This window comes from Protomyctophum parallelum, assembly GCF_964188405.1.
Source record: "Protomyctophum parallelum genome assembly, chromosome: 12".
NCBI classification, from domain to species: Eukaryota; Metazoa; Chordata; class Actinopteri; order Myctophiformes; family Myctophidae; genus Protomyctophum; species Protomyctophum parallelum.
In genome coordinates this window covers 14,625,506-14,697,594 of record NC_139712.1, presented here as the reverse complement: position 1 = coordinate 14,697,594, position 72,089 = coordinate 14,625,506, and the positions used below count along the sequence as shown (strand labels likewise).

General features: G+C 42.3%; 2 protein-coding genes across 6 annotated transcripts in view; one reads left to right on the top strand and one right to left on the bottom strand.

Annotated features, from left to right (window-relative positions):
• Nucleotides 1-20,001: 20,001 nt before the first annotated feature.
• Nucleotides 20,002-59,024, bottom strand: LOC310868084 (cullin-1-like). The gene is made up of 22 exons (XM_083778340.1): nt 58,831-59,024; nt 43,095-43,517; nt 39,554-39,728; nt 38,337-38,504; nt 37,390-37,440; nt 35,962-36,052; nt 34,324-34,487; nt 33,590-33,752; nt 32,660-32,790; nt 32,154-32,261; nt 31,302-31,408; nt 30,897-30,945; nt 30,328-30,459; nt 27,810-27,927; nt 27,387-27,463; nt 26,970-27,088; nt 25,970-26,075; nt 24,731-24,778; nt 23,191-23,273; nt 22,653-22,758; nt 22,415-22,528; nt 20,002-21,209 (listed from the first exon to the last, which is right to left on the bottom strand). Exons 2-22 carry the CDS (start codon nt 43,232-43,234, stop codon nt 21,129-21,131), a joined length of 2,331 nt encoding a protein of 776 aa, XP_083634466.1. The 5' UTR covers nt 43,235-43,517; nt 58,831-59,024; the 3' UTR covers nt 20,002-21,128.
• Nucleotides 59,025-67,205: 8,181 nt separating this feature from the next.
• Nucleotides 67,206-72,089, top strand: part of LOC310868237 (polyhomeotic homolog 3) — a 14,179-nt gene continuing 9,295 nt past the window's right edge. For 3 of the 5 annotated variants that reach the window (XM_083778572.1, XM_083778571.1, XM_083778569.1), the window contains exons 1-5: nt 67,567-67,681; nt 68,751-69,450; nt 70,451-70,597; nt 71,381-71,461; nt 71,886-72,089. The exon at nt 71,886-72,089 is cut by the window's right edge and continues 13 nt beyond it. In XM_083778572.1, the coding sequence (XP_083634698.1) occupies nt 68,770-69,450; nt 70,451-70,597; nt 71,381-71,461; nt 71,886-72,089 (1,113 nt within the window). In that variant the 5' untranslated portion in view covers nt 67,567-67,681; nt 68,751-68,769. Of the gene's footprint in view, nt 67,300-67,566; nt 67,682-68,750; nt 69,451-70,450; nt 70,598-71,380; nt 71,462-71,885 lie in introns of those variants that run through there. The other 2 variants (XM_083778570.1, XM_083778573.1) reach the window with 2 other exon arrangements.

Below are 72,089 nucleotides of genomic sequence, written 5' to 3'. Positions count from 1 at the left end.
ATCTGCCATTGAGCCCCATGTTAAAAGTCTCAAATTTGAAAGCACTATATTTCTAAAACTATGACACCTTTCAAAGATTCCTTTTCAGGCAAACATGTCCACCGTAAGATGAACCTAAGTAGGCTAGAATGGGGTTGGTAGGTTTAAGTATGTAGGACTAGTAGCATGCCAAAGTTTGTGCTATTGCCATAGAGAATGCATTGGGCGTTTAAGTTAAATAACTCAGAAACGACAAAACATTTCAAAGTAAAAAGTTCCAGCATGTGTCTCCACAGTAAGCTGAATAATAAAAAGTGTGAATGGAGTTTCTAGGTGAAAGTGATTTTTTGACGTGCCAAAATCTGCCATTGAGCCCCATGTTAAAAGTCTCAAATTTGAAAGCACTATATTTCTAAAACTATGACACCTTTCAAAGATTCCTTTTCAGGCAAACATGTCCACCGTAAGATGAACCTAAGTAGGCTAGAATGGGGTTGGTAGGTTTAAGTATGTAGGACTAGTAGCATGCCAAAGTTTGTGCTATTGCCATAGAGAATGCATTGGGCGTTTAAGTTAAATAACTCAGAAACGACAAAACATTTCAAAGTAAAAAGTTCCAGCATGTGTCTCCACAGTAAGCTGAATAATAAAAAGTGTGAATGGAGTTTCTAGGTGAAAGTGATTTTTTGACGTGCCAAAATCTGCCATTGAGCCCCATGTTAAAAGTCTCAAATTTGAAAGCACTATATTTCTAAAACGATGACACCTTTCAAAGATTCCTTTTCAGGCAAACATGTCCACCGTAAGATGAACCTAAGTAGGCTAGAATGGGGTTGGTAGGTTTAAGTATGTAGGACTAGTAGCATGCCAAAGTTTGTGCTATTGCCATAGAGAATGCATTGGGCGTTTAAGTTAAATAACTCAGAAACGACAAAACATTTCAAAGTAAAAAGTTCCAGCATGTGTCTCCACAGTAAGCTGAATAATAAAAAGTGTGAATGGAGTTTCTAGGTGAAAGTGATTTTTTGACGTGCCAAAATCTGCCATTGAGCCCCATGTTAAAAGTCTCAAATTTGAAAGCACTATATTTCTAAAACGATGACACCTTTCAAAGATTCCTTTTCAGGCAAACATGTCCACCGTAAGATGAACCTAAGTAGGCTAGAATGGGGTTGGTAGGTTTAAGTATGTAGGACTAGTAGCATGCCAAAGTTTGTGCTATTGCCATAGAGAATGCATTGGGCGTTTAAGTTAAATAACTCAGAAACGACAAAACATTTCAAAGTAAAAAGTTCCAGCATGTGTCTCCACAGTAAGCTGAATAATAAAAAGTGTGAATGGAGTTTCTAGGTGAAAGTGATTTTTTGACGTGCCAAAATCTGCCATTGAGCCCCATGTTAAAAGTCTCAAATTTGAAAGCACTATATTTCTAAAACGATGACACCTTTCAAAGATTCCTTTTCAGGCAAACATGTCCACCGTAAGATGAACCTAAGTAGGCTAGAATGGGGTTGGTAGGTTTAAGTATGTAGGACTAGTAGCATGCCAAAGTTTGTGCTATTGCCATAGAGAATGCATTGGGCGTTTAAGTTAAATAACTCAGAAACGACAAAACATTTCAAAGTAAAAAGTTCCAGCATGTGTCTCCACAGTAAGCTGAATAATAAAAAGTGTGAATGGAGTTTCTAGGTGAAAGTGATTTTTTGACGTGCCAAAATCTGCCATTGAACCCCATGTTAAAAGTCTCAAATTTGAAAGCACTATATTTCTAAAACGATGACACCTTTCAAAGATTCCTTTTCAGGCAAACATGTCCACCGTAAGATGAACCTAAGTAGGCTAGAATGGGGTTGGTAGGTTTAAGTATGTAGGACTAGTAGCATGCCAAAGTTTGTGCTATTGCCATAGAGAATGCATTGGGCGTTTAAGTTAAATAACTCAGAAACGACAAAACATTTCAAAGTAAAAAGTTCCAGCATGTGTCTCCACAGTAAGCTGAATAATAAAAAGTGTGAATGGAGTTTCTAGGTGAAAGTGATTTTTTGACGTGCCAAAATCTGCCATTGAGCCCCATGTTAAAAGTCTCAAATTTTAAAGCACTATATTTCTAAAACTATGACACCTTTCAAAGATTCCTTTTCAGGCAAACATGTCCACCGTAAGATGAACCTAAGTAGGCTAGAATGGGGTTGGTAGGTTTAAGTATGTAGGACTAGTAGCATGCCAAAGTTTGTGCTATTGCCATAGAGAATGCATTGGGCGTTTAAGTTAAATAACTCAGAAACGACAAAACATTTCAAAGTAAAAAGTTCCAGCATGTGTCTCCACAGTAAGCTGAATAATAAAAAGTGTGAATGGAGTTTCTAGGTGAAAGTGATTTTTTGACGTGCCAAAATCTGCCATTGAGCCCCATGTTAAAAGTCTCAAATTTGAAAGCACTATATTTCTAAAACGATGACACCTTTCAAAGATTCCTTTTCAGGCAAACATGTCCACCGTAAGATGAACCTAAGTAGGCTAGAATGGGGTTGGTAGGTTTAAGTATGTAGGACTAGTAGCATGCCAAAGTTTGTGCTATTGCCATAGAGAATGCATTGGGCGTTTAAGTTAAATAACTCAGAAACGACAAAACATTTCAAAGTAAAAAGTTCCAGCATGTGTCTCCACAGTAAGCTGAATAATAAAAAGTGTGAATGGAGTTTCTAGGTGAAAGTGATTTTTTGACGTGCCAAAATCTGCCATTGAGCCCCATGTTAAAAGTCTCAAATTTGAAAGCACTATATTTCTAAAACGATGACACCTTTCAAAGATTCCTTTTCAGGCAAACATGTCCACCGTAAGATGAACCTAAGTAGGCTAGAATGGGGTTGGTAGGTTTAAGTATGTAGGACTAGTAGCATGCCAAAGTTTGTGCTATTGCCATAGAGAATGCATTGGGCGTTTAAGTTAAATAACTCAGAAACGACAAAACATTTCAAAGTAAAAAGTTCCAGCATGTGTCTCCACAGTAAGCTGAATAATAAAAAGTGTGAATGGAGTTTCTAGGTGAAAGTGATTTTTTGACGTGCCAAAATCTGCCATTGAGCCCCATGTTAAAAGTCTCAAATTTGAAAGCACTATATTTCTAAAACGATGACACCTTTCAAAGATTCCTTTTCAGGCAAACATGTCCACCGTAAGATGAACCTAAGTAGGCTAGAATGGGGTTGGTAGGTTTAAGTATGTAGGACTAGTAGCATGCCAAAGTTTGTGCTATTGCCATAGAGAATGCATTGGGCGTTTAAGTTAAATAACTCAGAAACGACAAAACATTTCAAAGTAAAAAGTTCCAGCATGTGTCTCCACAGTAAGCTGAATAATAAAAAGTGTGAATGGAGTTTCTAGGTGAAAGTGATTTTTTGACGTGCCAAAATCTGCCATTGAGCCCCATGTTAAAAGTCTCAAATTTGAAAGCACTATATTTCTAAAACGATGACACCTTTCAAAGATTCCTTTTCAGGCAAACATGTCCACCGTAAGATGAACCTAAGTAGGCTAGAATGGGGTTGGTAGGTTTAAGTATGTAGGACTAGTAGCATGCCAAAGTTTGTGCTATTGCCATAGAGAATGCATTGGGCGTTTAAGTTAAATAACTCAGAAACGACAAAACATTTCAAAGTAAAAAGTTCCAGCATGTGTCTCCACAGTAAGCTGAATAATAAAAAGTGTGAATGGAGTTTCTAGGTGAAAGTGATTTTTTGACGTGCCAAAATCTGCCATTGAGCCCCATGTTAAAAGTCTCAAATTTGAAAGCACTATATTTCTAAAACGATGACACCTTTCAAAGATTCCTTTTCAGGCAAACATGTCCACCGTAAGATGAACCTAAGTAGGCTAGAATGGGGTTGGTAGGTTTAAGTATGTAGGACTAGTAGCATGCCAAAGTTTGTGCTATTGCCATAGAGAATGCATTGGGCGTTTAAGTTAAATAACTCAGAAACGACAAAACATTTCAAAGTAAAAAGTTCCAGCATGTGTCTCCACAGTAAGCTGAATAATAAAAAGTGTGAATGGAGTTTCTAGGTGAAAGTGATTTTTTGACGTGCCAAAATCTGCCATTGAGCCCCATGTTAAAAGTCTCAAATTTGAAAGCACTATATTTCTAAAACGATGACACCTTTCAAAGATTCCTTTTCAGGCAAACATGTCCACCGTAAGATGAACCTAAGTAGGCTAGAATGGGGTTGGTAGGTTTAAGTATGTAGGACTAGTAGCATGCCAAAGTTTGTGCTATTGCCATAGAGAATGCATTGGGCGTTTAAGTTAAATAACTCAGAAACGACAAAACATTTCAAAGTAAAAAGTTCCAGCATGTGTCTCCACAGTAAGCTGAATAATAAAAAGTGTGAATGGAGTTTCTAGGTGAAAGTGATTTTTTGACGTGCCAAAATCTGCCATTGAGCCCCATGTTAAAAGTCTCAAATTTGAAAGCACTATATTTCTAAAACGATGACACCTTTCAAAGATTCCTTTTCAGGCAAACATGTCCACCGTAAGATGAACCTAAGTAGGCTAGAATGGGGTTGGTAGGTTTAAGTATGTAGGACTAGTAGCATGCCAAAGTTTGTGCTATTGCCATAGAGAATGCATTGGGCGTTTAAGTTAAATAACTCAGAAACGACAAAACATTTCAAAGTAAAAAGTTCCAGCATGTGTCTCCACAGTAAGCTGAATAATAAAAAGTGTGAATGGAGTTTCTAGGTGAAAGTGATTTTTTGACGTGCCAAAATCTGCCATTGAGCCCCATGTTAAAAGTCTCAAATTTGAAAGCACTATATTTCTAAAACTATGACACCTTTCAAAGATTCCTTTTCAGGCAAACATGTCCACCGTAAGATGAACCTAAGTAGGCTAGAATGGGGTTGGTAGGTTTAAGTATGTAGGACTAGTAGCATGCCAAAGTTTGTGCTATTGCCATAGAGAATGCATTGGGCGTTTAAGTTAAATAACTCAGAAACGACAAAACATTTCAAAGTAAAAAGTTCCAGCATGTGTCTCCACAGTAAGCTGAATAATAAAAAGTGTGAATGGAGTTTCTAGGTGAAAGTGATTTTTTGACGTGCCAAAATCTGCCATTGAGCCCCATGTTAAAAGTCTCAAATTTGAAAGCACTATATTTCTAAAACTATGACACCTTTCAAAGATTCCTTTTCAGGCAAACATGTCCACCGTAAGATGAACCTAAGTAGGCTAGAATGGGGTTGGTAGGTTTAAGTATGTAGGACTAGTAGCATGCCAAAGTTTGTGCTATTGCCATAGAGAATGCATTGGGCGTTTAAGTTAAATAACTCAGAAACGACAAAACATTTCAAAGTAAAAAGTTCCAGCATGTGTCTCCACAGTAAGCTGAATAATAAAAAGTGTGAATGGAGTTTCTAGGTGAAAGTGATTTTTTGACGTGCCAAAATCTGCCATTGAGCCCCATGTTAAAAGTCTCAAATTTGAAAGCACTATATTTCTAAAACTATGACACCTTTCAAAGATTCCTTTTCAGGCAAACATGTCCACCGTAAGATGAACCTAAGTAGGCTAGAATGGGGTTGGTAGGTTTAAGTATGTAGGACTAGTAGCATGCCAAAGTTTGTGCTATTGCCATAGAGAATGCATTGGGCGTTTAAGTTAAATAACTCAGAAACGACAAAACATTTCAAAGTAAAAAGTTCCAGCATGTGTCTCCACAGTAAGCTGAATAATAAAAAGTGTGAATGGAGTTTCTAGGTGAAAGTGATTTTTTGACGTGCCAAAATCTGCCATTGAGCCCCATGTTAAAAGTCTCAAATTTGAAAGCACTATATTTCTAAAACTATGACACCTTTCAAAGATTCCTTTTCAGGCAAACATGTCCACCGTAAGATGAACCTAAGTAGGCTAGAATGGGGTTGGTAGGTTTAAGTATGTAGGACTAGTAGCATGCCAAAGTTTGTGCTATTGCCATAGAGAATGCATTGGGCGTTTAAGTTAAATAACTCAGAAACGACAAAACATTTCAAAGTAAAAAGTTCCAGCATGTGTCTCCACAGTAAGCTGAATAATAAAAAGTGTGAATGGAGTTTCTAGGTGAAAGTGATTTTTTGACGTGCCAAAATCTGCCATTGAGCCCCATGTTAAAAGTCTCAAATTTGAAAGCACTATATTTCTAAAACGATGACACCTTTCAAAGATTCCTTTTCAGGCAAACATGTCCACCGTAAGATGAACCTAAGTAGGCTAGAATGGGGTTGGTAGGTTTAAGTATGTAGGACTAGTAGCATGCCAAAGTTTGTGCTATTGCCATAGAGAATGCATTGGGCGTTTAAGTTAAATAACTCAGAAACGACAAAACATTTCAAAGTAAAAAGTTCCAGCATGTGTCTCCACAGTAAGCTGAATAATAAAAAGTGTGAATGGAGTTTCTAGGTGAAAGTGATTTTTTGACGTGCCAAAATCTGCCATTGAGCCCCATGTTAAAAGTCTCAAATTTGAAAGCACTATATTTCTAAAACGATGACACCTTTCAAAGATTCCTTTTCAGGCAAACATGTCCACCGTAAGATGAACCTAAGTAGGCTAGAATGGGGTTGGTAGGTTTAAGTATGTAGGACTAGTAGCATGCCAAAGTTTGTGCTATTGCCATAGAGAATGCATTGGGCGTTTAAGTTAAATAACTCAGAAACGACAAAACATTTCAAAGTAAAAAGTTCCAGCATGTGTCTCCACAGTAAGCTGAATAATAAAAAGTGTGAATGGAGTTTCTAGGTGAAAGTGATTTTTTGACGTGCCAAAATCTGCCATTGAGCCCCATGTTAAAAGTCTCAAATTTGAAAGCACTATATTTCTAAAACGATGACACCTTTCAAAGATTCCTTTTCAGGCAAACATGTCCACCGTAAGATGAACCTAAGTAGGCTAGAATGGGGTTGGTAGGTTTAAGTATGTAGGACTAGTAGCATGCCAAAGTTTGTGCTATTGCCATAGAGAATGCATTGGGCGTTTAAGTTAAATAACTCAGAAACGACAAAACATTTCAAAGTAAAAAGTTCCAGCATGTGTCTCCACAGTAAGCTGAATAATAAAAAGTGTGAATGGAGTTTCTAGGTGAAAGTGATTTTTTGACGTGCCAAAATCTGCCATTGAACCCCATGTTAAAAGTCTCAAATTTGAAAGCACTATATTTCTAAAACGATGACACCTTTCAAAGATTCCTTTTCAGGCAAACATGTCCACCGTAAGATGAACCTAAGTAGGCTAGAATGGGGTTGGTAGGTTTAAGTATGTAGGACTAGTAGCATGCCAAAGTTTGTGCTATTGCCATAGAGAATGCATTGGGCGTTTAAGTTAAATAACTCAGAAACGACAAAACATTTCAAAGTAAAAAGTTCCAGCATGTGTCTCCACAGTAAGCTGAATAATAAAAAGTGTGAATGGAGTTTCTAGGTGAAAGTGATTTTTTGACGTGCCAAAATCTGCCATTGAGCCCCATGTTAAAAGTCTCAAATTTTAAAGCACTATATTTCTAAAACTATGACACCTTTCAAAGATTCCTTTTCAGGCAAACATGTCCACTGTAAGATGAACCTAAGTAGGCTAGAATGGGGTTGGTAGGTTTAAGTATGTAGGACTAGTAGCATGCCAAAGTTTGTGCTATTGCCATAGAGAATGCATTGGGCGTTTAAGTTAAATAACTCAGAAACGACAAAACATTTCAAAGTAAAAAGTTCCAGCATGTGTCTCCACAGTAAGCTGAATAATAAAAAGTGTGAATGGAGTTTCTAGGTGAAAGTGATTTTTTGACGTGCCAAAATCTGCCATTGAGCCCCATGTTAAAAGTCTCAAATTTGAAAGCACTATATTTCTAAAACGATGACACCTTTCAAAGATTCCTTTTCAGGCAAACATGTCCACCGTAAGATGAACCTAAGTAGGCTAGAATGGGGTTGGTAGGTTTAAGTATGTAGGACTAGTAGCATGCCAAAGTTTGTGCTATTGCCATAGAGAATGCATTGGGCGTTTAAGTTAAATAACTCAGAAACGACAAAACATTTCAAAGTAAAAAGTTCCAGCATGTGTCTCCACAGTAAGCTGAATAATAAAAAAGTGTGAATGGAGTTTCTAGGTGAAAGTGATTTTTTGACGTGCCAAAATCTGCCATTGAGCCCCATGTTAAAAGTCTCAAATTTGAAAGCACTATATTTCTAAAACTATGACACCTTTCAAAGATTCCTTTTCAGGCAAACATGTCCACCGTAAGATGAACCTAAGTAGGCTAGAATGGGGTTGGTAGGTTTAAGTATGTAGGACTAGTAGCATGCCAAAGTTTGTGCTATTGCCATAGAGAATGCATTGGGCGTTTAAGTTAAATAACTCAGAAACGACAAAACATTTCAAAGTAAAAAGTTCCAGCATGTGTCTCCACAGTAAGCTGAATAATAAAAAGTGTGAATGGAGTTTCTAGGTGAAAGTGATTTTTTGACGTGCCAAAATCTGCCATTGAGCCCCATGTTAAAAGTCTCAAATTTGAAAGCACTATATTTCTAAAACTATGACACCTTTCAAAGATTCCTTTTCAGGCAAACATGTCCACCGTAAGATGAACCTAAGTAGGCTAGAATGGGGTTGGTAGGTTTAAGTATGTAGGACTAGTAGCATGCCAAAGTTTGTGCTATTGCCATAGAGAATGCATTGGGCGTTTAAGTTAAATAACTCAGAAACGACAAAACATTTCAAAGTAAAAAGTTCCAGCATGTGTCTCCACAGTAAGCTGAATAATAAAAAGTGTGAATGGAGTTTCTAGGTGAAAGTGATTTTTTGACGTGCCAAAATCTGCCATTGAGCCCCATGTTAAAAGTCTCAAATTTGAAAGCACTATATTTCTAAAACTATGACACCTTTCAAAGATTCCTTTTCAGTCAAACATGTCCACCGTAAGATGAACCTAAGTAGGCTAGAATGGGGTTGGTAGGTTTAAGTATGTAGGACTAGTAGCATGCCAAAGTTTGTGCTATTGCCATAGAGAATGCATTGGGCGTTTAAGTTAAATAACTCAGAAACGACAAAACCTTTCAAAGTAAAAAGTTCCAGCATGTGTCTCCACAGTAAGCTGAATAATAAAAAGTGTGAATGGAGTTTCTAGGTGAAAGTGATTTTTTGACGTGCCAAAATCTGCCATTGAGCCCCATGTTAAAAGTCTCAAATTTGAAAGCACTATATTTCTAAAACTATGACACCTTTCAAAGATTCCTTTTCAGGCAAACATGTCCACCGTAAGATGAACCTAAGTAGGCTAGAATGGGGTTGGTAGGTTTAAGTATGTAGGACTAGTAGCATGCCAAAGTTTGTGCTATTGCCATAGAGAATGCATTGGGCGTTTAAGTTAAATAACTCATAAACTACAAAACATAAAAATAAAAAAAAGTTCCAGCATGTGTCTCCACAGTAAGCTGAATAATAAAAAGTGTGAATGGAGTTTCTAGGTGAAAGTGACTTTTGACGTGCCTATAGAGCTGCCATTGAGCCCTATGTTAAATGTCTCAAATTTGAAAGCACTATATTTCTAAAACTATGAAACATTTCAAAGATTCCTTTTCAGGCAAACATGTCCACCGTAAGATGAACCTAAGTAGGCTAGAATGGGGTTGCTAGGTGTAAGTATGTAGGACTAGTAGCATGCCAAAGTTTGTGCTATTGCCATAGAGAATGCATTGGGCGTTTAAGTTAAATAACTCATAAACTACAAAACATAAAAATAAAAAAAAGTTCCAGCATGTGTCTCCACAGTAAGCTGAATAATAAAAAGTGTGAATGGAGTTTCTAGGTGAAAGTGACTTTTGACGTGCCTATAGAGCTGCCATTGAGCCCCATGTTAAATGTCTCAAATTTGAAAGCACTATATTTCTAAAACTATGAAACATTTCAAAGATTCCTTTTCAGGCAAACATGTCCACAGTAAGATGAACCTAAGTAGGCTAGAATGGGGTTGCTAGGTGTAAGTATGTAGGACTAGTAGCATGCCAAAGTTTGTGCTATTGCCATAGAGAATGCATTGGGCGTTTAAGTTAAATAACTCATAAACTACAAAACATAAAAATAAAAAAAAGTTCCAGCATGTGTCTCCACAGTAAGCTGAATAATAAAAAGTGTGAATGGAGTTTCTAGGTGAAAGTGACTTTTGACGTGCCTATAGAGCTGCCATTGAGCCCCATGTTAAATGTCTCAAATTTGAAAGCACTATATTTCTAAAACTATGAAACATTTCAAAGATTCCTTTTCAGGCAAACATGTCCACAGTAAGATGAACCTAAGTAGGCTAGAATGGGGTTGCTAGGTGTAAGTATGTAGGACTAGTAGCATGCCAAAGTTTGTGCTATTGCCATAGAGAATGCATTGGGCGTTTAAGTTAAATAACTCATAAACTACAAAACATAAAAATAAAAAAAAGTTCCAGCATGTGTCTCCACAGTAAGCTGAATAATAAAAAGTGTGAATGGAGTTTCTAGGTGAAAGTGACTTTTGACGTGCCTATAGAGCTGCCATTGAGCCCCATGTTAAATGTCTCAAATTTGAAAGCACTATATTTCTAAAACTATGAAACATTTCAAAGATTCCTTTTCAGGCAAACATGTCCACAGTAAGATTAACCTAAGTAGGCTAGAATGGGGTTGCTAGGTGTAAGTATGTAGGACTAGTAGCATGCCAAAGTTTGTGCTATTGCCATAGAGAATGCATTGGGCGTTTAAGTTAAATAACTCATAAACTACAAAACATAAAAATAAAAAAAAGTTCCAGCAGGTGTCTCCACAGTAAGCTGAATAATAAAAAGTGTGAATGGAGTTTCTAGGTGAAAGTGACTTTTGACGTGCCTATAGAGCTGCCATTGAGCCCCATGTTAAATGTCTCAAATTTGAAAGCACTATATTTCTAAAACTATGAAACATTTCAAAGATTCCTTTTCAGGCAAACATGTCCACAGTAAGATGAACCTAAGTAGGCTAGAATGGGGTTGCTAGGTGTAAGTATGTAGGACTAGTAGCATGCCAAAGTTTGTGCTATTGCCATAGAGAATGCATTGGGCGTTTAAGTTAAATAACTCATAAACTACAAAACATAAAAATAAATAAAAGTTCCAGCATGTGTCTCCACAGTAAGCTGAATAATAAAAAGTGTGAATGGAGTTTCTAGGTGAAAGTGACTTTTGACGTGCCTATAAAGCTGCCATTGAGCCCCATGTTAAATGTCTCAAATTTGAAAGCACTATATTTCTAAAACTATGAAACATTTCAAAGATTCCTTTTCAGGCAAACACATGTCCACAGTAAGATGAACCTAAGTAGGCTAGAATGGGGTTGCTAGGTGTAAGTATGTAGGACTAGTAGCATGCCAAAGTTTGTGCTATTGCCATAGAGAATGCATTGGGCGTTTAAGTTAAATAACTCATAAACTACAAAACATAAAAATAAATAAAAGTTCCAGCATGTGTCTCCATAGTAAGCTGAATAATAAAAAGTGTGAATGGAGTTTCTAGGTGAAAGTGACTTTTGACGTGCCTATAGAGCTGCCATTGAGCCCTATGTTAAATGTCTCAAATTTGAAAGCACTATATTTCTAAAACTATGAAACATTTCAAAGATTCCTTTTCAGGCAAACATGTCCACCGTAAGATGAACCTAAGTAGGCTAGAATGGGGTTGCTAGGTGTAAGTATGTAGGACTAGTAGCATGCCAAAGTTTGTGCTATTGCCATAGAGAATGCATTGTGTTGCGGAGGATGAGAGGAATGCTCTCATCCTCCGCAACACCCATTCTCATACACTGCTATACACCGCGAGGATATGGGCTATAGCCCATATCGTACGCCATACTATACTGTAGCACGCCGTTTTTCATAATTTTTCAGGATTTGGAAAAAATTAAAAAATTAAAAAAACGATGGGTTATAGCCCATTGTTTTTTTAAATTTTTGAAAAAGATAATATCCTCGTTTTTCATCCTCGAAAAAAATGAAAAAATGAAAAAAAAACGATGGGTTATAGCCCATCGTTTTTTGAATTTGAATTTTGATTTTTTTTTTTTTATCCTCGTTTTTCATCATTTTGGACCATGGGCTATAGCCCATATCGTACGGCATACTATAGCACGCCGTTTTTCATCATTTTTGAGGATTTGAAAAAAAAACAAAAACAAAAAAAAACGATGGGTTATAACCCATCGTTTAAAAAAAAAATCCTCGTTTTTCATCATTTTGGACCATGGGCTATAGCCCATATCGTACGGCATACTATAGCACGCCGTTTTTCATCATTTTTGAGGATTTGAAAAAAAATTAAAAAAAACGATGGGTTATAGCCCATCGTTTAAAAAAAAAAATTAACCTCGTTTTTCATCATTTTGGACCATATCGTACGGCATACTATAGCACGCCGTTTTTCATCATTTTTGAGGATTTGAAAAAAAATACAAAATAAAAAATAACTCTACCCCTGCCTGGCCCCTCCCCTTCCAACTCTCCCCCTGCCTGGCCCCTCCCCTTCCTACTCTCCCCCTGCCTGGCCACTCCCCTTCCTACTCTCCTCCTGCCTGGCCCCTCCCCTTCCTACTATCCTCCTGCCTGGCCCCTCCCCTTCCTACTCTCCCCCTGCCTGGCTGGCCCCTCCCCTTCCTACTCTCCCCCTGCCTGGCCCCTCCGCTTCCTACTCTCCTCCTGCCTGGCTCCTCCCCTTCCTACTCTCCCCCTGCCTGGCCCCCTCCCCTTCCTACTCTCCCCCTGCCTGGCCCCCTCCCCTTCCTACTCTCCCCCTGCCTGGCCCCTCCCTACTCTCCCCCTGCCTGGCCCCTCCCCTTCCTACTATCCCCCTGCCTGGCCCCTCCCCTTTCCTACTGACTGAACTCAGCCTACTGTCCTCCTACCTGAACACCCTGCTCTCCTCCTACCTGAACCCGACTCTCCTCCTACCTGACCACCCTGCTCTCCTCCTACCTGACCCCCCACCTACCTGACCCCACCACTCTGAAACCCCCTGACCATCCCCCCTACACTCCCCCTGACTGAACTCCACCTACTCTCCTACCTGACCACCTTACTCTCCTCCTACCTGACCCCACTAATCTCCTCCTACCTGCCCACCCTACTCTCCTCCTACCTGAAACCCGCACCTTGTACTAGGTATTCTATGGATATCATCTGATTTATCCACTGGGCCACTCCTACTCTAGGTGTCAGTGATTTGAACCATCACCGCCTACTAGGAGTATGTCGGGTTTGAACCGGCACACTTCTACTAGGTATACTACGGATATCATTTGACTTATCCGCTGGGCCACTGAGGCACACAATCATGGTGAATTTCTGGGCTGCTTTAAAGTTGTCCTTCTGGAAATCAGTGTGCAAAGCAAAGTGTCACAGTTATGACTAATGTGGGATTTGAACCCTGGACCTGTGGCTCACAAGGACAGCCTCTCATCACACTGAGCTAACTGCTGGATACTACTACACAGTTTTTTGTGCTATTTGATGTAAGTGTGGAAAGCAAAGTGTCACAGTAAAGAAAGACCGCTGGGACACGCCTACTCTAGGTGTTGGTGATTTGAACACCGCATGTCATATGTCGGGTTTGAACCTGCACACTTCTACTAGGTATACTACGGATATCATCTGACTTATCCGTTGGGCCACTGAGGCACACAAACATGGTGAATTTCTGGGCTGCTTTAAAGTTGTCCTTCTGGAAATCAGTGTGCAAAGCAAAGTGTCACAGTTATGACTAATGTGGGATTTGAACCCTGGACCTGTGGCTCCCAAGGACAGCCTCTCATCACACTGAGCTAACTGCTGGACACTACTACACAGCTTTTTTGTGCTATTTGATGAAGTGTGGAAAGCAAAGTGTCACAGTAAAGACAAAGTAATGAAATGAGTGGGGTTTGAACTCACCATCTCCCGATCATGTGGCAGCGTTCTAACACACTGAGCCACTGGTTCCAGACAATTCACACTGCTTTTTTGTTTGTTTGCTTGTAAGTGACAAGTCCAGAATGTATTTTTCAATGTATTGTTAGTTTCTAAACATAAACTCATACAGTTCATCCCACAGTGAGATCAGCTTGAGAGTCATACTATTGTCTGTACCTCATTCCAACTGCCGAATCTCAGGTTTGAACCAGGAACCTTCAGATCTAAAGCCTAACGCTCTCCCAGCTGAGCTATTACGGCTTGAAAGTAACACATCCAGTATTTATTTTTACATTGACTGTTACTTGTTACTTCTTAAACAAAAAAACTCATAAAGTTTTTCACCCAGTGAGATCAGCCTAAGAGTCATAGGATTTTCTGTACCTCATTTCAACTGCCAAAAGCCTGGATTGAACCAGGGACCTTTAGATCTTCAGTCTAATGCTCTACCAACTGTGCTAATTTGGCTTGTAAGTGACACATCCAGAATATATTTTTCAATTGATTGTTAGTTCTTAAACAAATAAACTCATACAGTTTTCCCCCAGTGAGATCAGCCTGGGAGTCATACGGTTTTCTGTACCTCATTTGACCTGCTGAAAACCGGTTCCATTTGTACACTGTCAAAGTAACTAACTTAATACTATCAACATCTATCTATTCTATAGTCCCTCTACAACAGTGGTTCCCAAACCTTTTCTTGTCAAGGACCCCCACATTTACACTTTATTAACCTGTGGAACCTGAACCTAACCCTAACCCTAACCCTAACCCTAACCCCATAAGAGAAGATTGTTACAGATCTAGCAGTGATCTAGAATTATCAATTATATTAATAAAACGTCAAAAACTGTGAAAATGAAGAAAATGAAGTTGAAGAATCACTATAAATCTAAAACAGGTCAGAGTATTTCATCCAGTTATAAACAAGGAAGTGGTCCGGGTCTGCGACCATTTGATTGGATGAGACAATGTAAGGAGCCCTAGGATTGGCTGAAGGCAGACCGATCTGATTGGCCAAGGAATCTGTCAATCAGAATGATTGGCACGTCAAAAACCAGCACCTTCCTACTGAGTGTGTTGGGTTTGAACTAGCACAATTCTACAAGGTACTCTACAGATAACTTGTGATTTATCCGCTGGGCCACTTAGCTGCACACAGTTCAGCTGGAATTTCCAGGCCACTTGATGTTAGTGTGGAAAGGAAAACTTCACAGTAAATAGTTGAGTGGGGTTTGAACCTTCAATCTCCAGACAATGACGACAGCACCCTAACTCAGTTACCTATTGCTATCTGCAACAACAGTCTTCCTTTGCCTGTGAGTTAAGGTCATTACACACTGGCGAATTAGCGACGCGATGCGAATAAGCGATCTGAAAATGCGAAATATTGCATGTTGCAGTTCGCCTGCAAATCTCTGCAAAATACGACACCAGAGCGAACAAATAAAAGCACATTCGCCACTGATGTGGAAGCTTGCATGGACTTCAATTGGTTTTTTTTAAATGCGAATTATTCGCACGAATATATCGCGTCGCTAATTCGCCAGTGTGTAATGACCTTTAGAGTTTGGAGTTGGATTTTGGCTGATATTTTTTAATCCTCCAAATCATGAAGTACACATGTATGTCTTCCAAACCCATGAACTATAGTATGTCTTTTTTTATCCTTTAAAATCATGAAAAACAACATATTATAGTAAGTCTTCCAAAACTATATAGGCCTACAGTTTTCTGTAACTCATTTCAACTGCCGAAACCCAGGATTGAACTAGGGACGTTTAGATCTTCAGTCTAATGCTCTTGTAAGTGACACATCCAGAATGTATTTTTCAATGAATTGTTAGTTCTTAAACATAAACTCATACAGTTCATCCCGCAGTGAGAGTCATACGGTTGTCTGTACCTCATTTCTACTGCCGACTCACCATCTACCGATTATGTGGCAGCGTTCTAACACACTGAGCCACTGGCTCAAGACAATTCACAATGCTTTTTTGTTTGTTTTCTTCTTCTGAAATTGGTCTTGAAAATAAAGAATTATTTGGGGTTTGAACTCACCATCTCCCAAACATGTGGACAGTGTTCTAACACACTGAGCCACTGGCTCCAGACAATTCACACTGCTTTTTTGTTTGTTTGCTTGTAAGTGACACATCCAGAATGTATTTTTCAATGTATCAATGTATTTGTACACTGTCAAAGTCACTAACTTATCATCTACGTAGTATAGACCCTCTACAACAGTGGTTCCCAAACCTTTTCTTGTCAAGGACCCCCGAATTTACACTTTATTAGCCCGTGGAACCTAACCCTAACCCGGCTATAATCCATGGTCAAAAACGATGAAAAACAAGGATTTAAAAAAAAAGACAAAATCACTTCCAGACCATGGGCTATATATAGTCCATGGTGTCGGAGTGATTTTCGTCCTCAAAAATGATGAAAAACGGCATGCTACAGTTCCCTAACCCTAACCCTTGATCGTAGGAGATAGTAATGTAGGACTCTACGGATCGAGTGCTATCCAGTCATAAAGTTTGAACACTTGAAGAAACTACTACAGAAAACTGGAAACACCGCCAATGTGGCGCACTGCATCCTATCCGTAGGAATGAACAATCGACAGCAGGTGACAACAGAAACAGGACGGAAGACAATGAGGACGGACACAAGTGTGGCCTGATAATTTGCCCAGCTGGTACCCACTTAAGGCCCAATCAGATCCCAGTTCAAACCCATATAGGCAAACACAGGTGGCACACATGGTTCTGAAATAAAATGGCCCATTTGGATACCACCTAAGACCCAGTTAGAAACCCACATAAGCCCATATGGGCTAACACGGGTGGGCCCTTTGTGAATACTGGGTGCACGGCCCACTTGGAACCCAAGCCCATAGCCCATGTCAAAACCCAATTGGGCCCAGGTGGACATGTTAGCTGGGCAAGTGCCGTCAAAAAAATATCTGATTTTTGTTGTTGTGTTGCAGCAAAAAAAAGCGCTGGTAGTAATAAGTACTATCCAAGCTTCTGGTTCGAAGTGTTGCATCTGGTCCATACCAGGACACCATGTCAACAGATGACCGATGTCAGACAGATGTCACCCTCTTGGGGTTCCTAGCAAGATGTCCCTGAGGGCTTAGCAGTCACTACTTATTGAAATGACCATAGTTGCCCTCTGAAAGATCTGAGGAAACAGCAGTCCTACCTACACCACACCCGAATATCCCTATCTGGTCAGCATATAACTCAATCCTGGCATTTGAGAAGCCTTTGACAGAGGTCTTCAGGCTTTGCATTTGAGATGAGATGAGATTCAATGTATTGTCAATGTACAGTACAGTACAGCACAGCGAAAAGTATTTTCGCATCTCACCAAAAATACTTTTTGCTGTACTGTACTGTACTGTACTGTACTGTACTGTACTGTACTGTACTGTACTGTACTGTACTGTACTGTACTGTACTGTACTGTACTGTACTGTACTGTACTGTGATTTGATTGCAGCTCTACCTTATGAATGGCAAACACTGATAACAGTCTTGAAGCAGACACAACGGATGTACTGCATGATCACTGGAATACCGATAAGCTTGGACCCAACACCATAGATATAGAAGTTGGCTTGATGGAGCCTGGAAATAGGCACATACAGTATACACTATACAGTATATGGCCCTACCACAACAAGGCATATACTACCACCATTAGATCTCCACATATGGAGCTGACCTGTTCTGACATTCCATATGTTGATCTGACCTCATCAAACCCTGTACACTCAAGATACGCTCCATATATGGCCAGACCTCACCAAACCCTGTAGACTCAAGACACTGCCCCCGCTGCCACCCTTAGATCTCCATATTTGGAGCTGACCCGTTCTGACATTCCATATGTTGATCTGACCCCTCCATGCCCAACAATCTGAAATTTATAGTCATTTGGGCTCCTAACTGGATGACATCTCTTATTATGCTTATTAGGTATGCTGATTTTAGACTGGATGCGGGGCACCAGCACAAATGGCTATGCTGGAACTTATGGCCTGCAAGTGTGTACGGACCTGCAAGCTTTCAGATTGCTCCTGCCTTGCCAACAAATTAAAGTGCACAGCCCTGAAGTGAAACTGATTAACATGTGATAATGATGAATATGACGAATACTGAAGAATTTATATTGATATGACAGTGATGATTATGATGATGTTCATTCGTTAAAGTGAGTGAAAGACAGATAATTCTTCCAACTTCCTTCCTTTTAAATGTTTTGTAGTTTCTGAGTTATTTATTTGCCTGAAAAGGAATCTTTGAAATGTTTCATAGTTTTAGAAATATAGTGCTTTCAAATTTGAGAAATGTATAATGGGGCTCAATGGCAGCTCTATGGCACGTCAAAAAAATCACTTTCACCTAGAAACTCCATTCACACTTTTTATAATTCAGCTGTGGACACATATGCTGGAACTTTTTACTTTGAAATGTTTTGTAGTTTCTGAGTTATTTAACTTAAATGCCCAATGCATTCTCAATGGCAATAGCATCCTACATACTTACACCTAGAAACCCCATTCAAATTATATTATTTAAATTATAAATATTTAGGTTCATCTTACGGTGGACATGTTTGCCTGAAAGTGAATCTTTGAAATGTTTCATAGTTTTAGAGATATAGTGCTTTTAAATTTGAGAAATTCAGAATGATCACTTTCACCTAGAAACTGCAGTTAAGCACAGTGAATATGGTAATGCCATGGTGAGTACTGAAAAGGAAGATCTGCCTGAAAAGGAAGATCAGCATCAACATAAAGCTTGTCAATGTACGGAGGCATGGGTGCTGTAAAATATCATAATAGATGGTTGTGTTGAGACTCTGGACTGGACTGACAAAACACAGTGATGATTTATCTGCAGGTGTTGATCCACTGACAGTGAAAACGTAATGGTTTCAACACAGACATCTTTTTAGAGGACATTGTGCTTCAGTATGTTGACAAGCTTCATGGAGATGCAAATGTAGCTTTCCAGCTGGATTTGGCACCTGCCCACATTGCCAAAACTACTAGTAACTGGTGTGACCATGGTATTATTGTGCTTAACTGACCAGCAAAATGGCCTGACCTGAACCCTAGAGAATATAGGACTAGGTTGTATTGTCAAGAGGAAGGTGTGAGACATACAACAATTCAACAATACAAATGCATTTACGGCTGTTATCAAAGCAAACCTGGGCTTCCATAACACAACAGGCAGATTACCTCCATGCCACGCCCCATTGATGAAATAATTTGTTCAAAAGTAGACCAAGTATTGACTGCATACATTAATAATATATTTCTCAGATGGTCGACATTTCTCGTTTAAAAAACCATTTGTTTAGTGGTCTCATAAAATATTCTAATTTGTTGGGCAGGGGCCCTGTCCAGAGCCCGGGCAGAGGCCTTTTTGGGGCGTTTCTGGACAACCGTGGGTACGACCAACTCAATCCATGGTCGAGTGTTTTGTCAGCACCATGCATTGGCCTACTCTACAGGTACTTCTACATTCTTGAAAGGGATTTTGAATTCTTGACTTTTAAACAGCGTCCTGGCTTTCATAACAATTGCAAATGTAGAGCAGAAATGAGGGTTGAACAAACATCCAGAGGCCTGCAGAGACACACAATCCAAATTGTTTTCACCGAGTTTCCCATGGTGTCCTCGTTCCTCATCTTGAAAATGGAAGACTTTAAGAGAGCTCGATTACAAAACCTTTTTCAGCTACCGAGATAAGATCCTCTGAAAAAAAGTTACACAAAAATGGTCACCCAAAATACCACTTGGGCTACTATAACCGTCAAACTTGTCATTAAAAATACGTATTTCTCTTGGAAGATTTTTATTCTTGTCCAAGGGGGGTGGAGACTCCAATACATTTGTAATGTATGTGCAGCTTGGAATATCTTTAATCATTAGTTGTACACATTACAGGTCAAAACCTCTTTCTGTGCTTTTTAATTACTGGAGCAGAAATGGCTTTAAAACAGCCTCCAAAAAATAAAACAGTCTGGGAGAGGCAAGCATAGAGAAACCTTTACTTTTTAATTATCACACATTTAGAAAATGAACCACACTGTACAAATGTTGTCCACCTTGCAGCAATAATACAGGTGACATACTGTACGCGCATGATCCCAACTGACCTCAAGCCCTTTACAGACCCGCTACAGAAAACGAGACGATCAATTTCTCAACTTCAACCGATAATGGAGTTAAAGCTAGTGTGGGCAAGGTCTCTTGACTCGCTCCGTTATCAGAGTTCTGGTCAGGTCTGTTCAAGTGCCCAGGGTTGGGAAATGGGGGGGTGGGCTTGGGGGACTGGGGAGGGGGTTACGGGGCAGTTTGGGATCAGGCAGCAGCAAGTCTATGGAGGGGAATAAGGGTCATAACCCTCCCCTTAAACACCCAAACCAGCACTCACCACGAGTCCTGCATGGGTTCAGTCACATACATAAATTACAGTTGAAACAGAGTACAGTCTTATGTCTTTCATCTCATTCCAGTGGGTCGTCTAATATTGTAGGACTGCACCTCTCTGCTGGCAGTCTCTGCGCTGTCACCTTTTGTTTTCCATCTTTCCTGGTTTTCCACGCTGTCGCCATGATGCAGGTAGGCTGTAGCATGCAGTAACACTCCCCCACCCCCCTTTTTTTTAAATAAGATGCAGTACCTCCTCATTGGCTGTAGGCTAAATTCATTAAGGTTTGCGCTATGCAACAAAGGTTGAGAGGAAGTTATGTTTTTTTTTCTCTTTCGTTTTCTTACAAGTGTCTGGTTCATATTTACATTATGAAAACACAGCAGGAGGTGTTGGTTGGTGTCTGTTTGAGTCCTATAGATCCACTTAAGTTTTCTTTTGTCTCAAAAGGACGGGTGAGTATGTCATTCTCCTGACCTCCTGGTGGGACAGGGGAGGTCTCCATGGGGGGATCATAGTTCATCCCTGAGCCCCCGTCACTTCCATGGCTGTCGTTCTGATTCGGTTTACATCCTCGCGCACACACAACCACCCCCTCAATAAGCTGCAAGCAACATGTCCGTCATCACGTCAGAGGGATTCACACTTTATTACTCAGACATTAAAAAGAAGAAAGAACAAAAAGAAAAACTCATAAAAATAAAATAAAAAGAGTAGGGGAAGGGATGATATTTAGGCCAGGTAGCTGTATGTGTCCTTCTCTCCATCCACTCGCTCCAGGTATTCCTTCTCGATCAGGATGTCGATGCATTTCTGCCCAATGGAGGGAGACGAGAGACAAGATGTAAGAGGTGATGAACAGCAGAGAGAGAATGATGTGTAATTAATACCAAGGACTATCTAAAGAGGACGAGAAGCGAAGACCGTACGGTGGACGCCATGTTGCTCCCTGGAAGGAAAGAAACATGCGCAGTTGAGACCAGGAAGTTGTACATGCCTACATTTGTGCATGTACAACTTCCTGGTCTCAACTGCGCATGTTTCTTTCCTTCCAGGGAGCAACATGGCGTCCACCGTACGGTCTTGGCTTCTCGTCCTCTTTAGATAGTCCTTGATTAAAACCAGGAAGGCCTGGGTGGTGTGGCAACGTTAACGATGTTGGAAACATGTTCTAACATTAACAGCATTTATGTTGCTTTAAAGTTTAAATATGACATCAGTATCAATATAAAATATGTAGTTCACTGTAGTTCAGTGAAATTGTTGTAGTAGAGAACAGTTTTTCTTTGAAAACTAGATGCGTGCTAGGAATGTGTCTATGTTTAAAATGATTACGGTACTTGACGGGCTCTGGGTTGAATGCAGTAAGGGGTGTGTGTATAGGCTCTGGGTTAAATCACAGAAGGGGTGTGTGAGTATACTGTAGACCGAAACGGGTCTCATGGTCGCAACGTATTTCCTGTAGGCGGAGACAACATATCTGCGGTTTAAACCCACACCTCTTCTACTACAGTGAATGTAAAAGTGACTGATGTTAGTCTGCCTCAAACGTTACTCTTTTACCTGCTTTTTACTAACACTGACATTACAAAGATGCCCAGAACATTGGGATGAACCTGTGTAGTTTATGGCTGCTCCAACAGTAGTGGCAACATTCCCAAAAAAAAAAAAAAACGAATGTCAAAATATCTACCGCGGTGGCTGAGACCAGAGCCATAGAGTAATGGTTGAGACAAAGCAGTGAAAGGTCCTGAAAGATACATAAAGTCTTACCCAATACACAATCTTTCTGTTTTAGGAACACAAGGCTGTACTTTATACCTCATACTAAGCATTCAAAGTATGAGGTATAAAGTACAGCAGCCTTGTGTTTATAAAACAGAAAGATTGGGTATTGGGTAAGAGTCAGTCTTACCCAATACCCAATCTTTCTGTTTTATAAACGCAATCCATGAGACCCGTTTCTGAATCGGTCTACAGGCTCTGGGTTGAACGCAGGAAGGGGTGTGTGTATATACCTTGATAACAGGGACCCGAGGTTTGAAACGGGAGGACAGCTGGTTCAGGACTTCAGCCAGAAGCTGCTGATGTTTCAGCATCTTCCTCATCTTCATGATCCTTACAATAGCAGCCTGAACACACACACACACACACACACACAGAACACAACACAACAGTGAGACCTCTGAACCAGACTTCAGGAGTTCCAAGATACATTTTAATAGTGTCCAGAAACACAGAGTGAAGAACACACACCTGTATGAGCAGCTTGCGGTCCTCTTCGATGTTCTTGTGTGTCGTCTCCTGTTCCTGTTTCTGTTCCGTTTTCATAGGGACGTTGATGTTCACCCGCAATTTCTTACTGCATTTGGACAAAAACACTCACTTACTAAAAATACTGACTCACTCACTCCGCATACACTCCTGTTCGGTGTGCATCGGTTCAGTTTTACATATATATACCATATTTTCACTTAGGAGGAAAATACAATTAATATCTCAAAATGTTATTCTAGGTGGGGGGGGGGGGGGGGGGGGGACATAAAATAGGTAATAAACGAGACTGCCATTTTTTACTATTTCAAAAACATTAAAATTAAAATAGTTCAAAATAGCCAATTTACAAGCTCACAACAGTCAAAGTAGATCAGAGTGTTTTGAACTGTAATTGGCATCCTTCAATTCCCACACTCTCAAAAACATGTCCATACTAACAGTATATAGCCGTGGAAAGTCAGTGAAAGAAAAGAGAGTTAAGAAAAAGTAAAGAGTAAGAAAATGTGTTGAATCTCACTTTTTGTATCCGAGGAAGAGTTTGATCAGCGTGTCTGGTTTAAAGTCCACTTCATCCACGTTAGCGTTCTCATCCTCCAGGACCTGGTGGGAGAAAGGAGAACATGCTGTAGAGAAATTCACCAAACATGTGCGTGTGTGTGCGCGTATGTACGTCTGTCCTCGCCACAAAGCCCAACTAGAAAAAGTGCCCTTCCGGGCACAGGTCTCCACCAGGTTATCCACAGATCCGTGCAGTTAGAGGTAAAAACACTTTTTGGCCAGTTATAGCGCCACCTTGAGGCTGAGTTGAAATTGTTCATGTGGCATTTCGTCCTCTGCCTAGTGGGAATGTGGGTGCACAATTTCACGGAAATCACGCGATGTGTTCATGATTTGCAGCATTTTGTTTGAAACTGAGCACTCCTGTGAACTTTGGAAGCCAATCTTAACCAATCAGGATGGAGTCTGATAAATCTGAAAGACCCGTTTCGTTGAATGGCTCTAGAGAGACTGTGTAGCAATTTGCGTGATGTTTGGACAAAATGTGTAGGTGTACTGTGCAAAAACGTGTTTTGCACAAAGCGGCCTCATGGTGGCGCTATAACAGGCCGTTCTGGAAAGTTTGGGGCAGAGGTTCATGGTTGGCATCCAGGGAGTGTGTGTGCAAAATATGGCATTGAAAAACTTGTTTTGCACAAAGCGGCCTCCTGGTGGCGCTATAACAGGCCGTTCTGGAAAGTTTGGGGCAGAGGTTCATGGTTGGCATCCAGGGAGTGTGTGTGCAAAATATGGCATCGACCGGGTTAACGGTGGCCGAGATTAGCTGTTCACGGACACACGGACGGACGGACGGAGTGCAAAACATACTCTCTCCCCATGCCTTCGGCCTGGTGGAGACAATTATAAGCCCAATGTGGCTTATAATGAGCAGACTTGGCAACACGGTCTGTAGCTTGGACAGATCTACAAGCTCACAATGTTAAATATAAATAAAGGTATTAAAAAGTTAAATCAGACTAAACCTGCAGATACCCTGTTACATGTATTTTTTCGGAATTAAAAATAAGATTAGATTGTAGCTTAAAACAATTGGATCACATTTCAATTTCTGGGTTGAAAATCCTTTAGACCCCGACTATAATTCTCCACATTGGTTTAATTAAATGAGAAAAAGAGGTTGCGCACCAGCAATGGTGCACGGACAAAGTACTCACATTTCCATTTATTTATTGGCACACAACAAAAAGGAACGCTTTCCTTAGCGTTCCTTTTTGTTGTGTGCCAATAAAGAAATGGAAATGTGAGTACTTTGTCCGCCGTTTGTTTAATTTTTGGATGTGCTACGTTTTTGGATTCTTTTAAATTGGTTTAATTAAATTTGGACAAAACGGTCTGTAGATCAGAACAGATTGAATGAGACAAAGTAGTGCATTTTTATATATATAATATATATAGCAGGCTACAGGATTCAGAGTAATGCAATTGCTGACATCATTCTATACTGTGCTAAAAGACAGAGCACATATTTTATACAAAAACTAAACTACAATCACACTCACCAGCAGCTTGGATTTTAACAAGATCTGCAACACCTGGGCAAGAATGTCCTGCAATACAAACAAGAAGCAGTTTAAACACTAAACGATGTAAAGTATTATGTTATACTTGAAATAGCTATTAACAGTTTCCGTGCTTTGAATGGATTACTCCAGGTTATTGTCGCTGCCATATCGGACATACGCGCCTTTTGTTTTATGTGTTTAATCCGCCGTAATGTAAACAAAAAAAAGAAAATCCGTCATCGCCGCGGAGAAAGAGAGTAGATGAATCTGTTTTGAGATTAAACCGGAAATCGTCACATGCTGTGGGCTGCTAGGGCTTCTGGGAAATTGAGGCCAATGTAAACGAATGGGGTTCAACGCCTCATGGAGGAGGGTCCTGTGCTGCGTCTTCCGGGTGTACCAAGATGGCGGGTGGTACGATCGTTCATAACAGACAGAGGAAGCTTTTTTCGCTCGATTTTCGCGGATTAAAAGACCAAATAATTCAGCGTATGCTCTAAAGGTAATACAACAATCTCGGCAGTGAAGGGGGGTTGATTAAAAGTCTGATAAATCGTTTTCCGCAGTCAAACTGTTAATAGCCATTGAAAAATAGCAGATCTACGGTGCCGCGCTACGAGCTTGTAGGTCTGCTATTTTAGAAACATCGTGAAAATGTGTCGCAAATCTACATATTCTTTCAGAGCGAACGTTTCTAACTAAAATCTTTGCTTCTGGGGGGGGGGGGGGGGTTCCTGGAACAACATATTTTCAGATGGGGTCCATCTTGACATGAAAAAGGTTGAGCACCACTGAGACACAGAACGTTTTTCCATGATTTAGAAGGTATTTGTGGAATCGTCCTCAGGTCTCTAAATGGTTTAATGGTTTTTACAAACAATTAATTGTTTTTCTTCCTGAAACAGTTTAAAATGTTTTGATCTGATGGATATGATTAGACAGACAGACAGACAGACAGACAGACAGACAGACAGACAGACAGACAGACAGACAGACAGACAGACAGACAGACAGACAGACAGACAGACAGACAGACAGACAGACCTTACTGTTTGGATCTGATGGATAAGATTAGACAGAGACAGACAGACAGAGAGAGAGAGACAGACAGACAGACAGACAGACAGAGACAGACAGAGACAGAAAGAGACAGACAGAGACACAGACAGAGACACAGACAGAGACAGAAAGAGACAGACAGAGACAGAGACACAGACAGACAGAGACAGGTCTTACCGTTTTGATCTGTGTGCTGTCAGTGAGCTGCTGGACTGTGTACATGTCCTCTGCGTTGTACTGAAGCAGGATGGCCATCTGGAATGTAGAGGCCTGCAGAGTGTACCTGTAACACACACACACACACACACACACACACACACACACACACACTTAGACCTGAGGCTCATTCTAAAAAACAACTTGAGTTTTCTGAAAAAACCATTCTAAAATGACATAGATGCTGAAAGGTATAAAGACGTATAGGTTAGACAGGTCTGAATGGGTTACAAATCAATAAGGTGTAATCGAAAAAATTAAATGGATCATTTTATAAAATAATTGCAAACATAGTAGTGAAAATACCCGATCCACAAGATATCACACACACACACACACACACACACACACACTGAGATCAATTATAAAAATAACCATATTTAGGGCCAAGTGACATTTACAAAATGTTTGACCTTAAATATTGCATTTAGTGTAATGCAGCATTTAAAGGAGGACTAGACAACATTCAGCCACTAGATGTCGCACTTTTACAACACCACATCACTGCACTGAAGAAGTGGGGCTTGAGGGACAATGCAGCATGCCAGTGTGTGGAGCCAGAGCAATGTGCCGAACACACAAACACCTGCCCCCTGCAGAGATTAAAATAGGGTGCATTTTGCATCCCAAAACGCAGTTTATAGTTAAGGGACGCAATAAAACAACGACCTCTGCATCCACGGGATGCACTACTGTACTACTGTGTGTACTATGTTTTTCATTACATTGAAAACCTATTTACATCACTGCCCCTGAGCAGACCACCTTCGGAGGCCGGCCTCTTCCATGTGGGACCAGAAACAAGGGCGTGGCTACACAACAGTGGGTAGGACATTTGAGGATGATAAACAAAATAATAATAAGAAGGTTCATTATTATTTCTCCGTCACCTCTATAAAGCAATGCCATTGCCAACCCCCGGCCTAGCTCGTCGCCACTGTGGCATTATTACATCACGTACCTGTTCTTAAAGCAGTTGGTAACCAACTCTCCTTTAGACAGGTGGTAGAGCCAGGTGAGTTTACGCCCACTGTGTCTGCTGGCGTAGAACGCTGTGAACCGCTGGTAACTCCGCTCCAACTGCGTGCGTGCACACACACACACACACACACACGCACACACACACACAGAAATGTGACGAGGAGAAAGAGAGATGAGGATTGAAAGAAGGATTATTATCACTACTTTATTCTCCTCAGAATACAAAGACTAGTTGTGTTTGGATGATGCAATAACTATGTTTTAAGGGTCAGAGGGTCATAAGAACAACACTAAACTGTCTGGTACAGGCTCATAACCCGTGTGACAGCAGAGTTATCAAGTTATCGTGTGTGTGTGTGTGTGTGTGTGTGTGTGTGTGTGTGTGTGTGTGTCTCACCTCGGAGGGCAAGGCGAAGGTACAGGACTGCTGGAAGGGCCAGGATCCAGAGCTCAGAACCTGGATACTGAAGTCCACTGCAAACACACAAAATATATCAGCAGCCCATCAACCATTGTTCAGAGGTCCTATAATCTATCCAACTAATTGGCTACAGCTGGCTTTTAGGAAGTGTGTGTGTGTGTGTGTGTGTGTGTGTGTGTGTGTGTGTGTGTGTGTGTGTGTGTGTGTGTGTGTGTGTGTGTGCGCGCGCCTGTGTGGGTGGGTGCGCAGGAGCGAGTGGACCATTATAGACCAATTATTGGGACAAATTATCACACACATTGATTAGAGACTGAATGGGAACACAATTCGTCTTATGAAAACCAACATGGGTTAGGCCCTAAACCTTGTGTGTGTGTGTGCACGCGTGTCAGTACATACAATCCAGTGGCTCCGAGTTGGACAGGTGTTTCTTGAACTGTTCGTTGAGGTCTTTGCTGACTCCGATATCTTGGAACATCCTCTGCAGTTTGGACGTGTACTCAAACCCACACGCTTGCTGAAAAGGACCAACACATAGAGAAACGTTTGGAGAATTAGCCAAATCATCCCTTATGGGTGAATTCCCTACATGTGTACTGTGGTCCCTGTAGCTCCCAAACTTTATGTGTGCGCGTCTTCTGGTACACAGACACCAGACACTCTTTTTTTCACAAGGAGTTTCACCAGGAGAGCATAAAGGTGCATTCACACCAGACGCGATACAATAATTGAGTTGCTTGTGGGAAGCTCATGGGAGCCGTCACTCTATTCCACTGACATTTTGTGAATTTGGTCGTGGCAGCATCAGCGATGCTTATTGTTTTGAGTGTCTTCTCTAAAGACGGATTTTCATCATTTTCAATGAAAAGGGGGCGGCCTTTTCGCAGGACGCAAATTAGCCTAAAAAGGGCACGGCCAAGCCTGATGCTATTCAGACATTGAAATGAGATTGCCCCGAGAGGTAAAAATAAATAAATAAAAAGTATACCGGTATAACTCGAAAGGGGCTGAGTCGTCTAAGCGAACTTCGCAACATTCGACCCGGCAACTTGCGCTTTAGCGCACTCGTGGTTTCTCTCGTAGCTCAAGTTCGCTTGAGACGGTGCCCCTTCTCCGCAGTCTAAAACTGTATTTAGGAGGGAGGCGCGACCATTTAATCAAATGTGAACGCCATTAGGCACTGGCTGTCCAGCATGGGCCACCAGTGCAGGGACAAGGACATGATCCCTTCGCCATCATCATCCCACCTGTGATCCATTGTAGAGCGGTTGTGACAGGGGTGGGGGCCAGACAGTCTTGTATTAATTATCAACAAACAATATAGAATTTCACTCTTTATACTTTTGACGTTGTTGTCCCGTTATCTGACGTTTTCCCTTTGTTCTCATCTATTCTTAGAACTTCTTTGTAGCTGCAAATAGCTAAGAATAATTTCACTGGTTGTCTCCACCAGGCCGAAGGCATGGGGAGAGAGTATGTTTTGCACTCCGTCCGTCCGTCCGTCCGTCCGTGTGTGTGTGTGTGTGTGTGTGTGTGTGTGTGTGTGTGTGTGTCCGTGAACAGCTAATCTCGGCCACCGTTAACCCGCTCGATGCCAAATTTAGCACACACACTCCCTGGATGCCAACGATGAACCTCTGCCCCAAACATTCCAGAACGGCCTGTTATAGCGCCACCAGGAGGCCGCTTTGTGCAAAACAGGTTTTTGCACAGCACACCTACAGATTTTGTCCAAACATCACGCAAATTGGTACACAGTCTCTCTAGAGCCATTCAACCAAACCGGTCTTTCAGATTTCTCACACTCCATCCTGATTGGTTAAGATTGGCTTCCAAAGTTCACAGGAGTGCTCAGTTTCAAACAAAATGCTGCAAATCATGAACACATCGCGTGATTTCCGTGAAATTGTGCACCCACATTCCCACTAGGCCGAGGACAAAATGCCACATGAACAATTTCAACTCAGCCTCAAGGTGGCGCTATAACTGGCCGAAAAGTGTTTTTACCTCTAACTGCACGGATCTGTGGATAACCTGGTGGAGACCTGTGCCCAGAAGGGCACTTTTTCTAGTTTGTTCTCTCTTTTTCAGTTAAGCTTTAACCACCCATTCGCTGGTATGCTACTACTGGCCATATGCTTTGTACCATTGTTTTTGAATGGTTCAGCCATGATGAAGCAATTATTCCATGCATATGATAATTGCACTTTCAGTATGCTAGACCTGCCCACACCTGAGACGTTACTGTCCAGTGTTTGTGTATTGTTTTTGAGTGGCTCAGCCATGTTGAACGTTAATTGCGGTTGATCTTCTTCCGTCCACGGACAATGGCGATTCACATGGCACTCTCGCGAATGGATAGCGGACGCATTCCTTTGCACTCCACGGGTCATTAGTGGTTGGGAAGTAAGGATCGTTCTCCACGGACAGCGAAGCTAGGTGATCACGCAAAGGCTGGCAGAAGGAAGGCACAGTCTTATGCCAGGGCTCCAGCGGGCGCAACACGCGTGCGTGCGTCGGGGCAATTTTAATTAAGTCACGCAACGCAACGCGGGCAGTGGAGCCACCCCTCATTGATTAAAAAGGGAACATTCCCTGACTGTGATGGAGACGCGCCCAGTGGAGCCCCGGCGTCTACAAGTCCTGCTCATTGTTTGGGGCAAGTCAAATGACCCCGTGTTCACTTAACTTCCCCCACAGCTCCAGTGGAACTGCAGCCACTTGATCCGTCAACTTAAAGCGTCGCCACTCTCCCGGATTGAGTTAATTGAGCAGGCTGCACATGTCCCAACAGTAAGTCAGTTTTGCGACCCTTTGCCCCTCATTGAAACATTTTGTCTTGACCCGGAGATGGGGTTCTCATGTCAGTGTGTGTATAGAATGTATTCTATATGCGTGAGTGAGTGTCTCTCCTGACCTTTAGTTTGGAGATCATGCTAGCCTCGGCGTCGTCACTAGCACTGTTCTGGTGGACCAGGCGCTTAGCTAGCATCTTAGCATAGAACTTCTGGAACACATCCTTATCCTCGATGTACTTAAAGACCACCATCTGGTAACAAAATAAAACCCACAAAAGTTGTATTCACGTTTTATTAACAGGGACAATACAAGTTAGAAAAACATGAAAGCATTGCATTGTATGTGGGGTTTCTAGCCGAGGCCAACTTGCGACCCCTGTCCCCGGTTAGGCCTTTCTATACAAAGATCTACCTAGTTAAAAACTAATCTAATGACAATAAGCACATGCAACATATTAGTGTTGGTCGCTTTGGTTTGATTTCAACCAGTATTTTACATTTTCATTAAATATTTACAAAAGTGGCTTTGCTACCGTGCAGTTTGCCATTCGCTGATCCCCTTGTGCGAGACTATGTCACATAAGGACAGAGTACTACTGGGGCGAGATCAAAGCATCCCTATGTATTTATTTGCCTAGAATAGATGACGTACTGTTTTGTACTAATAGTCAAGGTCAGAGTGTCTCACCACTTGGTTGAGTGTATCCTCCAGTTCTGCCTCCTCTGGGTTCTTGGAACTAAAATGGACAGACAGACAGACACAATGTACATCCATTAGTTTCTGCCTATATAAAGGACCTCAACAAATGCAATAATAAATGCATTTGGAAAACATGACTGCTTTCATCATTAAATCATTAAAGTTTCCACCGTTCAAGCCACCAGTGAAGCGAGGAACAAGGAAACCATGTGGTCGCTAAAACTCGCCTCCCATTCACTTCCTTGTTAAGAGATTATTTTCAGAACGTCCATCTCTATCCCTTTATTGTTCCACTGTAGCGCCGACCACCATTCAATTGGCTCCAACTACTGAACAGATTAACGTATTTAGAAGCGTTTGGGGCCTGGGACTTTGTTTGGTAAGCCTACTCACCTCTTTTTAAGCAGCGAGTCACAGTATCTGGCCAGTAGTTCAGGAGACTTGCTGGAGGACTGAGCCATCTTAGTGACTGCATTGTTGTTAATGAAACGACCACAAGCCTGTAGAGACAGAATGACAACAACACTCAATGCGAGGTTCATACAAGGAATTATCTAGCAGGTTCGCTTTTATAACCGATTAGCTTTTCCCGAAAAATCATCTAACTGATATATCTCAATCATAAAATGTTGATAAAACATGGTAATGAAGTACAAAAGTATGTAAAATACTAGATTTCTAGGTTTAGCCATCAGTAAAAAAATAAACGTATAATTTTATAACGGAACAAAGCCAAGCATTTACATTTTGGTAGCACATGTCTTAACCCATTCTGACCGGGCACCCATTTTGGTGTTGGCATCATGTTATGCTTTAGCTATTGAAAAATAGCAGATCTACAAGCTCATATCGCGCCACCGAGTGGCGCGATACGAGCTTGTAGGTCTGCTATTTTTGTAAAAATCGAAGAACGACTGACATTTTTAGAATCTGATCTCAGGTCAGAATGGGTTAATCAGACCAGTGTGTGTCCAGCGGAAAACTCGTATGAATCTGATCTCAGGTCAGAATGGGTTAAATGACATACTTGATTTAAATGTATCAATGACTCGCATTAGACTAGCAACAGAACACTGCAAAAAATGACAGAGACAATGTCTTTGACCGAAACGTTGCCTAAATTAAGTGTTCGTATTGCAAGTTCAGATGGTGTGCGGGTCTTTGTAAACCTTTCTGGAGACAGACTCCATGACATGTTAGAACCCAGACAAAGCTCCAAACGGAGGAATACGGCGTGCCACTGACCTTGTCGAGGGCAGCCACAAAGCCAGCGTCGTTGTTGAAGGCAGACATGACCAGGGCGTTGTACTTCTTATGAACGTCCAACGTAGTCTGGACATAAACCTTAGGGTCCTGGGACAGACCGTCAAAACAGTGCTCTTTGGTTTCATCGGATACCATCATATACTTTTCCATTTTTGTTGTTTAAGTGTGAAAATCCTCATTCCTATTACAAATAGCTTGTTATCTTCGCTACATTGGATAGCTGTGGTTATGGGTATATTGTTCAATAATTAGTATTGTGCAGAACAATTATAAAAATATAAAAAATATGCGTCCATAACTTTTCATTCATATTTCATCGCACAACTGTGATGCTCAACAACAATGTAAAAGAGCAATTTCAACTGAAAAGAAAACATGTCAAAGTGACATCCAAGTTGTGTCATCGTTGTTGAGCGACACCGTTGTGTGAGGACTTGTGGATTAGTTTTAACATCAGACGTTCTTTGTCTCAGTGGCGTCCATACGTTGAGAGCTGCTTCTCCACACTTCTCAATGGCGGCCAGGCCCTGGTTGTGGATGTGAGTCTCCAGAAGTTTCTTCAGCTCCCCCAGACCGTCTGTAATGCGCGACACCAGGTTGTACATCCTGCCCAGGTCTGACAGAGAGGAGGACAAACGCAGGCATGTCTAATTGGAGCAGTCATTAACCCATTTAGGCCCGATAAAAAAAATGTCTTCAAAATACTGACAGTTTTCTGAAAAACCTTATGTTTCTGTATCTGTGGTGCTCAGTATTTCATGTCAAGGACCCCAAAAATTATATGCAATATAAATCTGAAAATATGTTGTTCTAGGGACCTCCCCAGAACCAAAGATTTGAGTTAAAATCTTCACTAATAATCTTCATTAATAATATATATTCAAAGATTTGAGGCACATTTTCACGATTTTTTCCTGATCATTTTTACCTCATCATACTGTACACCCAATGGTACTGGATGCTGTGTAGAAGCACAATAAATCTGCCTTGCAAAACCTTTTAGGAGGTTTCTTCCAGTTGTAGTAGTTTATTTAAATTATTTTGTTGCCACTGTCGCCGAGGACTTGCTGATGAGGTCTGCAGGTGGGTCTGCGTAACAGTATGGTCTTAACCCATTTTGGCGTTAGCATTATGTTATGCTTTAGCTATTGAAAAATAGCAGATCTACAAGCTCATAGCGCGCCACCGAGTGGCGCGCTACGAGCTTGTAGGTCTGCTATTTTTGAAAAATCGAAGAACGACTGACATAGAAACATAGCTTTTTCAGAAAACTGTCAGGATGTAGAAGACATTTTGAGAATCTGATCTCAGGTCAGAATGGGTTAAATGATCTACCTGTTGTGTCTTTAGACAACTTGTTATTTATAAATAAAAGTTATTAAAATTGATGAATGAATCAACGGAGGAGACCCTACCTTCATTCTTGTCAGCGTCCAGAAGGTTCTGGAACTCAGTGTGGAAGATCTCCAGATGTTTCTCTATGAGAACCTGTTCACACTTGCGGGCCAGTTCGTCCTGAGTGGACTCGTGGAGGTAGACCTGAACGCGGCGCTGTTCCTCTAGCAGACGAGCCTCAGCCTACATACACGCACACGGGCAATAATAATAATAATGAATTGCATTTTTATAGCGCTTTTCCAAGTGCTCAAAGCGCTTTACAATGGTTCATTCATTCATACATTGGGAGGTGAAGCAGTCGATGCCAGCGTCCTCACTTCCCACACCAATGGTGGCAAGCTTACACCGACCGACTCATTGGAGGCAATGTAGGGTTCAGTGACTTGCCCAAGGACACTTCGACATGTGGACAGGAGGAGCCGGGATTCGAACCGCCGACCCATGGATCATTGGAAGACCTGCTCTACCTCCTGAGCCACAGCCGCCAATACAGAGCCACACACATACACAGACAGACAAACGAGCATGCACACACACTCATACATAGATAGCATTAGGGACAGCACCAACAGTCAGTAATAGTGCAAGAAGTCATAAACAGCACTAATCGCTGTAGTAATACTAGTAGTAAAAACACGATCCCGGGACATCCCTAGTAGTAATACTAATAGCAGTAGTAAAAGCTAGTAGTGACAGCTATAATGCAAGCAGCAATAGTAATATTCAATAGTAGGCGTGTGTAATGGCGTACCTTCTTCATGTACTCTGTGACGGGGTTCTGTAGTAGGAACTCTGTGCTCTCTCGCGTGTAGAAGCGCTCCGTGTCGGTGAGGAACTGACACTCAAAATACTCCTTGTAAACGGACAGCGTGGGGCCTTTGGCGAACGCGTCCTCCTCGTTCAGACCCAGCTCGACTGGAGAGAGAGAGGTCAGTCGCACCATGAATCACACACGCATGGAATAACCCATTTTGGGCGGGAACCCCTTTTGGTGTTAGCATTATGTTTATGCTTTAGCTATTGAAAAATAGCAGATCTACAAGCTCATAGCGGGCCACCGAGTGGCGCGCTACGAGCTTGTAGGTCTGCTATTTTTGAAAAATCGAAGAACCGCTGACATAGAAACATAGCTTTTTCAGAAAACTGTCAGGATGTAGAAGACATTTTTAGAATCTGATCTCAGGTTAAAATGGAATAAAGCTCAATAAAATCTCATGGCTCAAATTGAATTGAATCATGTTTAGGTATAATAATCGTTCTAAAGCTATGTTCCTTCTGTTCTACATACAGATCCAACCGGTTGAAGAAATAAATCACAGTTTGGGGATTTACCCTTTGCGGCATTTCCAACACCATTTGTGTTTAGGGAAGATGCTTCTGAACATGTATTCTACTGCTAGGTTAACAACTTAAAATACCCTTTAATCTTAAAACTACTAATGAAAAAGGCCGATCTAAAAGCTCACAACACGTCGCAGTGTGACGTGTTGTGAGCTTGTAGATCGGCTATTTTCTGAGCTACATGCTTCATGCTTGTGAGCTACATGCTTCCATAGTCCATACAGTAGCTTTCATGTGTGCAACATGCTTCCATATGAGACATGCTTTGCTTCTATGGAATCCAAATGACTGAAATCACTAGTGGCGTCTGAGAACTTTAATCCATGCACACGCTTTCCACTGAGCTCATTGCCCCAGGAAATGAACTGAGCAACACCGCCAACCACCAAGAGAAAAGCGTCTTTGTCTGCACTTGCTTTTCACCGACTATAACTTAAATGCTAGAAATGCTATTGATTTCCTAAGTCAGGGATTTTCAACTGGTTTTGACCCAGGGACCACCATTCTGACTAGGAGCAGCCTGGGGACCACCACTATTGTGTCGGGTGGGTTCATCATCAATCTACGATGGACCCACCCGACACAATAGTGGTGGGGCATTCATGCACCATGGGTTAAGATTGTTTTTGTTTTCTTCTTACTTGTTACTCACTAATCACACTATCACAGGCTACATTCATGAGCTGGACAAAAAAAAACTATGTTTCAAAGTATTTTATTATCAAAAGTTTTACAAAAGTTTTTTTTACTCGTACTAAGCAGGACTCAAAATAATAATCCATTTCAGTTAATCACCCAAACACTGAAGACACATTTGACAGTCACAGTAGGTTTGTTTCTCATACAGCAGCACTTTTTTTCTCCCTCTCCCTCAAATATATATATAATATAATAAGATATATTGAAAAGCACATGACCCATTTGTCAGACATAACTAGAAACCCTGTCCATAAATACAGTAACATGACATGATCATGATGAATTGACACTACAGTCTCAGTGGAAACGTACAGTACACAGGTCATCATGGAGAGGTTAGTTAACGTACCATAAGACTGAACCACGCCACTGATGAGTCTAGTGTTGATGGTCTCTCCGTTCCTCTCCCTCTCTATTAGCTTCAGCACTGCATTTGTTACCTGAGAGAGAGAGAGAGAGAGAGAGAGAGAGAGAGAGAGAGAGAGAGAGAGAGAGAGAGAGACAGAGAGAGAGACAGAGAGAGAGACAGAGAGAGACAGACAGAGAGAGGGAGACAGAGAGAGACAGAGAGATATCATTGCTTTGATCATCACTGTATGTTTTTTATCAATGAACCCCATCATCCCTATAGAGCGTCGCAGTCCCTCCCCCTTTCAGAACGGCAAGTGGCCCAGGAAATGAAAAGCTATGCATTTTGACCATAGACGTTTCTTTAAGTATTTATTTAAAGACGGTTACGCCGCGGACAAAGCCAACTCGAATCGTGACAAAACATGACAATGAACACAATATTTTGGGCCGATCAAATAATTTATAAGAAGAAAAACAAAACAAATAGTCTTGTCTCCTGCCTTTATTTTCTTCTTTCTAATGATTTGATCGGCCCAAAATATTGTGTTCATTGTCATGATTTGTCACGATCCGAGTTGGCTTTGTCCGCGGCGTAACCGTCTTTAAATAAATACTTAAAGAAACGGCTATGGTCAAAATGCATTGCATTTCATTTCCTGGGCCACTCGCCGTTCTGAAAGGGGGAGGGACTGCGACGCTATATAGAGAGTATGCACATGCATGATGTTCCCATCAGGACACGCCCCCTTCATCTAGACTGAGTGGCAAAACATTGAGCAGCATGGAGTGTTGGGAGTTTGGAAGCGCTCGTTGGAAATCACTCAACCGTCCTGCGTTCTTTTTCTAAATGTCACATAATGCAGGAGGCAGCAAAATGTTGTGTTATTGAAAACAAGCTCTTCCAAACTCCGACACTCTGACACACTCAAATGCACAATCAAATTTCTTGATAGAAAGTAGCTCATAACGTTTCTATGGTGGATTTTTATGAAACAACAACAGATAGAAAGAGGATAATTCAAGCTTTTCGTACAGCTGCAATGTTGGTGAGTTTAATGCAATCAGACAGGACTTTTCTGTTTGGATGTATGGGCCGTCAAGGCCAGAAAGTAGTTTTTGCCACTCAGTGGGCGTTCCCGCATAACTTCCAGGAACGATGATGTCACGCGCATACCCTCTATTCTGGGCATGTCATAATAGGAAAACATTGGTCAAAAATTGAAGCAAATTCCATGTCAACAGCCGACCTACTAGAAGCCCGCAGAATGAAGAAGAAGCATCGTGAGCTGAGCTTGTAGAAGTTGCTATTTTCGCTATTCATTGTACAACAAGGTATATAGGGTTTCAGTGGTTAATTATCTGCTCTCAGATCAGCTAGCTAGACGGCATCACCGCGTGCGTGTCTGTGAGATCGAGTTCCACTCACCTGCTTGTTGAGGGGTCTGAATAAACACTCCCTCCATGTCACCAACGCCAGCTGAGAGAGGAGGAGGAGGAGGAGGAGGAGGAGGAGGAAGGCGCAGGGTGAAATATGAAGAGGAGGTGAGAGGAGGAGGAGGAGAGGAACGAGTAATGGAGAGAGGGAAGAAGAGAGGATGGAGAGGAGATGTGGTTTGGGATGACAGGAGAGCAGAAGAGCAAAATGAGAGGATTAATAGAAGGATCAACGTACCGCATAAAACCCACAAATAAATGATAGAGAATTAACATATGTCTTCCTGTGCTGTTTTCATTCCAAGTGGTGGTCTTGTCTATATCCGTTATACCGCTAAAGGCTGCTCCGGCGTCCCAATGTCCTCTTTATGGCTGGATAAAAGCCTCATCTTATCTGAGGAGCGGCAGTTGGCACAGTTGGCCAGCACTGGCCACAAGCATCTGTTCAACTGACGAGGTGAACGGAGGACACCGGTGGACTTCTGAAAATATGCCGAGCACGCAAGCTCTCCGTCAACAGCAGAACGCTTTATACTCAATCAGTAGACACTTAAACAGAGGACGCGGTACTACCAGGGGTTTGTCATTAAACACTCCTGGGCTGAGGGTTTAGACAGGCGTCACCTTACCTTGCTTAAGGGCACATAGATGATAGATGAGGCAGTGAGAGGGCATCTCTCGTCACTTTCTCCAGCTAGCCCCGCAAACCCAAAGCCTGTTACCCAATACTTTTTGCTTGCAAGTTATGTCGTTTATTTTATCTGCTGAAGCTAGACTTCTGGACATTTTACGCTTATACACTTTCCCTGTGTATTAACTCAACTTCCCCAGGTGGGTGATTATACCCGGTGACCTTCCAACTGCAAGCTGTACACAGGCCGCCCCGTGTGTGTGTGTGTGTGTGTGTGTGTGTGTGTGTGTGTGTGCGCGAGCGCTTACCGAGTAGATCTCGTAGATGCCCTTGCGTCCCTCGTCACACTCCCGTCGGACCCAATGGCGGTTGAGGTAGGCACAGATCCCATTGAGCACTTTACTGGAGAAACGGTAGTCCTCCCACTGTTGTGTATAGAACTTCAACACACACTCATCCATCAGGTCCTCACCATCCTGGAAGGAAGGAAGGGGGGGGGGGGGGGAAGAGAGAGAGAGAGAGAGAGAGAGAGAGAGAGAGAGAGAGAGAGAGAGAGAGAGAGAGAGAGAGAGAGAGAGAGAGAGAGAGAGAGAGAGAGAGAGAGAGAGAGAGAGAGAGAGAGGAAGGAAGACAGGAAGGGAGGGAGGAAAGGCAAAGAGATACGAAAATAATAGAGAAAGTAGAATAGAGGAAGATGTGGGAAGAAAGGAGGGGGACGAAAAAAGAAAGGAGAAAGAATTGTGTTAATGTAAGTTGACACATCATTTTCTAATCTCTATTAAATTTACTTCAGGCTCCTATTTGAGCCTGACTTTCCAACTTCCAATTAACAAGTGCATGTACACATAACATAAGCCAAGTCCAAATCTGGTAGGTGTTCAGACAGAGATATACAGTGTGCATGTGTGGTGTTAATGAACTGTATATTATAAAATGTGATGTAGGGGTGCAATGACGGCGTTAGCCCATGGTACATCCGATTTTGAGTCACACTTTTGTTCGTTTAAATTCTCCTCATCTCGAAGCAAATAAAAAATAAATCCATCGAGACAAATTCCGGAAAAACGTTATGTCACTGACTTCACCGTGCGAGGGGCAGCCATAGTTTTTTTTAGTCTTGATCTCTGTGCAAGGATTTAAAAATGTTGTGCCTTACAAGAGTTGTCTCTCTGCTGTCATAGAGCACTGAGCTGGAGAAAACGATTTGCGTTTGAGTTTTGAACGAGGCGAGCTCAAGCTCCCCTTGTCCAGACGAGGGTGACAAGGTTTTCTCAGGTGACACCATTTTGGCAGTAAGACAAATAAAATTAATAATGTGAATAATGTGCAAAATTCCACCAATTCACCAGTGTGTACTGAACAGTGGATATGGAACTGTACTATTCAATATCAAACCGAGAACCATCGCACCCCTACTGTGACTGTGGAACTGATGACGTGTGCATATAACGGACCGACCATTAAGCAGGCTTCTTTGCTAGATTATGTTAGTGTGCATCTTGTGTACCGTGTATTAAGGACTGACCTTAAGCAGGCTGGTTAAATAGTTCTTGAGGAACTCTTTGAGTCTCTTGTAGAGTTCTAGGCCTACAAACTGGGCTCCGCCCGGAGTGGTGGTCTTCTTGGAAGGCTTGGTGGCAGGTACAGAGCCCCTGCCCTGGCTAGACTGGTGCACACTGGTACAGTAGTTATATACATGTCTGAGGCAAGGGGTTAAGGCCAGTACAAAACAGAGGGCAAAAAGGCAATTATGTCGACGCGTTGTGTATAGATCATACACAACATGCACATCAGACACAGATATTCTCGCTGTCCGGTGGAAACCTTGCATGTAAAACCATTGCTTTTGTTATTAATAACATTTAAAAATATCACACATTGCAAGTTTGCTATTTGCACTACTTTTGTGCGATGGTGAAGTAGGGCATTTACGTGAAAACACAAAAAGTTTTCTGCCCAACGGCATCGATATGCTGAATTGAGAATAAACCTGGTCGATTAAAATTAACCTAGCGCTTACTTGTAGATCTGGGAAGGCTAGCGCATAAACATACATAAACGTCCTTATATAAACAGAATTTCCTCATTACAGACCAAACATGGCATAGTGAGTTTAAAAAAAAAGCTGCCTTTGCAAAGCATGTATGTCACAACTAATCTGGTTTAATCAGGGCCCTGTCACAGAATGGTTAGGAGTCACGTACCTCCATGTTGTATGAAGTGCCACTAAAATGGGAGAGATTGTTGTGAACTTGTGATGAGATTGTGGCATCATATAATTTTATTTCAGGTCTCCATAATAATTAGGGTCATGCAGACCTCGCTACATTAGAGGCCTCCCCGGGGATGTTTGGAGGGTGATTAAACTACAATTAGAGATGGCACACAGCAACAATTACTCGGCACGCAGCAAAGGGGACGTTTGTGATATCATCATTTCTACCTCCCTGAACCTTTTCACATTTTAATTTAAATATCACCTCTCATTACACAGGAATAAAGATAAAGTGCTTTGTCATCGTTTAGTCAGGAAGGAAGGAAGAGGCCTCAACAATTACAAACTGCCATCGCTCTTCCAACACGGCAGAATGATCCTCCAAACATTCTGTGCAGCCTCTATAAACGTTTAGAATTTTCTAATGTTTAGATGTGCTCAATTCAAGCTCCTGGATTCTACATTATCACAAGCAGTAAGGAGTGCATCTTTAACTCTTTGAATTATAGTCCGAATTCATGCTTATTGTACTGCAATTGTTTCTGTAAAATGCAAATGTAAAATATAAAATTCACGATTCAGGTCAGAGACACCTGGGAGCTATCAGCGAGAAACAGCAAGCGTGAGATCGCCCCCCCCCCCCCGCCCAAAAAAGGCTCTAATAAGCAGAAACGTCAGTCAGGAAACTGAATTGGAGCCGTTTAATTCTGCTGGGTTGAACGGGGAATGATATCTGGGAAATGTCTTGTGAGATGATGAAGCGTGTCCACTGGAGAGGAAAGCACTGCTCTCAGGCTGGTTCTATAAGCTCATTCCTCCAGCTCTGTTCAACTGGAAATGCATTCTAACTCAGATATTAGAACAGCGATTCTCAACCTGTCCTGAGAGGATATTGCAAGTGGGCCCCCAAATAATTGGCAAAACACTACAATTTTAATATAAATTTATATTTCATAATAATATTAAAATATGTTAAAAAATTACATTTTTAAATTATATTATTTTTACCTAGTTTAAACCATTAAAAAACAGCAACACTAAAAGGCAGAGTTGAAAAATGCTGGGCAGACGCATTTCCTTGGCCTGTAGGGAGTGTGCATATAACGTTTTATGCAGATTGGTGCATGTAAAGACGTGACTTGACCCGTTATAGCGCCACCATGATGATGATTTGAAAAATGTCAAGTGCCATTGGCTTTCTCAGCCTAGTAAATGGTGCATTTATATAGCACCTTTATCCAAGGCGCTTTACATAGAAATGCACATTCACCCATTAACAAACCATGCAAGGCACCAGGGAGCAATTAGGTGTTCAGTGTCTTGCTCAAGGATACTTCGACACCAACTCTGGGAGAGCACGGGTTCGAACTGGCAACCTTGCGGTTACCATCGGGCCACTCTACCCCTGAGCCACCGCCGCCAAACCATGCCTAGTGGGACTATGCGTGCACCATTTCACTGCACTCGGTCGCTGCAATCATGATTTGCAGCATTTTGTACGACATGGGCCACTCCTGAAAACTTTGGAAGGCAATCTTAGCTAATCAGTGTAGAATCTGAGAAATCCAACAGACTCATCTTAACCACATGACTACAGAGATCATGTGTACCGATTTGCATGAGATTTGGAAGAAATCTGTGCGACTAAATGTAAACAATGTGTTTTGCAGAAATCTGCAACGGTGCTGGAGATTAGCTGGTAACGGACGGACGGACACTAGTGATACGCGGGGCGACCTGTAAGCCGCGGGTCAGAGCGGGTTAAGAAATGTTAACTTTGGTTGGGGAGGGTAAAATAGTATACACAAGTTGAACTGTAACCCACGGGTTGAGTAAAGAAATGCAGACTTTTTTGGCGGGGCGGGTTGGGGCGGGTCAAATTATCATAAATGCGGGCACCCGTGGGTAATATTTCCCCCCAAAATTAGCATCACTAACGTACATACACACACACGGCCGGACGGAGTGCAAAACATACTCTCTCCCCATGCCTTCGGCCTGGTGGAGACAATAAGGTTTCATTGCGATACCGAAAAATTTGAATACTGTGTTAGTTCCATTGATCCATGTTAGAACATGATCATTAAAATAAACTTCCTCTGAAAATACACACGGCCCACTTAACTTGTTCAGTGGTCAGATGGGTGGGCCGCAAACGCCTTTGAGTTTTTCATGTGGGTCCCGGTCCAGAAAATGTTGAGAACAACTGGACGTTTAAGACTGCAGGGACATCCTACAGCTTTACCTTGTGGGATTTACAAGGCAAATAATAAACAAGGGGATTCCTTGTCACAGATAGACCGTGATTGTAATAGCTGTTCGCTTTGTCCGATACATTAAGTGGATTTAAGAGCTATAAACTGCAAAAAATTGCTTTCATTCTGCAAACAATGCCCTTCCAGTATTATTGGGGTGGGGACCCAGGCCAGAAGTACTGGCATATTTCGTGAGTTATTTAGGCACTCTAGGGAACATAGTTAACTTCCTGATAGAATACTAAATTCACAAAATGAATGTCTCTAAGATTATAGTGAGAGTGAGAACTACCCAACTACCAGGAAAAGCAGACAAGCCAGGAGTAGTACGAGTTCTTCTAATCAACAACCTTTGACATCAATTATTTCTCTCCTCTGACAAGTCAGGTGAGGAAAGCTTACTTGCAAATAAATACAAAACAAAACTAATGCATTCAATTTCATCCTCCAGACACTTGGGTGTTGCATGTAGGCTCGGGGATTTCTTGGTAGAGATCCATGAGGAGAAATCATGTAACAACAAAATCACAGCCAAACACACAACCACAAGCGTGCCTCCCGCACCGACTCCTCATTCTTAGCATGTGTGGGGATACGTGTAGAGTTCCATGTAGCGAGCCTTGGCCATGCTCTGCCGCGTGTACACCTGCTGTATCCCGGCCCGCAGGTCATCCCAGATCTGGTCCAGCCCGATCTGTTTCAGTCCATGGGGATTCTGGGTCCGGTTCGACGACATTCTGTCACCCTTCTCAGTCTCCCGACTTTAGCCTCCTCTCTCTCTCTCTCTCTCTCTCCACCCTCCCCCTCGCCTGTCGTGGTGCTTTCCTTGTGCTGCTCTGCTTCTCAGGGTGTGGTGTCCATCTGGCAGCGGCGGCACTTTCAGGAGAGACGGCACTTTGGTTTGCGGAGAAAGAGAGAAAAGGCTGCAGTACCCTCCTCCACGCACCTAGGTGGTGCTGTCTGCCAAGCCTCTGCCAAACAGCAACCTCAGCTGGTGGTGGTACTCCTCATCAGATGACCTGGGAGAAAACAGATCAAAAAGCAGAGGGGTTAGTTCATCGACTATGAAACATAAATCACTTGATTTTAATAAATACATTTAGTGGGGAAAATTTGGTTTTTCACTTCCATTTCTTTTACAAAACAGCAGTTTTAAGCGAAATTACAAAACAATCACTGTAATGTGTTGATTGTGACGGTCAGGGCTCCAGACTAACTTTTTTCACCACCGTCCCGGAACCGTCCCAAAATACAATTTGAACCGTCCCGAAGTAAATGTATTCCGTCCCGGGGGGAAAAAAGTACAAAAAAGCACCACTCAAATTGTGAAATTAATAACTGTATTCCTATTGTAATAGAAATACAATTAAGCCAAACAAATAATGTACTGTATTGAATACATGCAGACAGTACATTATTTGTTTGGCTTCATGTTTCTTCTGTAGATACACTGATTTAGTCAAAATGCTCCCAGATGAAAAATAGGGCTTGGTTAAAAATGTTAATCGAATTAATCTTAGGCTTTGTAATTAATCTAAATTAATCATATTTTAATCGCATATCAATATTCGACCTGAGAACAGTGATATTTATTTTCAAATGGATTTTGTTATTTTGGTGTAGCCTACCAGTGAATCAATGAATAGTGACTACAGTAGCTTATAAAACTTTGGTGTAGGCTACTTGATCAAGACCAACAGATAACGTGCAGCAATGCAGGTATATGAATATTCAAATGTCTATTACATGGTTGGCATGAGAAAACAAATAAAAACAACTTTATTAGGGGGAATACTAAGACGAAGGATCAATATAATAATAATAATAATAAATACAATCAATAAAAACTGTGGAATGAGAGCGTTTTGGGGTGTGCATTCCACAGTGTTGGGGCAGCAATTCCAGAACAATCTGAGCATTAGAAAACATCTGTTGCTTCAGAGGATATATACCAACATATTATTTAATGTCGATGCCAGCTAGCAAGCCTAGCATGGAAGCTAACGTTAAACGTTGGTGATGTAGTGTAGCCCCATGTCCATATGGAACCTTTCTGTGGCACACAACCATGGTTTTATCCAAGCTTCCAACCGATAGTTTTTCAATCTAAATGTCCCATCCACGGGGCAAAAGCAATATAATTCCTATGATTCCGTTGGGTGAATGTAGTGTGTGTGTTGTTGTTGCTGTTGTCAACTATCTGACTCTGACGGCACGGCAAATTCTCATGCTGCTCATCGCTGCACACGAAATGCGCATTTTCAGTGTAAAAACTCCTCTCGTCCCGAAACCGTCCCGAATGAGATCCATTTACGTCCCAAATAGATATTTTACAGTCCCCGGGACGTCGGGACGCCGTTAATCTCGAGCCCTGGTGACGGTAGGTCGCAGTTTACTATGAAAACCTGCATTTCATGTCAGTCAGTCATGCCTCATGTCAGTCAGTCCGCCACGCCTTGTGACACGATCTATGGCCGTCTCCATATATGGAGATCACGACAGTGACCTCATCAAACCCTGGATAGCCATACATGGAGAAGACTGGATCATCACCTAGATCAGCATATATCGAGCCGGCCAGCAACTCTATAAAAAAGGTCCATATATGGGCATTCCCAGACCTGTTGTTTCAGCGCGACCTCACCGTTGCACCCCTGGGTTTTGTAACTGTGTTGATTGTTGAAGCAGCAGTTTGACAGTGCATTATATTTGTTGTGACAGTGTCAACTCAGTACAAAGCAGAGAGGAAGGGTTTATCCTTGGGACACCTGGCTCCCTGCCTGATCGTAGCCATGCCGACCAGACCCTGACGTCACGCTGCTAATTGCAGATTAGTCCACTGTACTACTTCCTCTTTCCCCCGTTTTGCCTTCCTTCCCAGGGCTGCTCACGGAATAATCACATTTATTATAAACTACGCTGTTACAACTACAAGCACATATTGTTGAAGAGGGAGTGCCACAATCTTTGTATTTTTCCAGTTTTCCATGTCTATGAGGTGACAGTATTAAAGTACTTCTGGAGTCGTTTTTATGTGCAATGGTGTATTAACTTTGTATTTAGGGTTTCTACCTGGAGGCTGAACCCTTGACAGTCAAACGAGCCAATGAAATAAACAGTAATATAGTGACATCACACTATCAGCACCTCCCCTAACCCCTCCCCCTTTATCATACAACTACAGCTGTGGGTGCAGTTCAGATGGATCACCAACCACCACCACCCACCAGGAAAACCAGGCATACTTAATGAACTGGTGGGCGTGCCCACATAAAAACACCAATTTAACAAATACTGTACACTTTTTTTGAAAGAATTATACCTCCTTATATAACAAGACCTGATAATCATGTTTTAGGTAGGGGAAAAAATCACGGCACTCCATCTTTAACATTACTGCTTGGTCAATGCAGGCAGTTCAAAATGTACTTTTGGTATTTTAATGGTCCAAGCTCCAATCTCTAGACTGACTAGACTGTAGACTCTATTCATAGAACAACTCTTTTAAGTCTGTCTGTACTTGTTTCATTTAACATCGTCATCTTTAATCTCACAGTCACAATACAAATGCACTGGTGGTCTCGCAGTTAGAGTTTCCGGTACCATTTGCGCAGTGACAGTGATAATGCAGTAGGCTCAAAAGATCGTCTTCGTCTCGACCTTGTGCTATAGGGGAGATACAAATACATATGTCCCTGTCCCCTGGACTGTCATGGACACCCTCCTGTTACAAGGACTTCTCTTTTGGTGCTATCCCTTTTGGACTGAGTGTTTGACTGTACTCTGCTGTTTATACATTGTCTAATAAACTATCAATCAATCAACCACAACACCTTTAGAGGGCTAAGCATTGAACTCTGACCTCCCAATATACCACACACACACCTTCTCAGCCTATAAACTCAATGTAAATAACGTAATAAATCAGTAACAGCAACTGCTTGTATTTCTTATAACGGTCACCAATGACACTTCCCAAAACAGGACATGAGGTCTTAAAGAGATTGAAAAACAAAGCTGTAATTTCATCTATGCAGTTCGGACACAAGAGGAGGAAGTATAATATAAATGAATGCTGGCGTTTTGCAGCGTCAACATCTTTTGAGAAAGAGGAGGGCATGGGGGAGAAGGACTTGCTGCAAGAGCAGGGCAGAAATACAGAGTGAGTGAGTGACAAAGAATGAGACATAAAACAGAGACAAGAGGGTTTCTGAAGGCAAGAGGAGAGAGCGACAGCAGAACAATGACGGACAGAAAAATAAATGGCTGAAGTTTTTGTCCATATTTTTTTATAGCTTTTGTTTTTATGTTTTTTGTAAATGAATGCCCTACTTAGTCATGCTACAGTGTCACACAAAAGTAGCAAAAATAGACTATATGCTAGCTCATCACATGTTGAGCTTGTAGATCTGCTATCTTTTTTGCTACTTTTGAGTCCTGAAAAGTTACATTTTGGACATTTTTTTGAGGACTTTCTACCTGACACAGCACGAAATAGAAGACGCACTGGAGGACAAGGAGAGAGATGACTGGCAGGCAGTGGCACTCAGTGGGATGGAGAGACAGACAGACAGAAAGACGGACAAACACACAAGAGTGGGAGTGTTCAAACTTCATTATTGTTGACTCAAAGGCAGCGGAGGAGCTCAATTTAGTAACGCATTCCCTGCTATTAAGACCAATGACTCTGGATGTGACCAGAGTGAGAAGGGAGGAAGGAAGGAAGGGACGGGAGAGAGAAGTAGATGACAGTGGTCTGAACTATTCATGTCTGGTTAAACCGTGAATTATCTTACATATACATAAGGAAAGCTCTGTCTGTCAGTCACAGTCAGTCTGTTCTACATGGTTCATCTCAGTGGATTAATTAATATGAAGTTTGTATTATTAATTAAGAGTTTGGACTGTTTAATAACTTAAGATTTCCCTGCCTATTCTCCTTTATACATTAGAGAATAAAAAACTTGCATAATGAGAATGGAGAGAGACAGGAACACTCTGAGGGAGACATCAGTGAAGACAGAGCTTGTGTGTATGAAGCCCAACACACACACAGTCTGCGAACGCTGCGCGTCAAAACAGCCGCCTCCGTTATTTTCAATGAACCTATCCCACACCGGCGGCGTCCGACGCACGCTGGCGCGCGTTCACGCCTCCCCTGACGCTCCGATACGCCACTGTTCTATTTTCCAGGCGTTGCCGCGCTGTGACGCGTGTCGTGGAAATTTAGAGATAAACATGTAATAATACTCCAAGATTAGTTTGGTGCTGTGCCCTGTCGCTGCGCACCCGCTTCACAGACGGTGTGTGTTGGGCTTAATACCTTTTTACACCCTCAAGAGTCAAATTAACACTCTGGATTTTACTGTACTATTGCAGTACCCGACTCAGAGGCACTTGCCCGTCAGGCAAGTATGTTTCATGTTCTACTTGCCCTCAGGTCATGGCCACTTGCCCCCAAATAATTTGTGTTCATTTTAAATTGTATAACATATTAGTGTTTTTATGAATAAAAACAGCACTATGACATGAAAGTAGCCTTACAAATGCATGGTAGGGAAACTTTTTCATGGCAACGACCCCAAAATGTACACTTATTAGCCACAGACAGACCCCCATTTTACACCTGGTTTGAAATTATAGACAGCCAAATTTATTTATAAGTCGCACAGATTCAATTTCAGGTGCATTTGCAAAATGGTCGCAATTTTGAGCCCTGGCTTGAGAAAACTCATGGCTTTTGCAACCTGGTGCTGTTGTGAGCTTGTAGATTAGCGGTTTTTGCCGGAGCGTGCGCCGTAGCCACTTCACGCTCACTGTGTGCGCGCGCTCTGTGTGTGGTGGGGAGGTGGGGAGAGGGACTTGGTAGAGAGACGCAGAGGAGTGCTCTGGCCACGTTCAAGACAGTTATATCTCGTGTTGTGTTTATAGTGAATTAAAGACATTCAAAACGCACACCATTTGATTTACCTCCCCCGGGCAGGTGGGCAGGTGTTAATGTCAGACTACTCATCTGATCAGATTCACACTGACTCGGCACTACACTTCATTGGGTCCTCCTCAGCAATACACACACCTATCAAGTCCATCGGATGAATGGTTCTAAAGATATGCAAAGGACAGACAGGCGGAGATTCCTGGAATACATATAGATAGCAAAGTGTCTTTTAACACCGACATGAAAAGAACAATCACTGTAAAGATTACGCAATAGGATAGGATCACACTGTGATGCTCCACTGACTGTCCAGTACTAAAAGTGAGGTAAAGTCAGTGTGTCTTTAAATTGGTCAGTACCAGAGTGCATATGTGCTGGCTCCCTGCTTATGACCCATATTGGTGTAGTCAGCAGAAGCTATATTTAGACGTGCATGCTGCACGCACACACGTAAGCACACTGTGCACATCAACATGCACACACTCAAACAGCAGTCATCTCTTATCCACAGCACCAGCATGGACAGGTAGGGGTTCGCTCACAGTGCGATTGCCTAATTTAGGCAAAGTCTTTCCCAGAAATGGCACTCCTCCAATATCCAAGTATGAATCACAGAATCAATGTGACTCATAAACCACAGCTCATCGGTGACAGCCAGGTGTCTGCAGAGAGGCACCGACTTGTCCTGAGAGAAACTTTACTACAGCCTGAAAGGCAAGTGAGGACTTGGATCAAGCTTTGTGGTGCTGCACAGACAGGCACTCAAACACCACTACTACACACACTTCTGAGCAGGACATTCTATTAACCCATTCTGACCTGAGATCAGATTCATACAAGGTTTCTGCCGGACACACACTGGTCTGATGAACCCATTCTGACCTGAGATCAGATTCTAAAAATGTCAGTCGCTCTTCGATTTTTCAAAAATAGCAGACCTACAAGCTCGTATCGCGCCACTCGGTGGCGCGATATGAGCTTGTAGATCTGCTATTTTTAAATAGCTAAAGCATAACATGATGATGACACCAAAATGGGTGCCCGGTCAGAATGGGTTCATTTCAACGACATTTGTTCCCTCTAAAACAGCTACATGTCCAGACAGCCTATCCGTGATTCTAAACATCACAAAGATGATAACAATATACTGTCCTGACCTTTCTGAAGGTATTGGACACACTTGCAGTCCATCGTTGGCGATGATGACTTACTTCATATCTCCTGGGGGTTAGCTCATAAATGGTGCATTTATATAGCGCCTTTATCCAAGGCGCTTTACATAGACTGTGCATTACATTGTGCATTACATTCACCCATTCACACACACATTCATACACCAATGGCGGAAGAAACCATGCAAGGCACCGACCAGCACATCAGGAGCAATTCGGGGGTTCAGTGTCTTGCTCAAGGACACTTCGACACCAACTCTGGAGGAGCCCGAGTTCGAACTGGCAACCTTGCGGTTACCATCCGGCCAGCCAGTGATTGGTGCACTCATGGCCCCCCATGTGGCTGTTTAGACCAATTATTGATCCGTACACGTTTCCACACGTGGGGCAGATGTGTGTTGAACCTGGCTGGACAGTCCACACACACCTCTCTATCAGCTACTGTATGTTTGAGAGCAAAACGAAAGCCTTGTTAATTTCTTTATAAAGAACGTGCTGTAAAAACAGGACAGTAGCTGGTTTTATAGAATGAAAAAGCTTCGCTGCGCCTTGCAAGATGTCCACGCAGAAACGCATGTATGTCACCGGTCTCATATAATCCTGCACTTAATTCTTAACTAAAATGTAATTTACATAACGTCTGGATATTAACCCATGCTGACCGGGCACCCATTTTGGTGTTGGCATCATGTTATGCTTTAGCTATTGAAAAATAGCAGATCTACAAGCTCATATCGCGCCACCGAGTGGCGCGATACGAGCTTGTAGGTCTGCTATTTTTTGAAAAATCGAAGAACGACTGACATTTTTAGAATCTGATCTCAGGTCAGAATGGGTTCATCAGACCAGTGTGTGTCCGGCGGAAACCTCGTATGAATCTGATCTCAGGTCAGAATGGGTTAAAAGGGTGAGATTTGAAATATAAGTTTGCAGGCTCAGTCCCACATGCGCTACAAGTCCATTTAGTTATGGGGGAGAGAGAGAGAGTGAGTGAGGGGACTGGGTGATTATCCCACAGCAGCAGACATGCTTATTTTGTCTGTCTTATTGAAAAGACAGTGTCTATGTAAAAAAGTCAACTCGGATGGGTGTGTTTTGCACATCATTGCTGTGAATGGTGCAAACTGGGGTAAGCTACTCAATAACACTGCTTCAACTTCACATAATCTCCTCTCATTGCTATGGGCGCCGGAGGCGCGCGTGAGAATTCTAGTGTTTTACGATTCTTCCTTTGAAGAATTTGTCACCTGATCTCTGTTCATTGACAGCGCACAGACACGTGGGGTGCATACTTAGTTTCATTGGGTTAGACATGGGTTAAGGTTAAGTTTAGGTGTGCTGCCCCGTGGGAGGTTAGGGTGAGGGTTTGAGATAGGTTGTAGGACTAATGACTGGTCTAACCAATGACTAGTCTAAACCAAGTACTGTTACTATAGCAACCAGACACGAGAATATATGGGATCGATTTTTGGGCTGATGGTGGATTTGGGGAAATCACCCAAACTCTAGTTGGACTAATGGCAATATGTACAAGTGGTTTGGTACCTCCGGACGGAGAGAGACACAATCACACAGACTCTCTTCAATAAGTCTGGTCTCAGTTTAACCCATTCTGACCTGAGATCAGATTCATACGAGGTTTCCGCCGGACACACACTGGTCTGATGAACCCATTCTGACCTGAGATCAGATTCTAAAAATGTCAGTCGCTCTTCGATTTTTCAAAAATAGCAGACCTACAAGCTCGTATCGCGCCACTCGGTGGCGCGATATGAGCTTGTAGATCTGCTATTTTTAAATAGCTAAAGCATAACATGATGCTGACACCAAAATGGGTGCCCGTTCAGAATGGGTTAAGAGCCATAAACGTCAAGACGTCTAATTCAATTGGCAGTTATGTACCGGATGCCACGGACGACAAGACGTCCCTTGGGATTTCTTTTTTCTTTATATTATATTATCTTTTTTTATTTTTTTATCCATATTTAGAACGTTCCTCTAATCTGGTGTACAGGTGATGACATGCAGATTACATGCATAATATAATTACAAATTCTTTCTTTTGTTATAATGGGAGAATTGGCACTCAAAGTCTAAACTGGTGACCACCAGGTGGCGCTGAAAGAGTTTTAAAAACAAACCTTTCTTATATCGATTTGCATTCCTAACGACACCTATTTTTACAGGCGCTGTTGCCGTGTGTCCTGGATTTGGCATTGTATGCCCACTGCTTGCTGACCTGCAGCGTGGGAAAAAACAATTTGATTATTATATCTTTTCTTTTTCAAACTCTTGCCAAGTGGCTGCTGGAGGAAATTGTCATTTTATCAGCACTAACAAAACATCTGCCAGGGTTTGGCTGGCGTTTCATTTCCTACGATTTAACATGCTGGTTGGTTTACTTTGGCCTTCAGTTGCAGAGGCTAGCCTATAGCCTACTGTACTTACACAGCTGGCTGCATGACTAGATCACACAGCTGCTCATGATAGGCTAGACTCCAAGCTCCAAGCTTCTCCAAGACCTACTGTATATCTGTGTCTGGATCGCAACACACACACAGGCACACACACACACACACACACACACACACACAGTGTCAAAGAATCCTCACATAACACTGAAAGACAAACCCCACCTGTACAGTGTGCTGTTCCCACAGTTACCATGGCAACTGGGGGGGCAGACAATACCTCTCTGTAGCCACTGGACTCAAAAGGTAAGGCCTTTTACACACAATCGCAATGAGCTAGCTATTGCTCACACAAGACACACACCATAGACAAACATGACTTTATCATCAGTGACACTTCCATCCTCTATAAAGTTAAGAATGGTGCCTTACTGCCCTTCACCGCAGCGCTGGGGTCAGATTGCGGGTTCCCTGTACCCACACCAAAGCCAGTGCACGGAAGAGGGACAGACAGACAGACAGCTTCCGACACCATTTCCGCTTATTTGAGTTAGTTGCGCAGCCGGCTGCCTACATTCACAGGCACAGCATGACCCCCTTTCCCAATGACTTATTTGTTAACCCATTTAGACCTGAGGACGATTCTACAAATGTCTTCTAAATAATGACAGTTTTCTGAAAAAACCTATGTTTCTATATCAGTAGTGCTCAAAATGTCAAGGACCCCAGAAATGTTATGAAATTGGCTCAAGTTGAAGTGTATGCCTGTAATCAACACAAACAAGTTCCTCCCTCAAACGGGGCCTGGGGGGAGGGGGGGTTCATACAAGGTCACCAAACATGCAGCTTTCTAGGAAAAATGCTAGGATATATTTAGGCAGCCAGACGGTAAACAAACAGCTGCCCTGGTCCCGGTGTGTATGCACTGATGTTTGTTTACAAAATGTTTGCCCTGTCCAGCTCAGGGAAAATATTTTTTACGATCCATTCAACTGAGGCTGGGAAATTGGGAAACAGCTTTACAAGCAGAACAGAAATATAACACGTGTTCCAATGTAAGAACAAAACAGGACAATAATTACTCAACAACAGCTGCCCCACTAGATTGGATCTCCATTATCACACCACAAGTTCACAGCAACACAGGAACCTGGCATTGTCAACCCCTGAATGGGAGAGACTTCCAACATTAAGTTCATCAAGCATAGGTGGGAGGTTACAGGCAGGGATTGAGTAAGAGGAGAGAGACTGCTCGTGGGAAGACCAAACAAAAGCCTGAGCCCGGTCAATCTGATTATGGCAGTTGTTGCACGACCTGACCACAGAGACACACCAACCTATTAGCCTACATTTAACACATACACACTATCTGACTATCTGTTATGACAAAAGCAAATAATCTGATCCTAGATCAGCCTATTCGTTGCATGACGGTGTCGCATTAGAAAATATCAGACATACCGGTACAAGCTCACAACTCATTCCAACGCATTGTGATGTGAGTTTGTAGGTCTGTTTTTTTATGTGTAAAACCGTCAAGCGACAAAACACAGATCCGGCTTCATCACAGCTGCATTTTTCTCCGCCTGATCAGTCCCGCCGGTGCCGAGCACAGGTGGTCTTGGTTCCCTATGGCATTATACATAGTAAACAAACCCTCTATCTAATAAAATGACGATAACAAAACAGGGACCCGGACTCGAGCACAGTGAGAGGGGTGGAATAACTTGGTGACACAGAAAGTTCTGCCAATTCCTTGGCATCATGACATGAACTAAACGTAACAGAATAAAACAAAACAAAAGCCGATGTACGAGATGTAAAGCCTCAAACATTCACCCGGTTTGTACGACGGGGGGCACTCAAGTTCACTCATCCGCCCTTCTGACTTTAGTAATGTAAAGTTGGTACTACTGAATCTGACAATCTGCAAACGCACGTGACGTTTATTAAATTTTAATTATGTCTGATTACTCTGATATGTATCTTGCCAAGTTGTCAGTCATTGTGGCAAACATTGCCTAGAGGAACGTCTGGTCTGAGGGTGAAATCATTTAACACGAAAAGGTGAAGGAACTCGGAGACAAAGGCATGGTTGGGATTTCTTGCAAAAAGACTTGCTTATGCGTGTATGACGCGCAAGTGTGTTATGCATTGGCTTAACCCATTTAGGCCGGACGTCAAAATAAAAATAAAATCTTCTAAATCCTGACAGTATACTGATGTTACTGTATCAGTGGTGCTCAATATTTCATGTCAAGGACGTAAGGACCCCAAAATTGATATGTAATTGGCCACTGAAAACCCCTCAGAAGCAAAGATTTGAGTTAAAAACACATTTGTGTTCCCAAGGGGAAGAAATGTAATCATTTTGGAGATGGCATGACTAGACAGTCACCCCCCCCCCCCTTACCCTTCCTCTTCTTCCCTTTTTTTGATTTTCTTGGAAAAATGACATGATGAGAACTACGCACGAAACAAATTTCACCCACCTGTAAAACTGTGATGTGACAATAAAGCTGATTCTGATTAACTGTATTGCCACAATTTACTTTTGAATACATACTTCTGAAAAAATAAGGACATTCATAACGTGGCTGTGTATCGTTTGAATTATGCATTTCAGTACGTTTCGTGAAAGATATTATCATGTTGACATAAAATAAAATTGTATGTTATATGGTTATATGGTAAATATGGTTACCGTATATTATTTTTAGGTAATTCACCTAGTATGCTATTTGCTACAATCATTTATCACCTGATAATTATTTCCCTGGTTCCAAATTTCAGTGCAATCAACCAGCCTCTTACAGAGACGAGGCAGGCGTTGACATATAGTAGAAATGGTCAATAGCTATATGGGGAGTTGCATCATGAATGATCCAAGGAATAAGGGGGCTACAAATACGGGTCAAGTTATAGATCAAAACATAATAGAAAGCCACCATGAGGCAGATTTGAAACACTTGGGGTGGAGGTTCTTCCATGGCCTGCTGGGACTATGCGTGCAAAGTTTGACACCAGTCATGTCCAAGATTAGCTGTACACAAACCAACATATGGATGGACAGAGAGACACACACGCACACACGCGCGCGTGCGGAACTGCGGATAGGGGCGAAAACCACTGGAATTCTACAAGCTTACAGTCAAAACGCATTTCAACGTGAAGCGTTGTTGTGAGCTTCAACATTGTGACAGTCCCTTGCAGCTTACAGCTTCTCAACAACATAACTGAGAAAAAGTGAAATGGCCATTGGCCATATAGTCTCGCGTTGCCTCTCGCAATTTTCAAATGCTTCCATCATACAGTCTGGAGCAACGGAAGAGCTGTGTCATGAGTAGAGTAAACTATACAGCGGAAGTGGAGCTTCCTCGCCACTTCCGTTTCATCTTTACAGTCGCAGATATTTGTCGTAATATAAATAGAAATCATCTAAGCATATATAGTTTGCTGCTTAGCAGAATTATTTTTAGCAAAAGGCCGATGCACACCTCAGAAGGCTAGTGACAGGTGCGTAGGGCAATAAAGCATACTTAAAAAGGTTCTTTGAAAAACAAAACACAAAAATGTTGCTCGAGCAACATTTTTGGCAAGTTTCTGACAGTGTGCGGGACCCTTCTTTGTTTTTCAAAGATAACCCTTTTAAGCTCAGCAGAAATTAAAATAAAAAAATAAGATATAAATGTATTTTAAAATATATTTTCGTGAACGGAAATGGCAGCTTCCTTACTCTGATTTCGGGAGGTGTAATTCCAGAGCATTCAGAGATTGTGTAATAGTCGTCTGGCTATGCGAGACTATCAGCCATATAACAAGATAACGCATTCACTGCCATTACATGGTCAAACCTACAGTAGCATCAATGTGTGTAATACTACAACTCCCATGTTCATTCCTGCATTTGTGTAAATAAAATAAAATAAAATTACCTAGTCACTGACTCAATATTGGCAAAGGCCCACATGTAGTACATACAGACAGACACTGACATTTACAAGACATTTACAGGTAAACGTAATCTGTTAGTACATAATCAATCAACGTAATCAAACCTCATCACAGACTTGCCTCTCGGAACCCTACATAAAGCTTTTCTGAAATTTTGATGAGTTTTATGTAGGGTCCCTGTTCATGACTATATTTTCGTATGGGAATTCTGGAACGCGGATGATAAACATGCTCTCTGAGATCGAATCTGCGGCGTTTGACGGCCTTTTTTAGTTTAAGTTATTCTGAATTCGGGAACTTTAAGTACCTATACATCCTGCTGCGAATATCTCCTGTGGCGCGGAAGCCGATTTGGTCGCTTTATTTCTTCTTGTTTGTTTACCGTTTATTGTACCGCCTCCCGGTGTGCGGTTGGCTTGTGCCGGCTACGTCCCTGCCTCTGATCTGCTGTGTCATAGCTATAGCGCCACTAGCTAGCCAGATAGGCGGTACAATGAGGTGTCAATAAACAAGGAAGGAAGAGAAGAATCAAAGCGACCAAATCGGTCAAAGATTAAAAATACTTAACAGCTTCCGCGCCACAGGAGATATTCGCAGCGGCATGTATGGGTACTTCACATATTCAGAAACCCTCACATGAAAAAATTTCGTCAAAGAGCGCAGACAGGCGTTATCCACGTTGTTTATGTTTTATGAATGTCCGCGTACCAGGTGGCATGGTACTGATGCAACAGGACCCCATGCACTGAGTCTAACAAATGTCAGAAACTTCAGTAGCATTGGGTTCTGCTTGGAGGGCTACAGACTTGCCTACTATACACGTTCAAGAAAACATGCAGCCAGGTGGCTGTATTTCCCGGAAAGAACTACTAATGCTGCAGATATCAAAGCTCAGATGTAGACCGTCTGTTCATTAGAAGCATAAGTTCAGAAGACTTAAGAAACTACATTAATAATAACCTTAAAATACCTAATAACCAGAGGTTGTGTCGTCCATGTATCTCACATACTTTGTCATGATCTCACACAATAATAGAGGCAAGCAAGTCTGCATCAATGTCCAGTAACATCTAGGCATTAGTTAGCTAGGTATTAGTTACACGTGTAAGCCAACAGGAAGAGAAAACATGTTGTAAACATGTGACTAAGTGCACTGTACACACTACAGTAGTTTTCCAACCATGTTTGCCTTTTAATGATAAAATATTAGTAGTGACTCCAGTCCTGAACTAACAGTGTCATATCAACACACACACCCAATTACATAAGTTTTCCAAGTATTGATTGATTGAATACTTTTATTACAGAAATGTAAACAGCACGTATTTAGGCTTAACATTAGAGGTGGAAGATACGTGTAGGTGTATGGTTAAAGGATAGGATTTAGGTTATAGAGACTGTTTAGGTAGGTGTTTGGTTAGCCCCTCTCGGAACCCTCCATAAAGCTTTTCTGAAATTTGGATGTCGCTTTGTGTAGGGTCCTTGTCCATATTTATATTTTCGTATGGGAATTTTGGAACGCGGACATAAATATGCTCGCTAACCTCGTATCTGCGGCGTTTGACGGCCTTTTTTTGTTTGAGTTATTCTGAATTTGTGAACTATAAGTACCTATACAAACCGCTGCGAATATCTCCTGTGGCGCGGAAGCCGTTAAGTATTTTTAATCTTTGGTTGACCGATTTGGTCGCTTTATTTCTTCTTGTTTGTTTACCGTTTATTGTACCGCCTCCCGGTGTGTGGTTGGCTTGTGCGGCTACGTCCCTGCCTCTGATCTGCTCTGTCATAGCTATAGCGCCACTAGCTAGCCAGATAGGCGGTACAATGAGGTGTCAACAAGGAAGGAAAAGAAGAATCAAAGCGACCAAATCGGTCAAACAAAGATTCAAAATACTTAACGGCTTCCGCGCCACAGGAGATATTCGCAGCGGTATGTATAGGTACTTAAAGTTCACAGATTCAGAAGCCCTGAGAGGAAAAAAAGCCATATTCACGGTGTTTATGTTTTATTTATGTCCGCGTACCAGGTGGCAGGGTACTGCTGGAACAGGACCCCATGGTCTGGGTCTAAAAAAATGTCAGAAACTTCAGTACCATTGGGTTCTGCTTGGAGGGCTAGTGTTTGGTGTGCTTAAAGTAAGGGTATGGATGTGGGAGCGGGCAGGTAGCCAACATGACCAAAAAGTTGGGTACGGGTTCAGAGCATGACCTAAAATATTTTACATAAGTCCAAAACCCACAATCTGTTTACCGTTGGACTGTTTGTTAGTGTAAACAAATAAAATTTGATTTTTTTTTGCCAACATCGTCTTTAGATGCTTAGACACCAGGTACATCACACTAACTAAGCTAACATGATACAAGTATAAACACGCGCTTGCCGCGTACACATTACTGTCAGTCTAGCATGACAAGGGTGATACATTGCGTCGCATTTCTGCTGGCTAGCATTAGCATGGTTAGCCAGGTTAACAGCAGCAGCTATCTGCTGGGTAATGTTAGCTTAGCAACGTAGCTAGCAGACACAGATTATTAGACCTCGCAACGCCAACTGGGCTCCCTGTCCCATGGTTGGTAATAAAACCGCATTGGTCACATTAAATACGCCACAATAGATATTATTTTAAAGTAAACCTAAATCCCTGTGTGGGAAACCAGCTGACAGTGTTGGTGGTGGTGCAAAATGGCAGCCTGGGCTAGGGGGGCTACTCAGTAATGAGTCAGGAAAACATTTAGCATTAGCCAGCTAGCCATCAGCTAGCAGGCTAATATGCTAAATGTGTTCAAATTGTCAGATGCCGTCGGAGGGAAACGCAGCACAGCGGCTATGTTCGGGAAATGCGGCGTTTGTTCTTACCATTTTAAGACCGTTCTGATGTCCCCGTATAAACAGTCAGATGGTGAAATATTGGTGACCAAAAACAGTGTTTCTCCTTTTAGCCGTCGCTCGTCTGTGTGTGGCTGCTTGCTGCCTGCTGCTGCTAAACTGCGAGTCTGCGACTGCCTGACTGCTGCTGGGAAACCCTTCAGCTTCGTTCGCAGAACTTCGCACAAAGATCGCTTGAGCCACCGGATCGCTGAAAGACTACAAACATGGCTGCGCGGACTACACAATATTGTGACGTCACGCGCTTTAATAACTCTTTCCTTTACCCGACAATTTTATCGAGACAGTTGTTTATGTCGCCATAACAATGTTGTCATAGCCCAGGTGGGTGAGTGGGTCCAGTAGGCTACGTGCGTTAGCGAGTTCTCTAACGCACTGGATCTGGGCTAATGTTGCCAATGCCCATGCCCATGCCCATGCCCGGCGGGTGATGACTTTTGCCTTCCTTAAAAATGTAGAGGAAGGCTAATGATCGATCTGCCTTGTGAGCTTATAGATCTGCTGTTTTCACTATTTTGTTTAATGACAGAGTTAAAGGAACCAAAAAGTTCACCACTTTTCAACCTAGGCTATATCTTATCTTCATAGCGAATTGGTCCTCATGAGGAACATTGAGGAACATTTTATCATGAACATTAGTGAGGAGCTGCAGCTCCTCACTAATGTTCATGATAAAATGTTCCTAGGCCTACTCGGTCTGTGTCTCTAGCTGGGCTGTGACAAGTTCAGAGAAACCCGTTCAAGTGCAATTACAAGCATTGCAACTTTTCAGGAATAGAAAGTCTGCAGTTTCTATTAGCTTGGATAATTCATCAATCCTCATCGATGATGTCACTGTCTGGTGGACGCCGATTTCTGAACTACCCACACCACAGCTATAAGCCCTCCCATGAGACACAGAACGAGTAGAAAACAATTGGGGCATTTTATGTACTAATGTTTATGATAAAGAATAAGATTTTATCATGAACATTATAGTGAGGACAATAATTATATGAAGATATTTGAACAGTTTGAAGTGGTCCTTTAAGTAGGCCTATAAACTAGCCCATGCTGCCCATTGATTGATTGATTTATTCACAGTTGTAACAGCAGAATGACAGTACATTTCAAGTAGCCTACAACTCAATACAAAAAGACTGTTAACTGTGAGTGTACGACACTATAAAGCATTACACAATTAACCACCCAAGTGGTGGTTAATTGAATTTGGCCTAATATAAAATATTTAAAAGTAATCGGTTCATCGAAATGGTAATCAAATTGATTACCATTTCGATTGATCGATGATCTTCCTATTCTATATTGAATAAATCAATATTAATTAAATCAATATAGAATAGGAAGATCATCGATACTGCGGCCCCGGTCCCATCACCTGGCTGCAGCTGCATGTGGTTGTCTCTGATGGGTATAGTAGGACCTCTAGTGGTGGATAAGAGAATGACAGAGAGAAAAACAATCTCACAACCTTCTCTGTTCTCGAGCCTGCATGGCTCCTATAACTACATACTTCAATTATTTTATGATTAAGGGAAAGCATGCAGTCAAGTCAAAATATTGCCAGGCAAGTGGAAATAGATTCCAACTGTGTGTTTTGTTAATAACATAACATAAACAGCAATACAACAGGAAAATAAAGGAGGGTCTTTCAGGGAAACGGTCTCACCAAAATCCCTTTATTTTAAATGCAATTAATGTCATACAAGTTAAACCAAGCAAAATATCTCAGTGTATCTACCTTTGGGTCAGTCCAGGATTATAAGAGAGGGTTTAAAAACATAGTTTGGGGTAAAAAAAGAAAAAAATGGTTGGGTTGGGATTTATAGTTAAAGAGAGTTTGTAAAGGTCAGTTATAAAGTTTGTAAATATCATGTATTAAATATATATATATACTGTGTATATATAATATATTTCTTAAATAACATTGTAGTTTAACATGATGTTTTTATCTCTGCATTACGTGCCTTTTTGTGAAACAGTAAATCTTTTTAATCATACTGTGTTTATAGGTGTCTTTTATAAATGAGTATTACGGCTTGGCTCTGCAGGAGGCTGTGTGTGCATGTGTGCAGGGTGTGTGCATGTGTGACTAAGTATGTCTGTGTGCATTAAGTCCACAATTCTGTCCATTCGTGCTTGCAAGAGGTAATTAGTTAAAGAACCATTAACATTACTAAGTTACTAAGGTAGGTAGAACTTTATTAATCCCATGGGGGAAATTCAGTTTTATAGCAGAAGGCTCCTCAAGAGGGTCATGAATGATGGGGCGAGATATCCACGCTGTGGGGCGAGATGTGTGGAATTGTGTGTGTGTGTGTGTGTGTGTGTGTGTGTGTGTGTGTGTGTGTGTGTGTGTGTGTGTGTGTGTGTGTGTGTGTGTGTGTGTGTGTGTGTGTGTGTGTGTGTGTGTGTGTGTGAGAGACGCAACTTGGCCTGTTGTAGCGCCACCATAAGGCTGATTTGAAAACTGTCAAGTGGCATTTCTTCCTCAGCCTATAGTGGGAATAGGGAATACCGGAAGACTCGACCCGGGGCGAGTTCTCTCTCTTCCCGGAAAGTGAAGAAGACTCGCCAAAAGGGGAAAAAATCTCGCCCCGAAAGTGAAGACGACTCGATTCCGAGCGATTCGATGCCGATGGAGAAATCCCACATAGTTAAATTACCTCATAGTCATGCTGCATGCACTGTTGGTCGATGAATAATTATCTATAGGCCTATAGTTTCATTGCAGATCTTTGAATTTTCGGTACGCGCACTCACCATGTGAATCCAAGCAGGTCCTCACAAGTATAGGTACACCGCCAGGCTCCACAAGGTTCTCAGCCCAATGGCGCATCGATAAAAGTTGGGATTTCACTAGTGGCATTATTCAAATATAGTAATGTTTTTATATGACTTATCAAACATGGTAGCTTATATTTAATGTCCACTGAGCTGTGGTGCGCTTGCCTACACTCTCTCAATGAAGTGAAGAAATTCGCCAGAATGTGAAGAAGAGTCGCCCCGGGTAAAAGTGGCGAGTCTTCTTGTTACCGGAATAGGCATGCACGGCATCCGTGGATATGCACGGCTTGGGATATCCGTGGATATGCACAGCTTGAGATGGTGTAACAGAGTTGGCACAACTGTGTGTGTGTGTGTGTGTGTGTGTGTGTGTGTGTGTGTGTGTGTGTGTGTGTGTGTGTGTGTGTGTGTGTGTGTGTGTGTGTGTGTGTGTGTGTGTGTGTGTGTGTGTGTGTGTGTGTGTGTGTGTGAGTGATATGGAAAAATATAAGTTTTACCAACATGCCGTACTGCGTGTGTGCGCACACTTGTGTGGGTCTGTGCATAGCTAATGCATGTCCTGCATGGGAGTTTTTTGTCATTGGTCATGTTTTCAAAATCTCTGTGTGTGGTTGTAATCTGTGGGAAGTATGTGTCTCTGATGTCTTGGTACAATGGACAGATGGTTAGGAAGTGTAGCTCGGTTCCCACTTCATTTAGTGTGCAGTGGGTGCATAGTCTGTCTTCTCTCGGGATACAGATCTGCCTATGACGGCCTTTCTCGATCGCGAGACTGTGCTCACTGAGTCTGTACCTAATTAAGATTTTTCTTTGTTTTGGGTCGGTCACAGTGCTCAGGTATTCTGCCACTGTGTATTCTCTGTTTAGGGCCAGATAGCATTCTAGTTTACTCTGCTTTTGTGCTTTTGTGTGTGTCTTTCCAGTGTGTCAGATAGTTTTCCTTTTGCTGTTTTATAATTTGGTTTAGTCCAATGGGTTTTCTATCTCGTGGCTCTGTTTGTGTTTGTGCCCGGAGTTCCAGGGCCAGCTGCTTTTCGCTGGGTACGGAGAATGGATTTGCAGAATTCTGTGTGTAGGGTCTCGGTTTGGTGTTTATCCCATTTTTCAAGGTCATGGTTTGCTAATGGTCCCCAGATCTCGCAACCATAGATTCTATCACAGAGTCCAGTATTTTAAGCCATGTTTTAATTGGGATGTCTATTTTGATGTTTCTTTTGATGGCATAGAATGCCCTTCTTGCCTTGTCTCTCAGGTCCTTTACAGCTTGGTTGTAGTTCCCTGTGCAGCTGATGTTTAGGCCAAGGTAGGTATAGTTTTTAGTTTGTTCTAGTGGGATTGTATTTAGGAAAAATTTGTGGTTTTGGCGGCTGGGCCTTTTTTGAAATATCATGATTTTAGTCTTGGTTAGGTTCACTGTCAGGGCCCATGTCTGGGAGAATTTGTGTAGGAGATCAAGTTGCTGCTGTAGTCCTTCCTTGGTTGGGGACAGCAGCAGCAGGTCATCTGCGTAAAGTAAGCATTTGATTTCTGTGTTTGCCAAGAGGATGCCTGGAGCTGTATAGACTGTTCTAACGTTTTTGCTAATTCGTTGATATATATGTTGAAGAGTGTAACTCAGGGGGTTATAGCCCTGTAAGGGTCCATTTGGATTTGGAACCCCCTCAAGGAACCCTGATGATGGTCCCTGGACCCCATTTTGAGCCCTGCAGAATAAATGTCTTTCATATTCCATTGGCACGCTACCATGCAGTTTACATTTTGAGATATCATCTGTGCAATTGGACATTTTGGCCTATGGGTGGTGCTAAAGGAAAGCCCTTGGATGAACAAACGCTGCAAATATGGTAGTAGAAATCCACCAAAGTGTTGGATATATGGGCTGACATTATCAACCTTTCCTATATCAACCAATTACATCATTTTTAGCAGCAATAAGCCATTGCTTGTCCCACTTTTACAGTATATTGTGAATGTGAACGACATTTTAAAGCTTTTTATCCAGGTGCAACCTGGCTATATACTGTCGATGTTGGGACTATAGTGAGGACCTATACCCACTGAGCAATAGTGGTCTATATTAGACGTCTGAATGGTCTAAGGTCTAAGGCTTTTAGCGGTCTAAGCTTAGCCTAGATGATTAGTTGATTAGCAGTTATGATTTATTTTTATTAATACAAAATGTACCTTATTACAATAATTATTTTCAGGCAGATCACAAAGCTTCCTAGGCCTATTACATTTTAAAGCACTCACATACATTGCTCAAAATCTTCACAAGGGGGAGAGGAAAAAAACAATATAAAAAAATACCAAAATACCATAAAATAAATCCCTTTTTTCCCCTTTATTTTTCTCTTTTCCCCCCTAAAAATGTAGAAGATCCTAGGGTGTTTATTTTCTTCTCACCTTGTCCAGAGTACGAGCCCTTTTAAGACTTGTCAGTATCTTGTTAAATACCACATTACTGGGAATTGTTTGAACTTGTCTTGAACTAATGATATTTTGCATCTTGTTTTCCCAGAGTTTGGCCAAAACAACACACACAAACACAATCCACCAAAACCCATGTTTTTCTCTGAATATACCATACCTACATGACTTATTTATTTCAAGACCAATTCCTTCCATGTTGGCCCATACTTCTCTAGAGTTTCAATTTGACAACAATTTGGTAAATTCAGTTGTGCCAACTCTGTTACACCATCTCAAGACAAGTTATGATGTGAGTTATTCTTGTTTCCCAAAGCCCTCATGAATCATGATTTCCAGTTAATATTGTATTTCATCATCTATTTTGTCATGCTCATGCTAAGATCGTCGCACCTTACTTGTCTTTGTCTTCTGCTGGCGTGCATCTCTTGCTAGTTGCTGCTGTTTCAAACGTACCTCCTCATTTTACTTTGATCTGCACAAGAAGTGCATACGTAAAAAACCCTGACTGTTCAGAAGAAGGTTACATTCCCACAGGACAGCACAACACATTAACATAGGAGAAAAGACGGTAACACATTGATAGCATATACAGACAATGACACACACACACACACACACACACACACACACACACACACACACACACACACACACACACACACACACACACACACACACACACACACACACACACACACACACACACACAATGTAATGTAATGTAATGTAATGCAAACTGAAGCAATCAAAATATGACTGAGAATCAAATATCATAGATAAATTATTGGTATGACAGACTGGAATACCGATACCAGAACTTTATGGTATGGTATCGGACAACAACTATAGTGTGTGTGCGAGTGCGTGCGTCTCAGTCACCAACACTGCTGGGGTTGATGGATACATAGGCTTAATTTGCTCAGCCTTAGCTCCTCCAGCGCAGCGAGCTCTTCCTCCGCCTCTGACAAACACAAACCAGCCAATCACGTGTCGCACACAAGGATTACAAAAAAAAAAAAAAAAAAAAAATCCAACAGACAACAAATAAACAAACAATCCCAGATGTAGATGTGAAAGTGATGACTCACTCTTCTGGATCTCTCTTCTTTTCATGCGGTTTGGAGCGATGACTGTGAAAGCTTTGTAGCTGAAAACAAACAAACAAAACAATTTCTTAATGAATTCACAGTTAGTCACACACACACACACACACACACACACACACACACACACACACACACACACACACACACACACACACACACACACACACACACACACACACACACACACAAACACACACAAACACAGGACAACATGCACAACAACGCCTATTTTACCTAATGTGGCTGAAGAAATTCAGCATGGAGTCAGGCCTTCTACAGAGGCACCGGCATGGCAATGGAACTACATTACTACACTGCACTATACTCTCGCTCATGTGTGGGGGGCAGGGGGGAGGGAGGGGGTATCTCTGATGCGTTTGGGGAGTGCATTCCAGAGCTATAGGGAGGGCGCAGCCACAGAGAAGGCCCTGTCGCCACAAAGCAAGCAAAAGGTCCATAGACTTGGCTGCCACATGATGTAATGTCATAGGGGGCACACACAAAGCCAGGCGTTGAAGGGGCTAGCGCCCGTCAAAAATATTTTACTCTTTTAAGCTGCAACCATGAGAAAGCCTGCATAATAATAATTTCACCTTGATTGATTGATTGATTGATTGATCGATCGACCGACCGATCGATCGACCGATCGACCTGACCGGTGTTCATGGCAGGTAATGCCTGGGGTTTCAACGGGTGGTTCGAGCAGATATTGCATCCCTGACCATGCAATTGCATTTAGAGGAAGATTTTCTATTTTCTTCCGTGGAACAGTGCTAAAGGTTTGTGCACTGTTCCGTGGAAGCGGTCAATGTCACTGGCCTACGGGAAGGTTAGGAAAATTCCACAGAAAAGGGAGATAGAATCTCAACTTCTCAAGATGGGTGTACCAGCTTGCCTGATTGAGTCATCATTATTAGGAAATGTGAATCATGTCATCTGCTCTAGTAGTACTGTATATCAGTTAACCTGAGTGTAATGGAAGGTTGGATAAAGCAAGAGAATGGAATATGAATATCAAGCCTAACTGAAACATATATTTCAGTTAGGCTAAATAATGCCTGGGCTAGTGGGCTTGGTTAGTCATGCAATGAATGAAATCAAGCCCTTTAAAAGCCATAATTTATTTTCAATCTTTTTATTAGCTATTCCTTCAATTAATTCGTTCATTTCATGGACGAATGTATTATTTAAACATTTTTGTATACATTTAATAATAGGCTAAACTGACTGACAGTCAATATGTTAGTCATAATCAGTCTATTCATTAGCTCTTAATAGTTATTACCACAGTGTGGTTCTACTCCTCCTATGCTGTGAGTGGAGCTGTTTCTCCTCTCCTCTCTGACTCAAACTGCTTTCTCCACTCCCTCCATAAAAGGTACAGTACACACAAAATCCCATAGTCGGCAGACTGTCGCGCTGTGATTGGTTGGTTGGTTGACAAGGGGAACTCGCGTCGCAACAGTGGTTTGAGATGAGGTTTGGGCTAAAAGCAGCCATAGCCACTTGCCCAAATGTGCCCAAAATGTGCTGACCTCATCACATTGACATTTGTCATGAGTCATGGCGTCTATGGACGTTTTTAGACCAAGGGGTGTATTTTGTGCAAAAGTAATGCTTGGAATGGATTCAGAATCATGAAAGCCTGTTTGACATTTTTTACATTTTCGCATGCCATAGGTTAGGATGTTAATGGTAGGGTCACAAGAAACCCCTATAGGCCTATAACAAATTGCCCAATACTGACAGCCGGTCAGCATTCATGCATCGATGAATGTCATGTATTTTAGCCTTTTAGGCCAATAAAAAAAGACTATACCAAACTTCCCACCCGTGACCCGTCCACCTCGGCTGCCGGACTACATCTGAAAATATATTTTTTGGTCATTGACATGAAAAAGTTAATAGAAGACAGTTGACAGACAGTGGCCTAGCTAGGCCTAGCCAATCGCAGCACAGCGCATCCGTCAGACGATCTCTCCGAGCTATGGGATCAACACTGTGCAACACACTACCGAGCGAGCGACTGCAAGGCCCTCCTCGTACTCGTAGCCGTTGCACGGTGGCCCCAAAGCGGGGCTGCTGCGGTTGGCAACGCGGACGGAGCAGCAAGGTATGGCTTGTTTGCATTGGCTTCAAAGAAAGCGGAATACTTAGGTTAGGTGGTTAAACGTAGGCTGTTCTGCACATCCTACCAATACCGACACGTGGCCTATGCATAGCCTAAGCACAAACACACATGACTGGGTAGTAAACATTGCATCTTTCGTGCTGCAATGTTAGGTTACGGGCTTATTAAAAGAAATCCCAGTCTGGGGGTTTGTGACGCGCTCCTGCGCTGTCAGACGAGGAAGTGAGGTTTTACGCACGCCCATTTCAGTTGGGGGAGAAAAAAGAAAAAAACGTTGATCAGATACAGTCAACAGACTTTCTATAAACATGCAAACGCCTCTGGATGTGGGATAATAGCTTGCCGACCGTCGCTGATTTCGGGGGTAGGTAAAGAAGACCTCTGTGCGTTTTGGAGGAGACGGGTCTCTGTTTAATACGCAGCTGTTGAAATGTTATTAGCTGGAGACTTGTTCTGTGCGAGGCCTGCCTGACAGTCTACCATCTTTATTTTTTAATCGCCGTTATGATTATCTAGGCCCCGGATTGCCAGTTGCGTTCGTTCGCTGTCACTATGTTATGATCGCCTACCTTACATGCATGTTAACATACGTGTCGCCTACTGGCCAGATGCTGAGCGCCCGTGTCGCACCTGCTTGCTTGCGCGATGATGGTGCATGCATTTAGCTGACTTTTCTCACCTCCCCGACTGATTGAGAACTTCCATTAGGCTACTACATACATCCATGTGCTCGTGTACATTAGCCTATATTATATTGATGTACTGTAGGTTTATTAAAAAAAACAAAAAAAGAACACCATGCACCATGCTATGTTTCTTCTCAAGCGAGGCCTTAATTAAACGCGAGGTGGTTCAGATTCAGAATCAATAAGTTGGCTGCACGAGTCCTTGCGCATGATTGAAGACTGAAGGCCAGCTATATATGGACTAATATTTTATGTAGGCTATATATAACATATACCGTATAGATACCCAGGCATGCATGCATTTGGGGGTTTGATGCTGCTCTAAATCCCTAAACGTTGCTTCACTGAGTAGATATGGTAATAAAGCGCGTACAACACCCTTAAAAGCGGTATAGGTGTTCAAGTAGCTGGAGTCGCTTAATTGACCTACAGGTCTACTCTAATTAAATACAAAAATTCAAATCAATGTATTAAAAAAATACGGGAGTTATTTGACTGACCACATTTCAGAGTTGTATAAAGGTGTGTAGTCTAGGCTACTATCTGGGGGAAAATGATAGCAATATCAAAATTACTGTTGGTAATTAAAGTCATTATTACAAGTAGTCAATTTATGTTTGTGATTGACAAAAATAGCAAATGGTGAACTTCAGGTGAGGATTTATTTCATAAATGGGTATTGTTTTGAAATAAATAATATAGAGTTCTCCCTTGTTTCTTAATAATTCATCTGTTGTGTTCCCACAGTGTGACAACTATTTTAAGGATGGAGAGAGAGCCGGTCCGGCAGAGCCAATCAGATCATGGGAATGCCACCAACGGTGATAACCGCACCGCTCCCACCCCCACCCCGCCTCGGCTCACCCCCAACCCCACCATCCTGGACTCCACTCACCCCGCGCAGACGCCCACCTCTTCCCCCCCTCCCCCTCCCCTCACCCCGGCTCCCTCGCTCTCCGCCGCGGCGCACGTCCCCAAGACGGTGGCGGCGACGGCAGCCATCGTCGGGGCTCCTCCGCCCCCCCACATCCTGGTCCCCGCCCCCCCGAGGCTCACCTCCACCGGCACCCCCATACTGCGCACGTACTCCCGGCCCATCCTGCCCTCCCCGATGGGCGGCGTGCCCAAAATGTCCTCCTCCGCCGTCCCGGCGATACTTGCCCTGAGCTCCTCGTCCTCCCTCCGTCTCTCGGCTCGCTCCCCGCTTACGTCCAACAACGTGTCCCCCTCCTCCTCCTCTTCCCCCACGGCGGCCAGCGCTCCTCCTCCTCTGCCCTTCTCCTCTATGGCGTCCTCCGTCTCTCCCTCTGTGACCCACAGCGATGCCACCACGCCGCCGCCCAAGAGTTCCGCCGTCCTGACCAATGGGAACGCACGGCCCATGTCCACACATACTTCCACAGCGATCACACCGTTCCACACTCCAGCCAGTCCGACCGGCAGACAGGTAGATATGGAATGTGCATGTCACAATGTGTGGACACGCATGCACACTTACACATGTAGTACTCTAAAGCTGCGTTCAGACCTGAATATATATGTTCGCCTCGGTTCGGTTCGCAGGCCAGGGATTTTGAGTGTAGATGTATTGAAAGCATATTTGTTTAAATGTAATTTGCTAATCAAGATTTTGTACATTTTGAAAGATTCATGGGAACTATTTGCACTATTTGTAAGTGGTTGATGTGGTTAGCAGTTGTATACTGTGAATCTCTGTGAATCTGTGAATCCCTTTGGTCACGGGGTCAGGCCTTGTTTTAGTTTCAGTTTCAGTGTAGTATTTTTCATTTCCTCCGTTTCCTTTTTATCTGTCTTGGCTTCCAGCCCACCCACAAACACGCATACATACATAGATCATTCACAGTTTCTTATACACGTGGGCAGACGTGTGCATTCATTCAACATTCATGCTGTATCTGTCACTGTGCCAGTGCCACATGGGTTACTTTGCATTGCATTCAAAACTCAACATTTGCATTGTTTGTTTTTCTTGGTGTCCCCCTGTGCGCACGTTCATGCACACTGTTTGTCTGTCTAATATAATGCCTGGTATACTGTACTTAGTTGCATGCCAATGACGAGTATGAAAATAGCAAATCCACAAGCTCATGCGACGTGATACGCTGTGAGTTTGAATGCCTGCTATTTTTGTTGTGCAATATGATGTGTAGCAAAGTCTAAATAACGTCTAAGAAATGATAACGCATGTCCACTGAGGCTTTTTTTCCTCTGGCTGAAAACGGCAAAGCACTGGCCAAACAACGCTTACTAAAGCCCAAGTTGAAAATAGTTCAGCTCCAGCTCCACGCCACACTGCTGCACTCGCATTGTAAACAAAAAAACATAAAAACATAATATGCGTAAAGAAAATCTTGTTGGACACGTAAGTGTAAGTGTGCAGATATTCTCATTCTATACCTCACATGCTTTGTTGTTGTTTGTTCCAGGTGACACAAGCTCTAGGCACACCTGGTCTTGTGAGAGCCAATCAGATCCACACACCTGTCAGACAGAGGGTATCCCAGCAGGCATTGCTCCTGGGGAAAGGCCTCAAAGGGTCTGGCCAAGACCAGGCGCTGCTAAGAGCTCAGATGGTAATAAACACAGACACACACACACATTATGCATGTAGTCACATATGCAAGAGCACACACACGCACACACGCACGCACGCACACACATACACACACACACACACACACACACACACACACACACACACACACAGTCAGACACACTAACTTTGTTTAAAAAAATACATAACCAAAAAAGTGCTGAATGCATACACATTATACATTACATAATTTCAAACAAAAGCACTCACTTAGTGATTGTGACATTATAATTAAGCTGTAACACCATGATTAAACACCCATAGCTAAAACAAATTGCTATGATATTTTGTGCTATAATCGTAACATAGCATAGCGTAAAGTGTATTATTGCATTTATAACATGGCTTCTGGCAATTAGCGACCAGTTTCAGCCACAGTTCAACCAGAAACATTGTGGTTGCTAAGGCACCTCTCAGGCATTTTGCTGTGCATGGGGAGTTCAATTCAACCATGGTATAATGCACACTGTAAACACTCAAGATGTTAGTAATAGCAACACTGAGTGCACTATAATATAATATCTGAATATTACACGTCACATATAGGCAATCTACAAGAAGAAAGAAATGTATATAAAAAACGTTTCACCTGCAATTACAAATATTGCTAAATTATTTATATTATTATATTTTCGATTAACTTTTATAATAGATTTATTTTGATTAACTTTTGCACTCTTACTCTCATATTAAAGCACTTGCTTGAAAGCCTGCTGTGCCTATGCTCCTATCCTTTCTTCCTGTCCTTCTCTCTGTCGGGCAGCTGATTCTCACGTCTGCCATGCGGCCTAGCCCTTCCTCTTCCTCTCGTCCTTCCTCTTCCTCCCTTCCTGCTTCTGCTCAGGTGAGCCGCTCCGCAAGTGTACTATGTACACTGTGTGTGTGTGTGTGTGTGTGTGTGTGTGTGTGTGTGTGTGTGTGTGTGTGTGTGTGTGTGTGTGTGTGTGTGTGTGTGCGTGCATGTGTGCGTGCATGCGTGCGTGCGTGTGTGTATGTTTGTGTGCGTGTGTTTGCATGTGCAGGACAGGTATAACAAATGGATTTTCAGTCTTAAAGGGAAGCATCTCTCTTTTAACTCATCTCCATTCTCCTCTACTCTCTTATCCTCTCCTCTTCTCTCCTCCATTCTCCTGTCTTATCCTCTCCTCTTCTCCATTCTCCTGTCTTATCCTCTCCTCTTCTCTCCTCCATTCTCCTGTCTTATCCTCTCCTCTTCTCTCCTCCATTCTCCTGTCTTATCCTCTCCTCCATTCTCCTCTCCTCCGCAGCTCCAGAGTCTAACCCTGAGGCCTCCTCCTCCAGGGACCATCACCATCCCTCCTTCTCTTCGTCTCAAACGCCCCATCTCCTCCTCGGCGCCCCCTCCCCTCTCTCGTGGCCGCAGCCCTCTGTTCCCGCCCCTCAGGCCACGGCCACAGCCCAGCGTCGTGGTAACGGAGAGCCTGTCCATGCCCGTTCGTCCACACCTGTCA

Bases quoted from the DNA above. Each gene is read 5' to 3' on its own strand.
- LOC310868084 (XM_083778340.1), bottom strand. From the start codon at position 43,234: ATGTCGTCGAACCGGACCCAGAATCCCCATGGACTGAAACAGATCGGG. The intron at 36,053-37,389 runs GTGAGTGGAACT...TCTCTCTCTCAG, and splicing joins TCAGACCCCTCAACAAGCAG to GTAACAAATGCAGTGCTGAA. The intron at 22,529-22,652 runs GTGTGTGTTCTT...GTGTGTGTTCAG, and splicing joins ACCGCAAGCTGCTCATACAG to GCTGCTATTGTAAGGATCAT.